Source organism: Camellia sinensis, chromosome 14 (assembly GCF_055761805.1).
Source record: "Camellia sinensis isolate YWXY chromosome 14, ASM5576180v1, whole genome shotgun sequence".
Classification (NCBI taxonomy): domain Eukaryota; kingdom Viridiplantae; phylum Streptophyta; class Magnoliopsida; order Ericales; family Theaceae; genus Camellia; species Camellia sinensis.
In genome coordinates this window covers 80,100,263-80,172,351 of record NC_138974.1, presented here as the reverse complement: position 1 = coordinate 80,172,351, position 72,089 = coordinate 80,100,263, and the positions used below count along the sequence as shown (strand labels likewise).

The 72,089-nt window shown below is 36.6% G+C and overlaps 1 protein-coding gene across 1 annotated transcript; it reads left to right on the top strand.

Moving 5' to 3' along the window:
* Window positions 1-51,944: 51,944 nt before the first annotated feature.
* On the top strand, window positions 51,945-61,079 carry CSLA02 (cellulose synthase-like A02). Its single transcript, XM_028207757.2, has 9 exons — window positions 51,945-52,743; window positions 52,866-52,964; window positions 53,573-53,825; window positions 57,902-58,012; window positions 58,985-59,121; window positions 59,365-59,478; window positions 59,587-59,786; window positions 59,897-60,091; window positions 60,318-61,079. The coding sequence occupies exons 1-9, from the start codon at window positions 52,414-52,416 to the stop codon at window positions 60,475-60,477; spliced, it is 1,599 nt and encodes a 532-aa protein (XP_028063558.1). The 5' UTR covers window positions 51,945-52,413; the 3' UTR covers window positions 60,478-61,079.
* The last annotated feature ends 11,010 nt before the right edge of the window (window positions 61,080-72,089 follow it).

Sequence of the window (72,089 nt, the reverse complement as noted above, 5' to 3'; positions counted from 1 at the left end):
TTCAATTTCCCATTCACTCGGTAATGGTTTTGATCAACCAAATATACCACGTGAATCACAACGCTGCATAGAATGCGTTACCACTTTGACCCGAGTAAATCGACACTCGGGGCCCACCTAAAAAATAGACCTAACTTAGGAAAAAATTAACCATTTCCAACAATCCCCCACATGAATGGAATTTGATGACAACGGAAATGCAACAATATGCAGACTTAACGAAAGAGTATAAGTCGAAAATATCTTGCATCAGGATAGGTAGTTTTCGGCTTTGAACCTTCCCTAGTGATAACCTATCGGACTTACTGGCTAACCAATGGACGCGATGCCTTGAATTGTTCAGCCGTTTGTGTAAGCCAAGACAATAGATTTCACACAAAATATCTTCTAACACATCGTGGTTCTCACTGTTGTGTTCATTTTGGCCTTGAACGCACCTGGTTTTCATAAGTGTTTCTAGAGAATTTAGCCTCTTCATTCTCATAGAACCGGCCCCAGTTCAACACTCATATAGGTGATTCTTATTGTGAGTATCTCTTTATACTCGTCTTGATTTTATGCCTTAATCAAGATATAAGTAATCATTAAAAGCAAAGCTTATCCTTATACCCCTGCAGACAACATATGTTGCAGATATCACTCTCACCATAGGAATGGATAGGAATTTTAATCCCTTGGTGATTTCTGGCGAGCCATACATAACTTAGTTGTCCCTTTGAACTTAGTTCTTGGGATCTCCAGTCATATAAGTAGGGTTACCATTATGACGACTCTTATGTAATAGGCTTTAATCCCATCCCCTTTGATGAACTATACACTAGCTCTTTTGTCAAACCTTTTGTTAACGGATCCGCAATATTCTCTTTAGATTTTATATAATCTATTGAGATTATTCCGTTTGACAACAATTGTCTTACGGTATTATGTCGACGACGAATATGTCGTGACTTACCATTATACATATGATTCTGTGCCCTGCCTATTGCAGATTGACTATCACAATGAATGCAAATAGCTGGCACAGGTTTTGGCCACATTGGAATGTCTTCTAAGAAGTGACGAAGCCATTCTGCTTCTTCACCTGCTTTGTCTAAAGCAATGAACTCGGATTCCATTGTGGATCGTGCGATGTAAGTTTGTTTCGTGGACTTCCAAGAAACAGCAGCGCCTCCTAGAGTAAAGACATATCCACTAGTGGATTTTGAATCTTTAGTATCCGATATCCAATTGGCATCACAATAGCCTTCGAGTACTGCTGGATATCGAGTAAAGTTCAAACCATGATCACGAGTAAATCTTAGATATCTAAGAACACGAATGATCGCTTTCCAATGGTCTTCTCCAGGGTTACTAGTGTACCTACTCAATTTACTTATAGCATAAGCTATATCAGGACGAGTACAATTCATTAGGTACATTAGGCTTCCAATGATTTGGGAGTATTTTAACTGAGACACTGCATCACCTTTATTTTTCGATAAATAAAGACTGATGTCTACAGGTGTTCTAGCTAAATTCAAATCATCCTTGATAAATTTATCAAGAATTTTTCTCAATATAATGAGATTGAGATAATGCATATCCGTCAGATGTTTTAGTAATTTTCATTCCTAATATAACATCTGCGACCCCCATATCTTTCATATCAAATCTTTTGTTAAGCATCTGCTTAGTTGATTTGATCATGTTTTGACTGCTTCCAATGATAAGCATGTCATCCACATAAAGACAAACTATGACATATCCTTGGTCAGTGTTTTTAACATAGACACATTTGTCACATTCGTTTATCTTAAACCCATTAGTAAGCAATGCATGATCAAATTTTTCATGCCATTGCTTAGGTGCTTGTTTTAATCCATAAAGGGATTTTACAAGTCGACAAACTTTCTTTTCTTGCCCTGATACTACAAACCCTTCGGGTTGTTCCATATAGATTTCTTCATTTAGATCACTGTTTAAGAAAGCTGTCTTAACATCCATTTGACGTATTTCTAACTTAAACAACGCTGCTATAGCAATAAGCATGCGAATGGATGTTATTCTTGTCACAGGGGAATATGTGTCAAAATAGTCCAGACCTTCCTTTTGTCTGTAACCTTTAACAACAAGTCTTGCTTTATACTTGTCAATTGAACCATCTGCTTTCATTTTTCTCTTGAATATCCATTTATATCCAAGAGGTTTAGAACCTGGTGGAAGATCCACCAATTCCCAAGTACGATTTTGCATAATGGATTCAATGTCATTATTAACAGCCTCTTTCCACAAAGGTGCTTCAGGACCTGTCATTGCTGCCTTAAAGCTTTGAGGTTCATTTTCTAACAAGTATGTCAGAAAATCTGGACCAAAGGATTTTGATGTTCTCGCTCTTTTACTTCGTCTTGGTTCATCATTAGTTAAATCCTGTTGGTCAAGACTATTATTAGTCTCTTGTGTTTGATTGTCATTAGTCTCTTGACTTTGTGTACAATCATAAGTTCTTTTCTGTGAACTTAATTCCTGTCCTTTCTTGTAAAGAAAGACATGTTCAAAAAACACAGCATTCCTTGACTCTATAATAGTGTTCACATTTATATCAGGTATATCTGATTTATAAGTCAGAAACCGATATGCACTACTATTCTGAGCATAACCAATAAACACACAATCTACTGTTTTTGGTCCAATCTTAGTCTTTTTAGGAACAGGTACTTCAACTTTTGCCAAACACCCCCACACTTTAAGTATTTGTAGGAAGGTGGTCGACCTTTCCATAATTCATAAGGAATGCTTTTGGTTTTCTTGTGGGGTATTCTATTAAGAACATAATTAGCAGATAATATTGCTTCCCCCCACAAGTTCTGTGGTAAGCCTGAACTTAGTAACATGGCATTCATCATTTCTTTTAGAGTTCTATTCTTTCTTTCAGCAATTCCATTTTGCTGTGGAGAATAAGGGGCTGTAGTTTGGTGAATAATGCCATGTTGTGCACAAAATTCATTTAAAGGTGCATCATATTCACCACCCATATCACTTCTAATATAAATCAATGAATTTTAAAACAAATTCAAGAAAAAACCAAAATAATTATGACTACTCAAGTCAGAATTAATGTTTTGACAAAATCATATCCTCATAAAAAATTTTGCCTAAGAATCAAACATAAAAAATTTTGCCTAAGAATCAAACAATTCAAAACCCATTTGATTGTATACATTCTTGCAACTTAATAACAAATAAATGTCACTGTCATAAAAATATTTGTGACAGAAGAAAATTAAATTATCTCAACTAATGCAAGAGATACATCCCCATATTAATAAAATGGTTCATGGTTTAACAAATTCTACTACGCAAGTAAAATAATTATTAATGACATCTCATGTCACATAATTCAATAATCAACATAAAAATTTCTTAAATTACTTCCCAATTAAACAGACCGATATAATTACATACATCTTCATGTTTAAATTTCTTTGGTGTTTAAACACCCATTCAAAATTGATTAGAAATATTCAAATTAACCTGCTTATGTCCAAAGTCGACATAACAATTTATCATTCCAAATCACTTGAAATTATTGTTAAGAAATAACTTGAGTTGATATCATACATGCATATCAAACGCATCAACTAAAAATAATGAATTAACAAAATAAATTAATCATGCACGATCCCATCACTTGCATCATGAAATAAAAGGATTTTCAACTCATAAATAAAATCCAACGCATTTATACTTTAAACTTCAAAATTACAAAGCATACCTTCATTTAACAAGTTTGATTTGTACATAAATAAATAAATTAAATATGCAATAAAATGTTCTTCTGAATATATATATATATATATTTTTCGACTCAAGTGCAGAAACAATTCAAGACTATGAATCCACATTGTAATAAAATAAAATTAGTTTGTAAAACTAATATTTTACTCTAGAAACAAATTCTACCATGTAAAATCACGATGAACTATGATAAAGTCAAAAGAATTAACACTTTTTCACAAAGGGTTCAAAAAATAAGTGGTCTACCAAAAGAAACCATAAGTCACTTATAAAATTAACAGATTGTGACCGAGTCACAAAGGTTACATGATAGATTAACAAAATTAATTTTCTAGTTACTAAAACTAGAAAATAAATTACAATACAAAATAATTTTATTTTCCTTGTTACTAAAACTAGTAAAATAAAATACCGAAATAATATCTGATTACAAAAATCAGAAAACCAAACCATAAATTAATTTTCTAGTTACTTAAACCAGAAAATAAATTATAACACAAAATCATTTTATTTTTCTTGTTACTAAAACTAGAAAATAAAATACCACAAAACTTATCTGATTACAAAAATCAGAACAAACACAAAATAATTTTCTAGTTACCAAAATTAGAAAATAAATTAAAACACAAAATAATTTTCTAGTTACTAAAACCAGAAAATAAATTATAACAACAAATAATTTTATTTTTCTTTGTTACTAAAACTAGAAAAATAAAATATCACAAGAATTTTCTGTAATACCAAATAATATTCTGAATTGTTAATGACACCAGTATCGTACTACTAGTAGTTGTCAAAGAAAAGAGACAGTATATTACTACTATCTGTCAAATAGCATAAATCACTATTTGTTTTTCCAACCAGAATATTAATTTGAAAACACAGAAAATTAAATACAATGAAGATACCCAAAAAAGGAATCTGTCTTAAGATTGTTGGACAATCTTCACCGTATTTAAAAAGATTTAATTCTGTTGTGTACAAAACAACAACAAGAATAAAAGAAATAGAGAAAAGGAGAGAATATGTTTGATTACAAAAATCAAACTCGAAATAAAAATAAATAAATAAAAACAGATTTTATTTTGTTACCAAAACAAAATTGAAATCTGATTTAAATAAACAAATAAAACAGAATAATAAATTAAACAACTTACTTGATTAATTTCTTTGAATAATTATTTGATCAAGTCCAGTGTTTGACACTGTGTCCTTAAGACAGATTCGTCCTCTCCACGGTGCTTTCAGAATGTGGACGTCTATCTCCCAGGATAAAATGATCTACTACAAACAATAGCAGCACTACAAATTGTTTGCCTTACGAACACACTAAGTGTTTATACTCTCTCTGACAAGAAAATAATGCAGCAAAATGAAGAGGAAGTTTGCAGAATTATGAAGGACGAAAAATTAGAGTTACAAAATCCAAATGAGGGTGGTCCTATTTATAGATGTGAAGGTGGCTCTTGGTTTTGAATTGAACAGGTATCATACCTGTTGGGTTTTGAATTCAAACAGATTTGAATTAATTCAAACAGATAGTAAAACGGGAAGGGCCCTGTTTGGATGTACACTAATTCCAAAACAGTTTATTTCTGTTTGAAAACGGGAAGGGCCCTGTAATTCTGGATTTTATTTTAATAAAAAATAAAATTAAATTCAAAAGTTTTTGGCCCAAAAAGATTAGAAGCCCAACCCAAACACACACCACGCACCCGCGCCCAAGCCCAGGCCCAGCCCGCCCGACCGGACGGACGGCGGCGGCGCGCGCGTGTGTGGTGATTTTTGGGTCCAATGGGTCTAGCCCATTTTGCCCATAACCTCTCCCTCTAAAACACTTGGGTACCCCTTGGGGCACACCCCAAGTATCAAACCCAAGCCTTATAAACCCTTTCAAAACTTCCCACCAAATCAATGTGGGACAAGCCAATACAACCTTAAGGAATTTCCACCAAAACTCCATTTCCATGGAGCACCCTTTGGCTTCAATTTCCCATTCACTCGGTAATGGTTTTGATCAACCAAATATACCACGTGAATCACAACGCTGCATAGAATGCGTTACCACTTTGACCCGAGTAAATCGACACTCGGGGCCCACCTAAAAAATAGACCTAACTTAGGAAAAAATTAACCATTTCCAACAAATTATATAAAAAAAAAACTCAACAATTATAAGCACATAACAAACTCAATATTCATAATAAACACTATCTGCCATCCTTAATTTTGTGATCTTAAAACCTTGAAAAATAGTAATATTACGAGCCAAATATCACTTAATCACATTTGTATTGATTTTAAAAAGTTGTATAACAGAGTTTTATTTCACAACATCTAAATAATCCATGATTTTTGGGGACTGACTATTTTAGCCAAAAAGTTAAAAAAGTCAACTAAAACTAGTCGCATCACCTCTCTACTTTTCTGCACATCTTTTCATAAAAAGTCAAAAAATTACTAAAATAATTTGTTTCCAAACGAGACAACGTCAATAATTTTATAAATAAAACATACTAACACATTGCCTCACACACCACAAAATTAGTAGCGTATTGGTATGTTTATTTGTCAATTTTTTGGTATCCGTAAGAGTTAAGTTTAGGCATTGTAAGATCGTAGTTAGGCCTCATTCGTTTTACCAAAAAACATATATATATTTTTTCATAATTTTTAACAGTTGATATGATAGAAAACATACATTAGCAGAAAATCTATCCATGATCAACGACGGATTTTCATTTTTCCAAGTGAAAATAATTTTCGAACCTAACAAGACATACCAATCTTACCAATGTTATCATCATTATCACCAATATTACCACTCACAATACCGCTATCCCGACTATTAAAATCATATTTTCTTGGTCGAAATCAAACATAAAGAAATTTAGTGAAATATTTTCAACCAAAACAAATGCAACATTAAATATGTTAACAATTCAAAAACAGCCCTCAATTGACAGTTGATGGCATTAAAGACTTTGACTCATTCTTTTGAGATGGAACAATCCTTCTAGACCATGTATTTCATTGGAACCTTCATCTATATTTCCGCGTATTTGAAAATTAATAATTAGAGTCCTTATCCAAAATCAAAATTGATTATACATTTTATTGAGGATTTTTTTTTTTTTTTAAAGTTGTTTATTTTTATTTGTTTCATGGTGAGACTCTTTTTTATATTGGTTGTTGGTATTAGACTTACAAGTGTTATGTATTGTTGGATTTTTTTTTTTTTAACCTAGTTAATTATTCAATTTGATATAATTATTTTAAAATTTGTAAATAATTTCTTATCAAATAAAAAGAAGGGGAAATACTATTGAACACCACCTCTCAAAATATGTGTACCATATGCACCTTATAACTAAAGAAGCAAATGACATAATTTCAAACTTTTCTAAGTTATAACTAAAAAAAAATGTCGTAACCAAACACAATATGAGGTATAATTAAAAAACTCATGAGTCATAACTAAAATAATGTCATAACTAAAGAAAAAAATTCATCATAATTAAAAAAGAAAATAACATAATTAGGAATGCATATAATAGACCCTTTGCAAGGATATGTAGGTTAAAATTTCCCAAAAAGAAGAAGAAGAAGATTGACTAGAACAACCCACCCTTCCGGTATTAATTAAGGATAAATTATACTATCTACCTTGAGTTTTAGAGAAAATACAATAGGCTTCACAAATTTGACATAATTATATTAGATTTTTTTAAAATTAAATTTACATAACAATTAATTCTATTAAATAATTTGTTATTCTCTTAAATCCATTTAAGAGACTTGCTAATTATATTTTTAATTTTATGAGGAACTAAAAGACTTACAAACGTCCTTTAAGTTTCCTAACTATACCAGACAGTTTCCCCAAATGAAGGTTGATCATAAAATGAACTAAAAAAATAAAATGAAACACACAAACCTTTGTTTTTTTGTTTGGTCTAAATCTTTGTCCGAAAAAATGAGAGAAACTGCATTGTTAAAATGTTTGTGTGAGAGAGAGTGAGATTAAAGAAGAGTAGAATTTAAGAATTTTGTTAATATGTACCTTAACGTTATGTTTGTTTGGGCGGATTGAATTAGGTTGGATTAGTATTTTCATGATTAATAGTTTTAAGATTACGAATTCTTTTGGATTGTATATCCTATCTTATGTTTGGATTGAGTTATGATTATAGGGAGGGACTAATAGTCCAAATTTTGGCTTAATCCTCCAATTTATATCTCAACCCCCTTCTGTGGGATTGAATAATCTATCATATGTAGGATATCATATCCGAATAGATTATTAGTCCGTACTTTAATTATTTAACCAAACATCTGATTAATAATTTTATTAGACTATTAGTCCTATCCCAAACTCATGTCCACCCAAACAAACATGGCCTAAGAGTATGTGTTAAGAAAGCATTAAATAAAATACAATTATTCCTATTTGTATAGAAAATAACAAAATCTTTTAAAGTTGTTAGGATTAAAGATATATATATATATATATATATATTTCCATGGAGACTAAAATACCCCTTTTGTATTTTCCTCAACTAGCAACAAATATGTGCTATGCATGGAGTGAAAATTTTGAATTTTTTAATTTATTGTATATATTTGAACTCTAGAAAGCAATTACTATTAAAATAAAGATAGTTCAATCATTTTAAACTAACTATTAAAATTTAATTGTTAAAAGAATGTCAAATTTTGTTAAAGACTATTATATTCTATATTGATTAGGTGAATTGTCTATTAAATATATTTGGTATAAGTGCATTAATCGAGCTGAGGTCAGATTGAGTTGAACTACATCGAAACATTACGTGTTAACTTAACCCAACACGGCATAACTGATTAATGTAGTCATCTTAAACCTGATCCTAAAATATTTCTAAATTTCAAGTCTGCTCAATTAAACCATTATACATAGACTTTATTATTATTTTGGGAGTCTTGGAGTGCTTTAACAAATGTTTAAGTGGAAGCTCTAAAAAACACACATATTTTTTTTTATTGTTCATTTTTTTATAAATGTTTTGAAAAAAATATAAATAGGCAAAAATGTTTTTAAAAAAATTATTTCAAAAAATACTGTTTAGTTCAAAAAAAAATTGATTAAAGAAATTAAAATGAACCATATTAATAATTTTGCAACATTTGCACTTAAAAGAATTAATGTTGCAATAATCAGTAATCTCATTACACATGTATTTGTTAAATTCATATATGTGATTTATTTATATATTTTATAAAGAAAATATAACTAAATTCATTAATAAGTATAATTTAATTTGGCTATAGTATATTTTATTTTCATTTTATATTTTTCATTAAAATATCAACAAAAAATTTCATAAATAATTTTAATTTATTAGAAATTTTATAATTAAATTATTTTTAGTTGTTCAAATCAAATGATTTTTCATAAACAATATTATAAGTATAAGATTAATCAGTGTGTTTGGTTTTAGTTTTCTGAATTCAGTTTTTTGAAAACTGAGTTTTTTTATTTTTTGTATTTTTTTCTGTTTAGTGAATATGTTTTAAATTTTAAGTAATTTTTTTTACTTTTTTAGATGCACTTTACTTAGATATATCTAAATAGTAAAATATCTGTGAAAAAATATTTTAAAAAATTAATAAATACACAAAAATACGAAAATGTACCAAATTTTCATATTTTTTTTTGTATTTTTTGGTATTTAGTGTATTTTTTAAAGATTTTTTCATAAATATTATATTTTTTAAATGTGTTTATGTTAGGTGTGTCTAAAAATAAAAAATAAAAAATTACTTAAAATATTAAAAAAATTCGTTGAAAATATTAAAATACGAAAAATAAAAAAGTAAAATTTTCTAAATTTTTTTTTTCTGAAAACTGAAACCAAACAAGCTGAAATTTTTAAAATTAAAATTTTAAATTTTAATTAAGTTAAAATTACTGTTCATCTTATAGGAAGGGTAAAATTAGGACAAGACACACCGTTTCCAAGTAATGAATCTTTTGGGAACCTTTTATCATAGGACTTAGTTAATTAAAATTTGATAAGACTTGTTAGTAATCTTAAAAGCAAAATAGGATCTATTTGTTACTTTCCCTTCTGTTTTTTTTTTTTTTTTTTTGGTTATGATATTATAACATTAATAAATCAAAATTTAATTGTAAGTGAGATTCGTCAATGCATTTCAAAAAATTGTTTCGACTTAAATGAGCTTTTAAATGAAGAAAATATTATTATTTTATGTGATTTATAAATTTATTTTTTATTTACAATGAAATATTAACATTTGTTTATTAATATTTTAATTCACATGTTTTTTAATTTTTCATGGTGATTTTATTTATTTGAGTTGACACTACATATTAATATTTAAATCTTATAAATATGTCAATTTCATTATTCTAAAAATGAGGGTATTTGTGCCAATGCAGAAAAGTATCTAGTTTTTTTAAATGATAATTCTATTTACACGCCGCTAATATTCTTAATACACACTATAAATTAGTATACATACAAAATAATTTGTGAAAAATATATTAGTTCACAGCTTAACTTTTTATTATTAATCCTATATTAACACACCACTAACTATTTGAATATAAACCATCACATACACGAAAAACTCTTCATCTTTACTACTATAGACAATAAAGACCTAACAATCTTCAGAACAGAGACCATTTTCGTCAGTCTTGATCTCCATCGCTAGCGGATGTTTCATTCAACCTCCATTTTCACTCGTGTTGATCTCCATAGTTAGTGTTGAACTCTCGTCATGTCTCATTTCGTCGTCTCGTCATTTCAGATCACAGACGGAGTGTTTCATTCGGCCTCCATTTTCACCGATATTGATTTTCATTGTCGATCTTGAACTCTTCTCTTTCGTTGTCATTTCAAATTCATCAAATTAGTCATATTCATAAGTACAGAGTTGAACAAATTTAATGTGTTTAAAAATTAATATCTTAGCAATGAGTAAAAATTTAATTTATTTTAACGAACTAACTTAAAATGTTCATTTTTTTATGTATGAATATTTAATATTTGGTCAATCTTAATAATTTAAACAAAATTGTTTTATTCAAATATAAATAAATGAACATTGTATAGAAGTTGAACTGTGATTATCCGAACACGACGAACAAACTTATTTTCCTAACATTCGAACGAGATAAATAAAAAATCAAAAAACTAAGTCATAAACTAACATTTTCAATGTTCAAATCAACGTTTTCAATATTTATATCAGAACAAACCATCTCAGTGTCATTCATAACGTGCAAATCTTTAAAACTAATTAATTTCAATATTCTTAAACCCTAAATCTTTAAAGGCAATAATGTTTTGAGTTTGAAAAATTAGTATAATGAAGAAGAGAATGAAGTAAGCTAATTGATAATAAATGATATCATAAGTGTATGTTGATGGTGAAGATGATGAACAAATACATATTTATATGTTAAAACCCTAAACCCTATAGGAATGATGGTGTGTGAAGAGTATTTTGTGTTTTTAAATATAAATTTTTTGAATGGTGTTGGCTTTTTGGCTTTCAAAGGTTATTTTTGTAATTATGAGCGTGCCAGTAAGGATCAATCAGTCCTTACAGAATTGTAATTGCCAACCAATTATTCAGACGATTATGTTATAGTTTTTTCAGTCTCAATGAAGAGGACTTTTACTGGTGGCTTACTGGTAGCTTGATTTAGGAGAATTTAAACATAAGAACAGTTAAATAAATTGAAGCATTTCATTAGTATGAAAAACTTACAATGATCTCAACCTCGTAGAAATTTACAGCGGCAATATACTCGAAAACTACTCCTACAAATGAAGTGCAGTGCAGGAATTTAAAGTACAGAAATGTAAAGAACAGGAAATATAAAAACTGAAATATGTAAAGTAAGACTGGTTTTCTTTAGATTCTAGCCTCCTTTCTCTGAGGTCCTTCCTGCTATTTATACTCCCCAAAGATAACCATCGAACTGCACTTCAAACTGTCGAACTGCTCCTCTATAATCGCTGATCATGCTGCCTTATGAATAGTTCCACTACGCTTTCACTTGCAATTAGGCTCCCCTCCTATATTTGAATTTGAATGTGAGTAACCGTTGAAGCCACGTCACTTTGCATCTCTTTGTTGATCCACTGTTACTCAGATCTTATAATAACCAATTTTAACCGCCACGTTTATGATCAAGATCAGAGACTTGACTGGTTTCCCCATATTGCCCTTACCTTGCCACACGTCGAATTGTCACTGGCGTGTACAAAATATGTAGCCAACATTACCCCCCGCACTAATATACCCAAGACTTGGTGATATTAGTGGATCAGGGTCGTTTCCCCACATCTTAGAACATGCATGGGTTTTGCATCTACCTAGAAATGCAACTGTCACTCACCATCTGTATTAAACTCTCGTTTAATCCTTTAAGCACTTCCACTGTCTTAGCATTCAAACAGACTGATACATTTCATGGCCGAATTAATTTTTTCCTCCAATGATCGAGCACACGAAGAGTCATATGTCGATGTTGTTCCTCCTTGAAAGAACGTCCATGCATTTATTAGCCACCTTTACCCACCTTTCTATATTCAAGTCATGGATGCCTTTGGAAATTACCAACCTTTAGACTACGAACATATTGCTCTTAATCCTTCGATTCAGAAAGTTGCAGGTATAGACATAAGAAGTTCTTCCTCTAACTTATCCTTACAATTCGAACAAACTGCTCTCAAACCTTTGATTCGAAAAGTTGCAAGTATGGACTTAAGAAACTCTTCTTCACAAGTCTCTGTATGGGATAAATCTGCAACTTCTTCCTCTTCTAAGGGTTCTGACTGGACAAGCTGGTCAACATCTGAGACCTGTGATTTGAAGGAGCGAATCAACCACCATTTTGTTGAGTTTACTGACCCTTTAGAGTTTCCTTCCTATGTTCGAAGTTCAGTGGTCTATCTCTATGTGCCCATTGACCATCGGCGTAGTCTGGAGGAGAATCTACTTGTAGCATGGTATACATCCTCCATGCCTACAAAGATAGTGCACGTCGCCCGCCGCCCAGAAGAAGCACAAGGGTACAACCCATCATTCTTAGCCCAGAAGGCGAAGATTTGTTCTTCTGACTGGCTTGATTATATTAATGCCTTTGTTCATTCTGCTCCCGTGTCATCTCCGAAAATAGAAGCGTCCACACCTTCTTCTTCGTCTCCCGAAATTGAAGTATTCATACCTTCTCCCCCACAAACTCTTTGCTGGACAGAGAGACTGAAGCTTGCCCTATCCATGAAAAGCGTCTTCCCACCTTATAAACCTCTACCTTCTCCTACTCCAGTTGAGCGGAAACAAACTCAACTTCTGCTTGCAGCTTTCTCTCACTTGCCTTTTAATGTTCTTGAAGACGAAGTCCCTCTCAAGAACCTTCGATGGACTTGTGATATTCTAACTAGGGGCCATGTCCTTAATCCCCTTGCTCAGGCAGAATTTCATATGTTTCTGGACCAACTTCCATTGCTCCTCCACTAGCATCAAAATTCAGTGGCTACTACACAATCTTTAGACCAACATTCGTCTCTTCGAATTCATGCTCAGTACGAAGTAGAGAACTTCATTGAAGAATTCGGTGATTTCAAGAATAAAGATTCTGCGTATTAGGATGACTTAGACATTGACGAATTGGAACAAGGATTAAGAGAGGTGGCTTTCGAAATAAAGGCTGAAGAGCTCTACTACGAAGTGAGAACACATCAACTTATGCAACCAATGCTAGAAGACTTAGAAGATAGAATAAGGAAAGAACAAAAGTTTATTGATCATTGTTGGACTAAATTTCATGATCTTGTTATTTATTCCATTCCTTATTTTTATGAGCTCAAGTTTATACCGAGATAGGGTCATCTGATGTAATCACTTTAGCTTTAATATAAACAAAATTCTTCTTCATTTGGAATTGTTTGACCCTGCTTTCACTTGTGTTTTAAAAGTCAATTTAGAGCTTCGAATTTTGAACAATTTCATCATTTGAATCTGGAGTTAATTGTTTTAAATGAAATACTAAAAGAGCCAATTATGAACTTTTCCAATTTGTGGAATAAAGTTGACAGTTTTGGCTGATTTTCAATTAGAAACAGTGCTTCGGATCTAGCAATCTTATACTTAAAGTCTTTTTTGGCCATAATCAACATCTAGTCATTGTCATTATTGCTTTTGATGTTTCAAACACCAAATCCCATCCTTAAAGAATCTCAAGTTTTGCCTCGAAGGACATTACCTTTGTTAAAAACCTAAAAACAGGTCTTTAAACCCTTTGAAGTGAAATAAACACTCGAGTATTCTTATATTTTGGGTATGGAAACCTGCTTCGAAGCCGGCTTCTCTGTTTCGAAGCCGTTGTTTTTTTGGCTTTTGGCGCTAAAACTTGGCTTCGAAGCCAAATATATTACTTCGAAGCTAGCCTCAACATCTGGGCTTTGTTTTTTCCTCCAAAAGTATCAATATTGAAGGAAGCTTTTTGTATTTGCACTTCTAATACTTAACAGCTCACGCAATATATTTTCAGACACGAGGGCTTTAAAAAACCCTTTTGTTTCGTGCTCTGAAACCACTTGCTCTTTTAACGCACAAACCCCTCTTTCTACAGATCTTCGGCTTCTCTCTACTTCCTTTCTCGGTTTCACTTTCAAGAAAAGCATACTGTCAATGGCTTCTCCATTAGTATCGGTCGTAGAGCGTACGAGACCATCTGTGGCCCTGAAGAGGATCATTGATGCAGAATGTGAGAAGTACAAAGCTGGGGAGAAAAGCGCTATTGATGGACGCATCTTTGTCCCTCGTCGCCATGTGCAGCAAGACTACGTTCTTGGGCCCATATTTAAAGAGATCATTACTGAGCTCCCACCCTTATATCCCCGTCTGGAAAACCAATGTCTCATTTACGAAGGTGGTTTTGACTGGAGGAACTGGAGGATAAATCGCCCCCACCGATGCTGGCCCACGGTGAGACCAGAGTGGCAAGAATGGTATGATCGGGTTATTCCTGCTAGGACCCTGGACCTTCAAGAACTCTGCTTTCTCGACGCTCTCAGATTATCCAGGGTAACTATCTCAGAGGACCCTTTCCTTATTCCTGCTGCCTTGTGTTTTTGGAATCCTATCTTTAACTTCTTTCAATTTAGATGCGGGATGATGGCCCCTATTGTTCTTGATATTTGCCATTTACTAGGATTATCCCCCATTGGTATCCCATTTGGACCGGATTATCCTGATTTAGCAATCCCTTTCTCTCTCTCCTCCCTTAACTCATCTTATAGTGATTTCGCTAGGGCTGAGAATAAAAGAGAGGACCCTGTGACTGATAGGGAATTCTTTTCTTTCTTATTGTATTGGCTTTGCAAATTCCTCTTCTGCACCTCCTCACAGAGAATCATGCCTGAATTTGCCCCTCTTGCCAAAGCCTTTGTTTTACAGAAAAAGGTGGCCTTAGCCCTATATGTTCTAGGTCACGTATATAGAGTCTGCTCCATTTTCTGTGAGAAACCCTTAGATGCTAATCAATGGGGGCCATTATGGATTCTTCGGTTTTAGCTTTTCGCCTATTTTACTGAGTTACAATCCAAATGCCTTAAATTTTTTGAGCCAAACCCTCATACTCATGGCATAAGGCTGGCCAATGCTTCATTTTATCCCTCTACCTTTGCTTTTTACTTCTCTTTCTTCCACCAACTTTCAACCTTCCTTCCTACTTACCGTTTTCGTCCTTTCGAACCCACCATTGCTCCAACTTGGTTGAGGAATTTCCTAAGTGACCAGTCCTGTACTTCACCTATTCACAAAGATATATGGGCTTCCATTCTGATTCCCAGAGAGTTATTTATCGGGACTTTGAACCCGAAGGCCTACAAATGTATTGCTGAACCTTACTGTCCTGCTCAATTTGCTAGACAATTTGGCCTCACACAAGGGGTCCCAATACCTCTCTGTAGCAACACAAATCTCAGCCTTACTAAAAGGGATCTGAAAGTCCGGAAGTCCAAGCTAGAAGAGGCAACTTTTAAATTTATAAACGACTTGGTCAATTTCGAGTATACCCCTTTCATTCCTCAAGGTACCGTATTGAAGAGATACCAAAACTGGTGGGTGACTAACATGGAGATCTACTTGGCCATTTCACCTCTAGACCTACTAACGATATTAGATGTGGCCAAGCCCAAAGGAGCTGGAATTGTCACTTCTTCCACTGTTTCAGTTGTAGCACATGCTACAGCACAATCTGCTCCTGCTGCTTCAATTTCTCCTAGAGTTACTCGGGCTGCCTCGAAGAAAGGTATATACCCTTGTCCCTTCTCCTTTTGTCTTTTTATAATGCATTTTGCCTCATCTTTAATTCTTCTTTTGTGAAGGTGACCAATCACAAAAGAAAATGAGGCTCTTTGAGCTTGAGAAGGAAACATCCGATATTCAAGAAGAAGAAAAAGAAGAAGCAGATCAAGAGGAAGAGTTACCCTTAAAAAGAAAGAAGAGAGTGATCATCTTTTCCTCTGACTTGGTCAGGGATGAGACAACTGTCAGAGAAATGGAAGATGAACTCATTTCTTCGGAATCCAGATCTCAGCTTGAAGAAGTTGAGAAGGAAATTGAGAAGGAGCAGACCTTGCCAATACAGAGAAAAAGAAAAAGAAAGGTGACTGTCTCTCCTTCTGATATGGTCGAAGACTCTGATTCCGAGACAATTGCCAAAGCAATGGAAAAGAGAAAAAAGATGTCTGCTTCTGCTCCTATCTTGGTTGAAGATACCATCCATGAAGCAGCCGTCAAGGCAGTAGAACAAGAACATTCTAAAGCCATGATTGTCGCTGAGAAGAGACGGCAGCAACAATTTCTGAGAGATGAAGCTGCCGCTGCTGACATACTACAAAGGGAAACTGCAAGAAGGCAACAAACTGCCAGATGTTACACCCTTCGTAGTTCTCCCATCATCGCCGACACTTCTGGAGCAGGTAATTCTTTATACTTCTGCGGTTTTTCCTTTCTCAGCCTTTGGTATTGAAGTTTAACATTGCTTTACATTTCTTCCTCTTGCAGCAGCAACTTCTGAATTCATCTTTCCAATGAGACTTCTCTCAATTTCACTTGAGGTTGATCAGATGTAGGATGTAAGGGCTATTCAGACCATACTTCCACTTCCAAGGTCTACACTTCTTGCACTTTCCCTGAGGCCAAGCATTCCTGCACTTCTTTCTCTTGGTTTGACTCCACGTCTTTCCCACTTGACCCTTGACTTTCCTCAATTTACTTCTCTATCGAGTCTTGCTCCTCTTTCTCCTTCCAAAGAGATTCCAACTGCTACCTTATCTTTGATGGCAGTTGATTCCCCTATTGAGGGTGCTGACAGCTCTCCAACTCGTGATTTATCACCTTTACCTAGCTCCAGCCCTCCTTCACTTGATTCATTGGTGGCTAGGACCATGGAGACTGTTAAAGATGCTCCACCCATTTCTCCTATCCCTATGCAGTCTTCTGTGTCTCCCATGGCAACTCTCTCTGCGCCCCTCATATCTAATGATGAGGTTGATGTCTTCGAAGTAAGATTAGCTAGTCTCTTTGACATCACCTCTACTTCTCCGACATTCGATGAGGAAGCTGAGCCATTAGTTTTGGCTGACTCTTTACTGGAAATTTTTGAGAGCTTTCCTTCCTCTAGCAGCAAGCCTTCTGTACCATTGATAGATTTAGACACCTGCCTGGACCTGTTAATTTCCTTTTCGAGGATTCCCTTCGAGGCTCTACAAAGGCCTATAATTAAAAATGGGTTTCTTCAGTGCTGCAAACTTGCTGAGCAGTCTGGTATGGATGTCTCAAATCACCTATCCCAGGCAGCAGCTACTATCGACTTCTACATCAGCATCTGTCATGCTGCCAAGGCTGCGGATGAGAAATTGGTTAGAGACCAAAGTTTTGTTTCTCAAGTGCATACTGAAGTATCGAAGCTTAAGGAACAACACTCCTCTGCCTCTCACTTTCGAACTCAACTACTGGAGAGGAAAGCTCAACTCGAAGAGGAGCTTTTTGCAGTGAATCAGGCCCTACTCCGAACTGACATCAAACTGTAAATCACCAATTAAGGACTAGCCGATCAAAAGAGAGACATGGCTGCAGCTATTCAACTATTTTCGTCATTTACCAATAGGAAATCTGTTGTACAAAAACAACTAAAACATTGTAATGATTTTTGGGCCAATTTGTGGCACGATGTACTTGACTCTTTATAAAAAAACGTTTTCTTGTTTATCATCTTATGTTCTTGTACTTAGTGTTTATTTTATTCCTTGTGTTTCCCAAATAGTTGGAAAATAAGGCTTTAAATATCTGCCATTAATCTTTTTGGGATGCACATAACCATTCAGATTTTTCAAATGGTATGCTCCAAATGGCAAAACTCTATGAATTTGATATGGTCCTTCCCAGTTAGGTGACCATTTGCCAAATCTATGGCTTTTAATTCCTATTGGAAGTATTGTCTTCCATACCAAATCACCTTCATCAAAGCCAACGTGTTTGACTTTCTTATTATAATTTTTGGTTGCTTTCTTCTTCTGAAAGAGAATGCTATTTAATGCCAGAATTCTAGCTTCATCTATGTTTTCTAACTCCAAGCACATACTCTGATAGTGCTGCTCAGGACCCAACTGGTCTTGGCATCTTACCCTCAAGGATTTAACATTGATCCCCACAGGTAATACTGCATCATGCCCATAAACTAAGGCATAAGGAGTGACTCCTATGCTTGACCTTGGGGAAGTTCTATAAGCCCATAATACATCCAACAATAAGTTATGCCAATCCCTAGGATTATCTTCCACAACCTTTTGTATTCCTTTTTTCAAAGACTTATTGGATGATTCAGCTTGACCATTGGCTTGTGCATAATATGGGGTGGAATTAACAAGGCTAATTCCAAACTCAGACACAAAAGACTTTACCATTTTCCAATAAAAAACAGTCCCATTATCAACCGTTATCGTTTGTGGGATGCCAAATCTATGGATCAAATCTTTAATGAACCCAATAACCTCCGTCTGATCTACAGCTTTGTATGGCTTAGCTTCGACCCATTTGGTGAAATAATCAGTAGCTACCAAAATGAAACAATGATGCTTCGAAGAGGGTGGGTGTATTTTCCCTATCATATCCATGGCCCATCCTCTGAACGGCCAAGGCTTTACTACTGCATGCAGATCAGTTATGGGCACATGTCTTATTGTACCATGCTTTTGACATGCCTGGCAGCCCTTTGCATATTCTATGCAGTCTTTAAGGATAGTTGGCCAATAATAGGAATGTCTTCAAAGCAGCCATCTCATCTTTACACCAGGCTGATGTGCACCACAGATGGCTTCATGAACCTCAGTCATAGTTGTTAATGCTTCTTTTGGTCCTAAACATTCCAACAATAGCCCATCTCCCCCCCTTTTGTAGAGATCATTGTTATATATGATGTATTGCATAGATTGCAATTTAACTCTTCTGCTGGCTTTTAAGGATGGGCCAGCCAAGTACTGTATTATTGGATGCCTCCAATCTTGTTCCTGTAGATCATTATGATTGATTTCCAGGACCGCATTCCTTTTATTTAAGGGTGGTATAGATTTTTGGTATGTTGTTTGGCTTACGTCCCGTTGGGTACCATCCTTTCTCTTGAAATTCGAAGCTTTCTGAGCCACATCATTAGCTCTATTATTCAAGAATCTCGGAACATGAGTTACATTTGCTATTTCAAATTGAGAGAGCAAATATAATGCGACAACATAATATGGCAGCATACTTATACTTTGACACTTGAAAATCCCTTTTACTTGGTTAACGACCAATTGGGAATCTCCAAATATGTCAACTGCATGTACTTGTAATCCAATAAGAATTTCCAATCCCACTATCAAAGCTCCATATTCAGCTTGATTATTAGAACAAGTAGTTTCATCCACTCTGAAACCATGTGTGGTTTCTATTCCTTGTGGTGACTTGATCACTATACCAATTCTAGTTAGGCCATTGGCTTTCGATCCATCGAACCACATTTGCCATGGCTCGACACTAGCCATACTAAGTTCCATTATCTCTTGACTCTCTGTTTGAGATGGATGGTCTGCCAAAAAATTGGCTAAAACTTGTCCTTTCACTGCCTTTTGGGGCATATATTCTAAGTGAAATTCTGACAAGGCTAATACCCATTTGCCAATTCTTCCCCTCAACATAGGTCTAGATAACATATATTTAACCAAATCTGTGGTTACAATTACCAAGACAGTTGTAGGCAAAATGTAATATTTTCATTACAGCAAAATACAACGCAAGGCAAAGCTTTTCTACAGCTGAATATTTACATTCACAAGAATTTAAAAACCTACTAAGGTAATAAACAGCTTGCTCCCTGCCTTCCTCATTGTCTTGGGCTAAGAAAGCTCCCAATGAATCTTCTGCTGCAGCTATGTACAACTTCAAAGGCTTAACGCCATTTAGTGGCATCAGTACTGGAGGGTTGGCCAAGTAGGCTTTGATTCCGTCGAAAGCACTTTGATGCTCCATTGTCCACACAAATTCCTCTTCATCTTTCAGCCTTAACAAGGAATAAAAAACTTTAGTTTTCCCTGCAGTGTTAGAAATGAATCTTCGAAGAAAATTAACTTGTCCAAGGAACTTTTGTAATTCTTTCTTACTTGATGGAGGTCTGGCTTCAATGATGGCTTTGGCTTTATTCTGGTCAATCTGTATTCCTTTCTTGTGTACTACATAGCCCAAGAAGTTTCCAGATGATACGCCAAAAGCACACTTAAGAGGATTAAGCTTCAATTTGAACTTTCTCATTCTTTCAAAGGCTGCCTCTAGGTGAAACAGATGTTCCTCCATGGATTGAGATTTAACCACAATGTCATTAATATAACACTCTAAATACCCACCAATAAGGTCATGAAAGATAGTGTTCATAGCCCTCTGATATGTGGCCCCGACATTCTTTAAGCCAAACGGCATTTTAACCTATTCGAAGGTCTCGATATTCCCAGGACATCTAAATGCTGTCTTGTGAACATCCTCCTCCGCAATGCAGATTTGGTTATAACCACAGTGCCCATCCATCATTGATAAAATCTGATGTCCTGCTGAGCTATCCACCAGCAAATCTACTATAGGCATAGGATATTCATCTTTTGGAGTTGCTAGATTTAGGTTTCTAAAATCGATGCATACCTTCATTTTGTCATTTTTCTTAACTACAGGCACAATATTAGATAGCCACTCAACATACCTGGCTGTCCTGATAAAGCCCACCTTGAGTAGTCTAAGAATTTCTTCCTTAACTTTCTGGATCACATCTGAACCCATTCTTCTTGGTTTTTGTTTGTATGGCTTGAAGTTAGGCTTCATGGGAAGCCTATGTTCCACTAATGACCTATCCAATCCTGGTAGTTCATTATATGACCATGCAAAACAATCTTTATACCTTCTCAAAATAACCAACAACTGGTCCCTATCAAGAGAATTCAACCAAGCACTTATATAAATGGGTTGTTGTACAGAATCTTTCCCTAAATTTATTTCTTCTAAGGGGTCTTGTATCTGAGTACTTACTGGAACTCCTTCTTTGATCCTTTCTGGCTTCGAAGTAGTCTCCTTGCTGTGTTCTGTTTTCAGGCTCTTTGATTCCTCATCTTTATTCTCCTCCTCATAGACAAAGTCTGTCCACAAGGCTTCTTCTTCCTGTATTTCTTGGACTTTCATTTCTATATCCAATGCACAGTATTTATTAAGGGTTAAAACTCTGGCTTGTTGCTGCTCCCGCTGGTAGCCAATCGTCATGACTTCTTTCTCTTGCTCCCGTACTTTCTGGACTATTGACTTTATATCCAATATTGAAAACTCAATTAAAACCAAAGACCTGGCTTCTCGTGCTTCACCTTGCTGCCTATAGCCAGGTATCATTGTCATCTTTAACAACCAACTCTTCATCAGCACTCTCCTGGACTAAGTGCTTCAGGTGTGCTACTTCCTCATTAGCCGGTACTTCGACTGAGCCATCGGATTTCATCAGTATACTAAGCGGTGCCACACCATCAATATACAACGTGGCTTCTGCGAAATCTGCACAGGCTATGAAAGGTTGAGGATCTGCATTAATTTCCTCCGTCTCCCCATTGCCTAGAGCTATTATCATTTTCTGATGCAAAGAGGAAGGCACACATTTATTAGTGTGGATCCAATCTCTACCAAGTAAAGCATTGTACTTCGCATTGCTGTCGATGCCGAAAAACGCCGTCATGCAGTCCTTAGTTCCCACACTCAGGTTGATGGGTAGAATTCCCTGGGCCATCTGTTTGTCTCCAGCAAAACCAGCAATGGTTGTACTGGTTGGGATCAACCTGGGGTTCTTTTTTCCTAATTTCTTCAAGGAGGATTTCGGTAGTAAGTTCATCGCTGCCCCATTATCCACTAAGACTCGGTTTAACTGTATCCCATCGAAGAAGGCCTTAATGTACAAAGGCTTAACATGCTGCGTCATAGAATTCGAGGGATATTCAAATGGATATGAGAGGTTAATACTTACCACTTCTTCACTCTCATACTCAGCTTCCATTGGGGTAACCATTCTGAAATTATCTTGTACCATACTTGCTTGTGAATCTTCACTAGAAATTGGAATTGGATCAATTTCTTGCCCCTCTTGATTCTCATCTCCAGCTTGGAATTCCTGCGGTAGTATGTGTACCATGTTTACTGATACTGGGAGAAACGAGCCAAACTGGATGGCTGGCTGTACCTGTTTCCCCTCTTGGCCACCTTGGTCAATTACCTCAGAAACATCCTGCATGCTACATTCTGGTATTTCATTGCTAACAGGTTCCTGTAGACGTCCCCGAACGCCCCGGGAGGAACGAGCTCCCGTTCTGTTCATATTGGGGTCACTACAGCTCAGGACTCTCAAATTTGTCACGGTTCTAAGTCTGAACCAAAGAGTCCAAATCCGGCAAATCGTTTTGAGAAAAACAGATTTTTGAAAGAAGTGCCAAACATGGACTGCTTTGCCAGATACAGAGTCGCCACCTAAATGTTTTTTTAATGGAAAATTTAGGAAACCCTGACTCGGTGCCAAAAGGCCACGTGTCCGTCATCACCAAAGTTGCCTCGGCTCGGGAACTTGGGTACGATTGGGGAAGGTCACTTCGTGAGCACCCCCGCTCGCCCGATCAGAGATCGGCCTCTACTAACCATGATATCTATTTTTGAAAACATTGTGAGTTCTTATTCCGGTTATTAGCCTAGGTTACTATGTGATGCGCACAGCATACAAGTATAGACTGGGTCGCCTAAATTGGAACAAAATATTTCATGTTTGTTTTTGAAAGACGGTTTGCTACTCGCAAGTGGGCTTAAAATGCAAATTTTGCCACCCTCGGGTGGGCTTAGAAAAGATGGTTTTGCCACTATCTAGTGGACTTAAAACTCACAGTCAATGATTTGTTCCAATTTAAACAACTCAACCTTCACCCACAGGCATTCGGGCAGTTATATCACATAAGCAATTAGCCTCATGGTAAGCATGCTATTCATGGCAGTCACTCACACACATGCAAGGATGCTAAAGCATAAAAACTCACCGAGTACTCCAAGCCAAAATGGAAATCACATTAGAAATCATGCATGACCCTAAGTATACAAAAATGCCTAATGCAACACATGCAAAAATTCAACTATAGCAGGCTCGGCTATTCTAAGATGGCATATGAAATGCTACAACTATCATGTATTCAATTTGGAATTGAAAATACAATGCAGTTAGTATGATGCGCCGAGCCTGGTGCATGCAAAACAGATGAATGATGCAAACATGTTGTCATACTGTATGCTAATTGAAATATGCCCTAATCTAACCATCATAAGCAGGTAAATAAAAGGGAAGAAAGACGTGGGGTTGGAAGACATACATCACACCCACGCACACTTATTACAGTTGTGCCCCCGCGCAGAGGGTCCGAATAAATATACAGTCCCGAATGAAAGGATAATACAGTCCAAATATTGCAGTCCAAATATTACAGTCCGAATAATGTACAAATTCCTAATTAATTAAAAAATTAACTAAGAAAACAAATAAAATTGGCATGCAAGCCAGGGACTGCCTTGCTTCTGATGAATGATGTATGTTTGGGCTGCCTTGCGCGGAAATCCACTGGGATGCCCCGATTAGCCTATGTTTACACCTTTTCTTGAAATGCGCGCCAAACTCCAAAAAGTTACTGATTCTTCATTTTGCTGCAACAGAGAGCAGGAAAGGGGCATGGCAATGTATTTTCACAGATATATGCATGCCTCGATCCTCGTGCCACCAATCACGCATATCGATGCATGATGGCAGAGGAGTCGAAATGTGCAACTTAATATAGAATGAATGCACGTGTAAACACAACAAGAACCTAACTCCATCATGGATAATCCGGAGTGTCGGTGACTGGGGATGGAGACACGTTCCGTCACTCGGAGTACGAAACGCACCTCGTTTCCCGTGCCCGGGCTAACTCCTATCTCGAACACGATGCAATATGCATGATATGCATGAATGCAACTAAGATACAGCCTAGCATGCACAATGCTATGAGAATGAGATGTCTCGAAATGCGTGCACACGGGCACGCAAACCGAGGAAATGCATATGCAATGCAAATGACATGGAAATGTGATATGGGCTTACACTAACATGAGAGAGCCTCAGCCACACTCACATAAGAGGCCGGTAGATAAAAATGAAGTGCCTCGAAATGCGTGCACACGGGCACGCAAATCGAGACAATGGCATACGCAATGCAATGGCATGGAAAATGGCATATAGAATGTAACATGGACTTATACTAACATGAGAGAGCCTCAGCCACACTCACGTAAGAAGCCGATAGATGAAAAATGAAGTGCCTCGAAATGCGTGCACACGGGCACACAAACCGAGGCAATGGCATACGCAATACAATAGCATGGAAAATGCAACATGGACTTATACTAACATGAGAGAGCCTCAGCCACACTCACATATGAAGCCGATAGATGAAAAATGAAGTGCCTCGAAATGCGTGCACACGGGCACGCAAACCGAGGCAATGGCATACACAATGCAATAGCATGGAAAATGCAACATGGACTTATACTAACATGAGAGAGCCTCAGCCACACTCACATAAGAAGCCGATAGATGAAAAATGAAGTGCCTCGAAATGCGTGCACACGGGCACGCAAACTGAGGCAATGGCATACGCAATGCAATGGCATGGAAAATGATATGCAAACATGCTAATGGATTTTCAGCAATGAAATGTTGGGGAAAACAGCCCCGAAATGAGGCGAAAACACACCCGATGCATGGAATTTCTCCCGAAATGCAAGATTAAGTACGTGAAATGGCTTACAGCTATACAAAGCATGCATAATTGGTACATGGAATGAAAAGACAGAAGCAAGGCAGCCTCAAAATAAGCATTTTACCAGTACAAATCATGGCCAAACAGCAAGCAAAGATAGGGCAACAATGGCATGCAAAAATGGCTCTAAACATGAGGTTATGAAGCAACTCACAGCTGCTAACTCCAAATAGGTTAGGACCCTTCAACAATATTGAAGAGGGGCCAAAAATAAGCCACTTTACAGAACTGTAAAAACCATAAAAACAAACATAGATATAGCTACACTCTTATGCAAGAAAACGGGCCAAAAGGTGGCCAAAGAGGCAAGTGGTATATGCACAGCCCAAACTGAAAAATTCCCTTCTACAACATTGAAGAGGGACCAAAAATAAGCATATTTACAGAACTGTAAAAACTCCAAAATAGTATACAAACATGCTAGAAATGCAATGCAAAATGAGGCTCGAAAGAGGCTATAACACAAAGTATACAAAATATTCCACAAACGGCCAAAGACCCTTAATGAAACATGTTAAGAAGGTCAAAATAAGACTATTTCTAGGCCTGTAAAAAGACCAAAAACAGAAGCATGATAGGCTTCCAAAGCATGCAAGAAAATGGCATTCAAGGAGGATATTGAAGCAAGTGCAATATGGAGGGCTCGAACTGGGTTGAGCCCTTAATGAAACAAGAAAATGAGCTCAAAAAAATGACCTTTTCAATTTTGGTCGGAGCTGAAATCAATAAGCATGTATGGCTTACAAAAGGTGCAAGAAATGGACCAAAAAGGGGGAAATGCTACTCACCCTTGAAGACCAATGCTTTTGTTGCTTCTTGGACCAACTTTGATGACTTTAAGCTGCTGGAATTCCTCCCCTTGCTGCTGGAATGGAGGGGTGGTGGTAGAGCTTGATGATGATGAAGAAAATGAGGTGTAGAACTTGGATATTTTTTAGAAAATGAGAGAGATAGAGGGAGAGTTGTATGTAAAGCTTCAAAGCAATTTTGTTCCAACCTCTCATACAAGTGTTGGCAGCTGGCTATAAGGAACAAAAAGAGGGTGTAAAGGTGGGGGAAAAATGAGGCAAGCTTTCCCCCACAAAATATCCCCCGGATTGGGATATTTTTTGGGGGAAACAGCTATACAGCTGTAAAGTGTACAGAGAGAGGAACATGGCCGGCCCATTTTTGGGCTTGCATGTGGCCGGCCGGCCACCTCCCCTAGCCGGCCGGCCAAGGGTCAAAAAGGCCAAGTGGCTTTAGTGGCCGGCCACCACATATTGGTGGCCTCCCAAGTCTCCTTTTCACAACCCTGTGGTTCGAATTTGGAAACTCTAAAACAGGAGAGAGAACAAACCATTTTGAGGAGGGGTTCAAAAGGTTCAAGTGGAATTAGTGGCCGGCCACCAACTTTTAGGATCCTCCCAAGTGTGTACATCACAGATATGTGGTTCAAAGTTCAAGAAAGAGGGCCCAAGGTGTTCAACATTAGCCTGGAAGTGTGAAAAACGGGCGTCGGAGGGCGTCGGAGGATATATAACTGGTTGCTGCAACAATTACTGGCCTCCCACCCTTCAGTGACCTTCCCGGTGATAAAACAGAGGTACCTGCCAAAAATGAACAAAAACCGATGCAAAACGAATGTTCGGGGACCAAAACACGTAGTTCGGGATCCCAAAAATGAGTCGTCAAGCACCGAAAGTGGCATTCGGCCACGAAGTGGGTTTCTCCGACCCCAGTGTCCCTTGAAAGGGAGTAAAAAGGAAGTATGCCAAAATTTAGAGCAAACGGAGATGGTTAAGCGGTCCCGAACCGAGGCACACAACCAACGGTCCCGAAAAACCGGAAATCGGGCTCCGAAATGGGCAAAATGGCCTACGGCCACCAAATGTAGCCCACGGCCACTGAGAGATGGTCTACGGGACCTCTCCCTCCCCTCAGGAAAACGAAACAGAGAAAACCGAGTCTGGTTCGCAAACCGAGGCAAGGCACAGAAGAGGGTTCGGAAATCCGGAGGAAGGGCTTACGGCTGCGACTCTGAGACTTCTGAATGAGCACGATATGCAACGTCACTGAGCGCTCAATCGGTGATGTCTGATTCTTAAGGTCGGTCAAAAATGGGGTGTCTACAGTTGCCCCTCTTTGACAGAACTCGGAAGTCACAAGTGACGGGAGTGAATGTCAAAGCCCAGAGACGACCCATTTTTGACAAGACCGAAGACTTAGACAAACATACAAAATAGCGAAGAAATGTGCCCGCAGGCAAAGGGGGCAAAGTGCAAGAGATATGCAGAAGATTTTGAAGATTGGACTTATACGCTACGCGAGGCCGGTTTTGAAAGTTGGACTTATACGCTACGCGAAGCCGGTTTTGAAAGTTGGACTTATACGCTACGCGAAGCCGGTTATCACTCATGATCATGCAAAGAGAGCTGTAATGAAGCATACCATGCAACAGTTTTAAGCAAGTGAATACAAATCTAACTACATTTCATGCAGAAGGATGTAAGAAAATCGTGCAATTCTCATTGCGTCTCACGCGGAGAAGGCTAAAATCGACTACCGAGAATACCCGGAGTCTTACACACAACATCTCTCTGTGTATCACACATAAGAGAGGAAGAAGGTAAACCTCTCAGCGTATCACACGCAAAAGAGGAAAGGCAAATTTCTCAGCGTATCACACGCAAGAGAAAACCTCTCAGCATATCACATGCAAGAGAGAAAAGGGAAATTTCTCAGCGTATCACACGCAAGAGAAAACCTCTCAGCATATCACATGCAAGAGAGAAAAGATAAATTTCTCAGCGTATCACACGCAAGAGAAAACCTCTCAGCATATCACATGCAAGAGAGAAAAGAGGAATTTTCTCAACGTATCACACGCAAGAGAAAATCTCTCAGCATATCACATGCAGGAGAGAAAAGAGGAATTTCTCAGCGTATCACACGCAAGAGAAAACCTCTCAGCATATCACATGCAGGAGAGAAAAGAGGGATTTCTCAGCATATCACACGCAAGAGAAAATCTCTCAGCATATCACATGCAAGAGAGAAAAGAGGAATTTCTCAGCGTATCACACGCAAGAGAAAATCTCTCAGCATATCACATGCAAGAGAGAAAAGAGGAATTTCTTAACGTATCACACGCAAGAGAAAATCTCTCAGCATATCACATGCAAGAGAGAAAAGGGGTGGATGAACGCTGGAACTCATCCGAATGTTCGAAACCAAAGATGCCCTAACGCATTGCATGCGAGAGGAGAAAAGACGACAATTGCAAATGAAAAGGTGCATGACGATGCAGGTGAAGTGTACATAACAATGCAAGTAATGAGCATAACAATGCTAGATAGATGTGCATAACAATGCAACGAATGAGCATAACAATGCTAGGTAGATGTGCATAACAATGCAACGAATGAGCATAACAATGCTAGATAGATGTGCATAACAATGCAATGAATGAGCATAACAATGCTAGATAGATGTGCATAACAATGCAATGAATGAGCATAACAATGCTAGATATATGTGCATAACAATGCAATTGGAACGTGCATCACAATGCAAGCATGAGAAGTGCATAACAATGCGGGTGGAAGGATGTATAACAATGCAAGTGGAGTGTGCGTGATAACGCATATTTGAAACAAAATGCCGAACAAGAGAATACAAGCCTTAAGTAGACCAATTTCCAAACGCAGCCTCCGATTTACCTCTCGGAGGGGTCATGATACATTCCAAAAAGGATACACCTCGTGCATACCAACCGACGATGAGCTACACATCGAAGTCATGAGTTGAAAATTCTGCAGAAACCTTTTGAGCTGAAAATAGTGGGTTCTTCTTGCACTTTCTTGACTGTACTCCTAAACCGCGGTTACTACCTTTCCTTCCTGGTCATGTTCACAACTTTTCCTATTCTCTAACGGGGTGACAGACTAAGTTGATTCAGTATCCAGAATCGAGGCGCATTTACATGCTATCTCAATCTATGGGGCTGCCATACAGATTTCAAGCCGAGGATAGACCCCTGGGTATTTAAACCAGACTTTAGTCTCGGAAATTCCAAACCTTTGCGTTCTAGGCAATAGCCGTCCGAACTCTAGTTTCCACCGTTGCAGTTGGTCTCCTAGGAACTCATTGCAAACACAGCCAAGATGCATCTGGCAGGGGCTGGTTTTCTGAGGGAGCACTTTGATTGCCATTTTGGCTTGAAGCAGACTTGACCTTGAGCTTGAGGTAGAGGCACACCCATACTTCAGAGCTTTGGCAAGACTTGAAGAGGTACACACAGAATGTAGTCTCGGAACTTACTGAAGTTGAAACAAACTCAGATACCCGACATTTCCTCTTTTGCTTTTGCTTTGTAGTCTGGAACCCATATAGTTTCAAATAGGTCCTAGTTTTGCTGTTCTGACATGACCTGGGTTGAACCCTGCGGTTTTATGAAAGAACGAATCTTGTTTTGCACCGATGTGGAGAATGGCATGGCATTCGGAGCACAAAATGATTTTATTTTTTGAAATTTAGAGATGAGCTTTCGACCAAGTATTGAGCCTACGACTGAACACAGCAAAAACGACTCAACAAGGAAATAAGAGGCACACAGCCTAGACACATCGAGTAACACTCGAAACGACTCAAAACAAGAATCGAGATAAACAAAAAGACACGACACTCAGACATGCACAGGGAGCCTGTTTCACCGGGTAGTGTTTCCCACCCCTCTTTCATTTGTGATGCTCACATCACTCTGGCACTCAATCTCTTATTTTCTGAAAAAGCCCTTTTCTCACTTTTCCTCTCATCGTACATCTCTCTATTCTTCAATCTCTCGTTTTTCATCCCTTCCCTGGGTGGTTGATGGACGAACAGCAAATTGTGGGCTCGCGCCCCTAGCATTTTGCTAGATTCTCTTTCTTTCGCTCACAGTTAGTGAATTCTTCCCACGGAAAGGTTGCGCTACAACTGGGTGTGTAGCAAATCTGCAGCTAACATCAGTTGACGATGCTTTGTTGGGGAGTTTGGACGTGATAAGATCTGTCCAGATGATGGAGTGGAATATCTTGCCCCATTCTAGTTCGTGCTTCGCACTTTGCTTGATACCTCGTTGCTTGGAGGATGAGAGAGCTTTCAGCCCTTTGTTGTTAACTTCAGTTGTGCCCTATTCTGGCAGGTAGAGTGCCTTTCTTGGCAAGTATGTTGACAATGGGAAAGACAGGAAGCCTGACTCAACTGTGCCCCTAGTTCATCATTTTGACCATTTTTTGTTTTAGTTTTCTCCTAAAAATTTTGACCAAAATGAGAGTTAGATAAACATGCTTGTTCAATTTTCTGATTTAAAATCATGCAAGTTAGGCTGTGAGCACTGAAAATTTTCCTCTTTCGGGTCCAAGAAATGGTCCAGTTTTGAAAATGGGATACTTTTCGAAAAGATTAGTCAACCTTAGTAAAAATTCTCAAAAACTATTTTTGCAAACGACCACTGCTCAACGAGCACGAAACTTACTCTCGAGATGCACAACCTCGGATTCGAAGAAAAATTGCCCCTTGCTTGAGGGGAACTGCATGGCAACGGAAAGTTGCCCCTTGTTTGAACGGCACCGCGGCGCATTGAATGGCAACGGAAAGTTGCCCCTTGTTTGAATAGCACCGCAGCGCATTGAATGGCAACGGAAAGTTGCCCCTTGTTTGAATGACACCGCGGTGCATTGAATGGCAACGAAAAGTTGCCCCTTGTTTGAATGACACCGCGGTGCATTGAATGGCAACGGAAAGTTGCCCCTTGTCTGAATGGCACCTTAGTGTATTGTAATCAGCCCTCAGAGCGATGATTGCAACCGAACTCCCGGATACAGAAAAGACAAAGATGACCAGAACCATCGCATGGACATAATCGAATTGTTTTACGGCTGGACTTCAGAATGAAGTTGCCTACGTATCCCAAAGATGGGAATCAAGCCTCACGTAGTTCAGGGTTAAGGTACACTCGGGTATTAACCTCTCCTTTTTATGCTCTAACTTTTGCCAAGGCGCTTGTTGCGGGTTTTCGACCTTGCGAGCTTTGTTTTTCTTTTCATTTCAATTCTTTTCATTTCTTTTCCCCCCCTTTTTTTTTATTTTCTTTTTTGTTCTTTTCTTTGCATATTTCTTTTTTGTTCTCTTTTTTTGTTTTCTTTTGCATTTTTGTATTGCTTCTTTTTTTTGTATTTTTCTCTTGCTCTAACTTTTGTCTGGGTCACCCTTCCGGGTTTTCGGCCCAGCGAGCCTCTCAAGGGTAAAAGTGTAGTAAGTCCATGCCAAATGGTTTTGAGATCCTGAAATTATCTGAATCCAGGAGAATGGCTGTTGTTCTAGCTTCGCAAGCTTCTTTTGATGATATCTGATCTTCTTGATCTGACTTTCTTGCCTCTTGTTCGAGGGCTGCTTTGAATCCGGCTACGCAGGCCTCACATCGTAGTTGATCGTTGAACCTTCTGAATTCAAGTTCAAGGTTTGGAAGCAAAGGGGTTGAGTCTCGAGGCTGAGAGCGATCCTAGGCTGCACAATCTCAAGAGTGATTCCACACAAGTCTTCGCAGGACCGCGCAAAACATTTTGTTTTTGAAAGTTTTTAAGAAAGCGACCAGTCGCTCGCGCTGAAGACAGTGTAGAACCAATCTGGATCAAGCCAGGATCCTTCTCAGTACTCACGCTATCAAGCATGATTCCATTCGTTAAAGGCTTAGCACGCCTCTCTTTCTCTTAATTGATCAAAATTTTGCAAAACCCGAGGAATCCCTTCCTCTTCGTTTTCACCGCGGTGTTCAAAAAGTTTTGAAAAACTTAGGTCAATGCAATGATTTTGGGGTGCAGAAGAGTAGGCGAAAAATACTGCCGTTTCATTCAAACTTTCTGGCACAATTGGCACATGGCCGAGGCGAACACAAGAGCGTGAAAATTACCGCTGTTCCATTTAGAATCTGTTGGCACAACTGGCTCCCTGACAGAAACAGACTCAAAACAAAACGAAAAAACAAACACAAAACAAAATGGTGATGCCCGAGGCAACACCCCCTGGAATCACCTGACTCCTATACAACAGGACTGACTCGATACAACAAGACAGACCCAAAACAAAAGAGACTGACTCAAAACAAAACGACAAGACTGACTCAATACCCAAGTCAGAATGTAGCATTCGCCAACTGCTCAAAACGGTGCGTGCCATACGCCATATCTGGAGTAAACTAAGTGCCGCCCGCAAGTGGTTTATCCCTCGATCACATCACATTATCCCCTACAAGTTCACTGATCAAGTGCCGATAGACTTTGCAGGACCTGGTGCGGGGATGACCCCATTATCGATCAGATCTTGTATTTCGTGGCGGAGGCGAAAGCACATGTCAGTGTCATGGCCAGCTCGCTGATGGAAGGCACAGTAGTCGGTTGGGTTGTGTGAGAGAGGGAGGTTCTTTGGTAATGGCTGCGGTTCTAGGGGCTTCAGATGCCCTTTCTTGATCAAAACCCCTAGAGCCTTTGACAAAGGCGTATAAAGTGGGGTGAAAACTTTCTCGGCTTGGGGTGGATGTTTGGCTGCTTGCGAGCTACTTCTGGACGCACCGGCGAATGGGGTAGCTGTTTTTGATACGGTGGTAGCCACCATGCCCACATCAGAAGATCTTGCAGTTGCATCACCACTGGTGGTCGCATTCGAACTGCGGGAAAACGCCCTCCTGGGCTGCTCCTTCTCCTGGTCAAAAAGGCCCTGCTTCATAGCGTCCTCGATCTGTACTCCCATCTCATGCAAATCTGAAAAGGTAGGGAAGGGGATCACAATCATTTTCTGCATTAGCTTGGGCTAGAGATTGCGCACAATCATCCGTATTTGATCCTTATCCGTTGGCCTAATGGTCATCATTGAGGCTTTGGCTCTCCAGCGGGTCACGAATTCTGAGAAGCTCTCCTTCGGCTCCTGCCTCATCGTCTCAAGATCACGGGTCGTAATCTCGATTTGGGTATTGTATGAATATTGTGCGACGAAGGCCTCGGCCATCTCCTCCCAGCTTTGTTTCACTGAATCCTCCAATTTGGCATACCAGGTGACTGCAATAGCCGACAGGGTCCTGCCAAAAAGGGAGAGCTTCTGTAATCTTGTCAAGCCCATCGGGCGCAAAACATCTGAAAACAAGCTCAAGTGGACCATGGGATCTCCTGACCCGTCAAAACGGTCAATGTGAGGCATCTTGAACCTGTCCGACAGAGTTACAACTGCGTCGGTGTACCCGTCCTCAATGCCCGGGATGGACTTTCCCCCCTGGGATTTCTTGAACAGCTTTTCGAGCTTGCTCAACTTCAACGCTGTGGGGTCAACCTCGAACTCGGAGGGAGAGTCCGGTAAATTGGTAGGTGTTTTGGATAGTTGAGGTAAAATTGGGGGCGGAGCCGGCCCGCCTGGAATGTCCGTATCATCCTGGACGTTTGCCATCTCCCCAGGTGCTGGAGCTCCTACTGGGGGAGGAACTTGTTGTGAAGCGGATGCACCGCTTCGCTGTTGTAGCTTGGTGATGAGCTCGGCCTGCTGAGCCATGATCGCAGCTTGCTGTTTGGCAAATTCCTCCTGACGGGTAGCATCCTGCTGCATGAGTTTCATACTTTCTTGCATCTGGCGCATCATGGCCTCCATCCCTGACGTGTTCTGCTGATCCATCTGACTGGTTGGTATCTATCCCTGCAGTAGAAACTGAGACCTCAGCCTGACTGTTCACTGGTGGGGTGGATAAGGGCCGCTGACCTGGTAACTGCTGAACCGGTAATTTGTGCCCGACTAGCCCTTTTTACCCTGCCTCTGGTAAAGGAACACTGATTGCCCTTGAACTGAATCTCTGACCTGACAAAGTCTATCAGCACAAGTTCGATGAACCTCGGGGGATATCGGAGCCTTCTGAAGCTATGGTTCCCAGACTACCCTAGCAAAAGAGAAAACAGACAGCATCTCAGCCTGATTCCGTCTGAACAGATACGAGCATAGTTGAATGAGTGTGCCTTCTACTGAATTCTGCCCCAAAATTCGGTCTCAAAATCTAAGTCTGATACCCACAGGTAAAGCTGACTCTCAAATACTAATAATAATGCCCGCAGGCATGATGCCCAAATTCGCAAACTGGTGCCCGCAGGCCTGATGCCCAAACTGATACACTGATATATGCATTCCTGTAGAGACGCACTCTAAAAGCACATAACAGATAAGTGAGAGCCAAAACACCCCTATGTTGGGGTAGGGTTTCCCTGTCCTATTTTGTCAGGAGCTAGGGTTTCACTACGCACACAGCGGTTTCAAACAACCTATAAACGGGTAAGCAACCTGTCCTAGTTTGGAATGGTCACTATGGATCCGAATATACACTAGGTCGAATGGTCAAAAAGGGTACCTCGGTAAAACCGGGGTTTGTATTCCCATACCGGCAGAGCCCACAACCGGTCAGCCTTATGGTCATGCCTTGACAAGACAAGCCTCCGGTAAACCGTTCAGGAATAGCAGATGGTAAACACGGTATCCCAGGCGCACCAGTGCAAATGCAATGCAAAGAAACACACAAGTGTAGTCAAAAACAGATATCAAGAGTTCGAGTCAAGTTCTCTAAATCCCCAGCAGAGTCACCAGAAACTGTAGACGTCCCCGAACGCCCCGGGAGGAACGAGCTCCCGTTCTGTTCATATTGGGGTCACTACAGCTCAGGACTCTCAAATTTGTCACGGTTCTAAGTCTGAACCAAAGAGTCCAAATCCGACAAATCGTTTTGAGAAAAACAGATTTTTGAAAGAAGTGCCAAACATGGACTGCTTTGCCAGATACAGAGTCGCCACCTAAATGTTTTTTTCATGGAAAATTTAGGAAACCCTGACTCGGTGCCAAAAGGCCACGTGTCCGTCATCACCAAAGTTGCCTCGGCTCGGGAACTTGGGTACGATTGGGGAAGGTCACTTCGTGAGCACCCCCGCTCGCCCGATCAGAGATCGGCCTCTACTAACCATGATATCTATTTTTGAAAACATTGTGAGTTCTTATTCCGGTTATTAGCCTAGGTTACTATGTGATGCGCACAACATACAAGTATAGACTGGGTCGCCTGAATTGGAACAAAATATTTCATGTTTGTTTTTGAAAGATGGTTTGCTACTCGCAAGTAGGCTTAAAATGCAAATTTTGCCACCCTCGGGTGGGCTTAGAAAAGATGGTTTTGCCACTATCTAGTGGACTTAAAACTCACAGTCAATGATTTGTTCCAATTTAAACAACTCAACCTTCACCCACAGGCATTCGGGCAGTTATATCACATAAGCAATTAGCCTCATGGTAAGCATGCTATTCATGGCAGTCACTCACACGCATGCAAGGATGCTAAAGCATAAAAACTCACCGAGTACTCCAAGCCAAAATGGAAATCACATTAGAAATCATGCATGACCCTAAGTATACAGAAATGCCTAATGCAACACAAGCAAAAATGCAACTATAGCAGGCTCGGCTATTCTAAGATGGCATATGAAATGCTACAACTATCATGTATTCAATTTGGAATTGAAAATACAATGCAGTTAGTATGATGCGCCAAGCCTGGTGCATGCAAAACAGATGAATGATGCAAACATGTTGTCATACTGTATGCTAATTGAAATATGCCCTAATCTAACCATCATAAGCAGGTAAATAAAAGGGAAGAAAGACGTGGGGTTGGAAGACATACATCACACTCACGCACACTTATTACAGTTGTGCCCCCGCGCAGAGGGTCCGAATAAATATACAGTCCCGAATGAAAGGATAATACAGTCCAAATATTGCAGTCCAAATATTACAGTCCGAATAATGTACAAATTTCTAATTAATTAACAAATTAACTAAGAAAACAAATAAAACTGGCATGCAAGCCAGGGACTGCCTTGCTTCTGATGAATGATGTATGTTTGGGCTGCCTTGCGCGGAAATCCACTGGGATGCCCCGATTAGCCTATGTTTACACCTTTTCTTGAAATGCGCGCCAAACTCCAAAAAGTTGCTGATTCTTCATTTTGCTGCAACAGAGAGCAGGAAAGGGGCATGGCAATGTATTTTCACAGATATATGCATGCCTCGATCCTCGTGCCACCAATCACGCATATCGATGCATGATGGCAGAGGAGTCGAAATGTGCAACTTAATATAGAATGAATGCACGTGTAAACACAACAAGAACCTAACTCCATCATGGATAATCCGGAGTGTCGGTGGCTGGGGATGGAGACACGTTCCGTCACTCGGAGTACGAAACGCACCTCGTTTCCCGTGCCCAGGCTAACTCCTATCCCGAACACGATGCAATATGCATGATATGCATGAATGCAACTAAGATACAGCCTAGCATGCACAATGCTATGAGAATGAGATGTCTCGAAATGCGTGCACACGGGCACGCAAACCGAGGAAATGCATATGCAATGCAAATGACATGGAAATGTGATATGGGCTTACACTAACATGAGAGAGCCTCAGCCACACTCACATAAGAGGCCGGTAGATGAAAATGAAGTGCCTCGAAATGCGTGCACACGGGCACGCAAATCGAGGCAATGGCATACGCAATGCAATGGCATGGAAAATGGCATATAGAATGCAACATGGACTTATACTAACATAAGAGAGCCTCAGCCACACTCACGTAAGAAGCAGATAGATGAAAAATGAAGTGCCTCGAAATGCATGCACACGGACACACAAACCGAGGCAATGGCATACGCAATACAATAGCATGGAAAATGCAACATGGACTTATACTAACATGAGAGAGCCTCAGCCACACTCACATAAGAAGCCGATAGATGAAAAATGAAGTGCCTCGAAATGCGTGCATACGGGCACGCAAACTGAGGCAATGGCATACGCAATGCAATAGCATGGAAAATGCAACATGGACTTATACTAACATGAGAGAGCCTCAGCCACATTCACATAAGAAGCCGATAGATGAAAAATGAAGTGCCTCGAAATGCGTGCACACGGGCACGCAAACCGAGGCAATGACATACGCAATGCAATTTTCATGGAAAATGATATGCAAACATGCTAATGGATTTTTAGCAATGAAATGTGGGGGAAAACAGCCCCGAAATGAGGCGAAAACACACCCGATGCATGGAATTTCTCCCGAAATGCAAGATTAAGTACGTGAAATGGCTTACAGCTATACAAAGCATGCATAATTGGTACATGGAATGAAAAGACAGAAGCAAGGCAGCCTCAAAATAAGCATTTTACCAGTACAAATCATGGCCAAACAGCAAGCAAAGATAGGGCAACAATGGCATGCAAAAATGGCTCTAAACATGAGGTTATGAAGCAACTCACAGCTGCTAACTCCAAATAGGTTAGGACCCTTCAACAATATTGAAGAGGGGCCAAAAATAAGCCACTTTACAAAACTGTAAAAACCATAAAAACAAACATAGATATAGCTACGCTCTTATGCAAGAAAACGGGCCAAAAGGTGGCCAAAGAGGCAAGTGGTATATGCACAGCCCAAACTGAAAAATTCCCTTCTACAACATTGAAGAGGGACCAAAAATAAGCATATTTACAGAACTATAAAAACTCCAAAACAGTATACAAACATGCTAGAAATGCAATGCAAAATGAGGCTCGAAAGAGGCTATAACACAAAGTATACAAAATATTCCACAAACAGCCAAAGACCCTTAATGAAACATGTTACGAAGGTCAAAATAAGACTATTTCTAGGCCTGTAAAAAGACCAAAAACAGAAGCATGATAGGCTTCCAAAGCATGCAAGAAAATGGCATTCAAGGAGGATATTGAAGCAAGTGCAATATGGAGGGCTCAAACTGGGTTGAGCCCTTAATGAAACAAGAAAATGAGCTCAAAAAAATGACCTTTTCAATTTTGGTCGGAGCTGAAATCAATAAGCATGTATGGCTTACAAAAGGTGCAAGAAATGGACCAAAAAGGGGGAAATGCTACTCACCCTTGAAGACCAATGCTTTTGTTGCTTCTTGGACCAACTTTGATGACTTTAAGCTGCTGGAATTCCTCCCCTTGCTGCTGGAATGGAGGGGTGGTGGTAGAGCTTGATGATGATGAAGAAAATGAGGTGTAGAACTTGGATATTTTTGAGAAAATGAGAGAGATAGAGGGAGAGTTGTATGTAAAGCTTCAAAGCAATTTTGTTCCAACCTCTCATACAAGTGTTGGCAGCTGGCTATAAGGAACAAAAAGAGGGTGTAAAGGTGGGGGAAAAAGGAGGCAAGCTTTTCCCCACAAAATATCCCCCGGATTGGGATATTTTTGGGGGGAAACAGCTATACAGCTGTAAAGTGTGCAGAGAGAGGAACATGGCCAGCCCATTTTTGGGCTTGCATGTGGCCGGCCGGCCACCTCCCCTAGCCGGCCGGCCAAGGGTCAAAAAGGCCAAGTGGCTTTAGTGGCCGGCCACCACATATTGGTGGCCTCCCAGGTCTCCTCTTCACAACCCTGTGGTTCGAATTTGGAAACTCTAAAACAGGAGAGAGAACAAACCATTTTGAGGAGGGGTTCAAAAGGTTCAAGTGGAATTAGTGGCCGGCCACCAACTTTTAGGATCCTCCCAAGTGTGTACATCACAGATATGTGGTTCAAAGTTCAAGAAAGAGGGCCCAAGGTGTTCAACATTAGCCCGGAAGTGTGAAAAACGGGCGTCGGAGGGCGTCGGAGGATATATAACTGGTTGCTGCAACAATTACTGGCCTCCCACCCTTCAGTGACTTTCCCGGTGATAAAACAGAGGTACCTGCCAAAAATGAACAAAAATCGATGCAAAACGAATGTTCGGGGACCAAAACACGTAGTTCGGGATCCCGAAAATGAGTCGTCAAGCACCGAAAGTGGCATTCGGCCACGAAGTGGGTTTCTCCGACCCCAATGTCCCTTGAAAGGGAGTAAAAAGGAAGTATGCCAAAATTTAGAGCAAACGGAGATGGTTAAGCGGTCCCGAACCGAGGCACACGGCCAACGGTCCCGAAAAACCAGAAATCGGGCTCCGAAATGGGCAAAATGGCCTACGGCCACCAAATGTAGCCCACGGCCACTGAGAGATGGTCTACGGGACCTCTCCCTCCCCTTAGGAAAAAGAAACAGAGAAAACTGAGTCTGGTTCGCAAACCGAGACAGGGCATAGAAGAGGGTTCGAAAATCCGGAGGCAGGGCTTACGGCCGCGACTCTGAGACTTCTGAATGAGCACGATATGCAACGTCACCGAGCGCTCAATCAGTGATGTCTGAGTCTTAAGGTCGGTCAAAAATGGGGTGTCTACAGTTCCTTCGAATGATTTTCCTCGGCTGGTTTTCCAACCAAAAATGTTTGCTTGGCCATGAAAGCTTCGAATATTTCTTCTTCCATCATTTCTTTCTTTTGGCTCATGCCAATTTCTTCTTCTGTCTGGCTACCACTCTCCATCAGAGCTTTCTCCAACCCTGCTAGGCTATCCTTCTCTCTGACTTTTAGTTCAGAATGAACCTTGGCTAACTGTTCTCTGCTGCAACCCACCTCGTTTTGTAGAACTGGCTTTAGAGTATGGTTTGACTTTCGATTCTTCTTTTCTCCAGTTCAGATCAATGAAGAATTCTCTCTACTTTCTTTCAGGTCTTGCTGGTATTGGGTGTACCTACGCTGAATTTTTCTCCTTTGTGATCTGGAAATAATGGGGACCATATCTGGTTCCTTTGTTCTTGGGTGTTTCAGCAATACCCAGTTGTTGGGGGCCACCAAAGGAGGCTTAACCATCCTACCTTGATTTCTAACATTCCTTTGGGTAGGCATTTCCCTAGGTTTGTTTTGCATCGCAAACCAATCTGGGACCCCAGGTACCCACGAACTTACTGATCCAGACGTTGAACTGCCCTTTTCTTCCTTCGAGGTCACCTTCGAGGCTGGCTGTGAAGGTAATTGTTTAGCCCTGTCTCCAAGCTTTGAGCCTGATTCAGGCTTTCGATGATGGTGATCATTTTCTGTCCTCCGTGAAGCTAGTCCAGGGGGCCAATTTCTGGCTTTGATCCTAAAACCTGAACTCTTCTCCAATCCTCTTTCAGAATGACTACTCTCCATTCTGTAATAGTTAGGTGACTTGGTTTCATATAAGGGCCTCTTGCCTTTAGCATGCATTCTATCAACTGGATCAACCACTAATGGCTGCCGCCTAACATTAGCCAGATACGGCCTTTTATTATAAGCATTGGTTGGTTTGGGACGCCTCTACACATCCCTGTAATATTGCTTCCCATCAACTGAAAGGCCTTTCAACCACTTATAACTCAGTCTGCACCTGTGACACATCCTCTGCATTACGGCTGCCTCTAAGGAGTCATCATCCAGTGCTTCTTCATCAGAATCTTCCCTTTGATGTGAGAAATCTCGTCCAATAGCTGGTAGATTTCTAGTTTTTTTTTTTATTGCTGTCTGGTTGGCCACATACATCTGTACATTGACTTCTTCCAATTCTTTCAAAGACAGGTTCTGAAAGTCTGACATAATGACATTGGCTGCCACCTCTCTAATTTCTGGAAATAGATTGCTGTCGATCCCCATGGCTTTTTCAGCTTTGGCTGGGAATTTCAAACTCCCTTTCCGAATTTGTTCTTGGATCCTGTCTCAAAAAATAACACAGTTTTTAGTCGAGCAAGACCAAGAATTATGCCATTTACAATACACTTTTCCTTTAAGTTCATCAAGAGATGGAATTTTAACCCCTTTTGGTAACTTAAGGAAGTTGGCTGCAAGCAAATGATCAAAAATGTCATCTGCCTTAGTTAAATCGAAAGAATACTTCCTGTGGAGATATTTCTTTTTAAACTGCTGGTCAATTGTCGTATCCTTATGAATTAATGTTTCACAGATCATAGGCTCTTTTCCCACAATCTCTGCTGCATCGATCTCATAATTAGGATCTTTGTAGTATGTCCTATATGATGCATTATTTCGATCTTATTCCTCTTCTAGTAATGCTTCATATCTAGATACTTTGTAAGTCAGTACCACTAAATCCCTAAACTCTGTTGAATCAAACTTTTTTCGAAACCTGAACTCTAAGCCATTTTGGGCCAATCTTACGAATTCTAGTTCTGGCAAGATTACTCTACATTTATTTCGAGCCCTCTTAAATCTGGAAATAAACTGAGTAGCCTTCTCTTCAGGCCTTTTACTCAATCTTGCCAAGTTTGCCATGGAAACTTCTGGCTCTGATTGGAAGAATTGGGCATGAAATGTCTTTTCCATTTGTTGCCAAGTCTGGATGGAGCCAGGTGGAAGGTTAATGTACTATACAAATGCTCCCCCAGTTAGAGAATTTGGGAATAGTCTCAACTTCATATAGTCATGATTGGTAAATTCACCACATTGAGCAGCAAACCTAGCAACATGCTCTACTGTTGATTGGTTTCTGTTCCCATGAAAAAGGACAAAATCTGGTATCCTGAAACCTCTTGGATACTCATGTACCCTGTCGACCCATTCTGGGTATGGTTTTCTGTACACAGGAGTTTGGACCCCCCGAGCCATTGGTCCACACAGCTCCCTAACTATATCGGTAATTTAGTCCCTAGGGACCATATTTTGTGCCTGCTGAACCACTACTGGGGGAACAAACACAGGATTTGGTGGACAAACTTGTGCTTGTGGTCCTCTTGGTCTATAGGGTGGTACATTTGGGACTGGCTGTCCCTGCGAAGGGACTCACGAAAGGTGCTGGAACAGGTATTGTATCCCTTCCATTTGTAGGAAAACCTTCCAACCCCCCGTATATAAATTCGAATAATGGATTATTGTACCCCCTAGTGCCAAGTATGGCTTCGAATATGGGGTTTGGAACCATTCTTATGCCATTTTCTTGTACTGGGCCAGATCCACCAATTTGCATGGCTTCACTGTTGAACATTGAGGCATTCTAGCCTGCTACAGGCCTCGAAATGGGTTCGTACCAAGACTGAGATGGTAATCTTTCATGAATCTGATTACTGGTTTGACCATTAGAATGTCCATTAACTTGCATAGGCTGTTTATCTCTAGCCAATCTTTGCTGAGGGACATTTACTTCCTCCACGTGTCTTACATTTGTTGGTTGGTGGTTATTCATTCGATCCAAAAAGGATGCTGCCCACCTTTCCATTGTGTTTATTAATTGCTGTCCCATGGCATCTATTAAGCCACTCCACGGATTTACTGGCTGAGTAGATGGGACATTGGATGGTCCAATTCCTTGGTCTCGTCCAATATTACGAACAAATGGTATTTGCTCTGAAGTACTGGTCTATTCGCCCATGGGTTCCGATAAGATAAGAGCCTCCACAGGATGTGTTATCACATTATCCTCTGGATTAAGTATCTTCACCTCTCCTTCTACGCCTTCTTCCAAACGTTCATTTTCTCCTTGTCTCCTATGTCTAGCCATTTTAAATGGTCCCACTAGGCGTGCCAAAAATATATGTTGGCTTTTTGGCTTTCGAAGGTTATTTTTGTAATTATGAGCGTGCCAGCAAGGATCAATCGGTCCTTACAGAATTGTAATTGCCAACCAATTATTCAGACGATTGTGTTATAGTTTTTTCAGCTTCAATGAAGAGGACTTTTACTGGTGGCTTACTGGTAGCTTGATTTAGGAGAATTTAAGCATAAGAACAGTTAAATAAATTGAAGCATTTCATTAGTATGAAAAACTTACAATGATCTCAGCCTCGTAGAGATTTACAGCGGCAATATACTCGAAAACTACTCCTACAAATGAAGTGTAGTGCAGGAATTTAAAGTACAGAAATGTAAAAAACATGAAATATAAAAACTGGAATATGTAAAGTAAGACTGGTTTTCTTTAGATTCGAGCCTCCTTTCTCTGAGGTCCTTCCTGCTATTTATACTCCCCAAAGATAACTATCGAACTGCACTTCAAACTGTCGAATTGCTCCTCTATAATCACTGATCATGCTGCCTTATGAATAATTCCACTACGCTTTCACTTGCAGTTAGGCTCCCCTCCTATATTTGAATTTGAATGTGAGTAACTGTTGAAGCCACGTCACTTTGCATCTCTTTGTTGATCCACTGTTACTCAGATCTTATAACGACCAATTTTAACTGCCACGTGTATGATCAGGATCGGAGACTTGACTGGTTTTCCCATATTGCCCTTACCTTGCCACACGTCGAATTGTCACTGGCGTGTACAAAATATGTAGCCAACAAATGCGTAGAATACATCTCATATCATCCTTAATGGTCATTTCATTAGAGGATATTATTGGAATATAATTGTTTGGGATGATCTAAATAAGTGCACTTTTTATCTTTTTACGAAAAGATGTATAGAAAAGTAGAGAGGTGGTGTGATGAAAAAAAGATAAAAAGATAAAAATATGAATTATTTAGGGGATGCCAAACTAATGGTGTGTGCCAAAAGTATTAATGGTGTGTAAATAGAATCATCCCTTTTAAAATCACCATATTTATTTCTACTTAGTATGTTAGAGAGTAATGCTAGATATTCCAAAATTTTACTAAATTTTCTATCAAATATCTCACATGGGTGTGGGTCCCACACTTATATGAGACATTTAGTAGAAAATTTGATAAATTTTTTAAAGATCTCTAGCATTTTTGTATTTGACATTCCCCGTACAAATGAAGATAGTTACCTTAATTACGTTGTTAACACGTCTTAGGACACATGTTAACAAGATTCAAAATTTAAAATTTAACCAAAAAATAAGAAACCAAAATTGAAAAAGAATATGTGTGTTTGGTTTAAGTTTTTTGGATTAAATTTTTTAAAAACTGAGTTTTTTATTTTTCATGTTTTTTTTTATTTTTAGTGAATATTTTTGAAATTTTAAGCATTTTTTTTTTATTTTTTTAGATGCACCTTATTTAGATGTATTTAAAAAGTAAAAAGTTTGTGAAAAAATATTTTTAAAAATTAATAAATACATAAAAATATGAAAAATATACTGAATTTTAGTATTTTTTTTTATATTTTTGGTATTTAGTGAATTTTTAAAAGAATTTTTTCACAAAAATTATACTTTTTATGTGTATTTATGTTAGGTGTGTCTAAAAATAAAAATAAAAATAAAAAAATTGCTTAAAATATTAAAAAAATTCAATAAAAATAAAAAAAATATGAAAAACAAAAAAGTAAAATTAATGTCAGGGAAAAGTGTTTTTGGAAAACCAAAAACAAGCAAAGTGGCATAATGTTAGGGATCCTAAATATTTTATCAAATATTCTACCAAAGATCTCATGGTGTGGGACTCACATAGGATTCACATGGTGTGAGTCTCACATGAATCCTATGTGAGTCTCACATTTATGTGAGATATTTGATAGCACATTTGATAAAAAAAAATTGGGGTCCCAGAAATTTTCAATTGAAAAGTATATAGAATCTTTTAGGAAAATATTTATAGCTACTGTACGAGTAAGAAATAATCTTCACGTATAATCTTGTTGATCAAGTCTGCACTCCTTCAAACGTCGTCGCTTTACTCCTTGAAAACACAAATGTGAGCTAGCTGGCGGGTGTGTGCCGAATACTTCTCCGATACCTAAGTCAGCAAAATAGACAAATAGACAAAAACTCTGTGTATTCGGGAATCAAAGTTGTGTTACCTCTCCATAGGTGATGTTGTGAGCTTTTATAGGTTCCGCGCAGCACAATCTAAGTAGGACTCTTACTCCTCTATGTAGAGTCCTCCTAGGAATCACCTTCTTGAAAGATAATGCTTATCCTTCAACACCTCCCTCACTGTTTTAACCAAGTGAGATGGTTCTACCACGGTTGGATGTCAATACGGCCAAGATAACATGACCATGCTAAAGCCGCAGACTAGACCGAGCTCCCACTAGCTCGGTTCTTCCTTTCACTGCGTGTACCTCGATTTGACATTCCAACTGTGTTGTCTGAGACCGAACTGATCACATCGAGCTTGGACCGAGCTAACCAACTAATAGCAAGGTTCTGAGGAAAGCTCAACATACTTCGGCCCAACATAGTATGACCAAGCTAATTGTCACCACGCCGACCATGGTGACCGAGCTAACCACCAAGCTCCTTTGGACCAGGCTATCTACAAGGCTCCTTTTACTCAGCCCTTCTTACTATGGCCTACAGAATGGCCCATTACTCAGCTTGGCCTAATTTCCACAGAAATTACCCTCTCAGCTACTTAATGACATGGAAAAATGAAATTTTTTTTATTACTAGATTCAATCTGATTATAGAGGAGTTCAATTTCCAGAAATATTTTGACCACTTAATGAATAGTAGTATTTCTGGCTGCTGTGTTCAGGATAACTCTAAAATGAAGGGTAATGTTGGAGATTTTAAAAATTTTACTAAAATTTTTATTAATGCTGTATTTGGTTGAGAGATTTGGAAAGAGAAATGGAAAAATTAAGTGAAATATGAATAAAATATACTTACATTTCACCTAATTTCACACACATTTTCTCTTTTATTTTTCAAATCGCTCTCCAAATCTCCCAACCAAACACAGCGTAAATGTCTCACATGAATGTGGGACCCACATCATGGGGGTCTCATGTGAGTCTCACACTCATATGAGAGATTTGGTAAAATTTTTAAGATCTCTACCATTTTTGTTAAAATGAAACCTCAAGAAGTTGGAATTTTTTTCCCAAATATTAAGGGAAAATGAATGATATCATTGTCACCTAATGAATGAATCCAATGACTTTTCATTGATGCCCTCAATTACTTACCATATTATCTTTCGACTAGTCATTGCAGAAAACTATTCATAAACTTATCATCACACATCTGTGGTGTAGAGAACTATTTATGAACTCATTATTATCACGATACACTCACATCATCAACCTAGTTTGAATTTTTTCTCATACAAATGATAGTTATCAACTACGCATTGAATTTTTTTTTATTATTTATTATTGTTAATTTATGAAATGGTCCTTTAACTGAAGTCAATAATATTGATGGCACTATTTTTGTATTTATAACACTATGTAACTTATGTATTTGATTTTAGCCTCATATTTAAGTTGAAATATTCTTTAATTAACAATGTCACTGGGTCCACTGGAGAAAATCTATGAAGAATAATAGTATAAAATACAATAAAATATGGAATTACTAGAAGCAAAACCTTGAAAAGTAATCATTGTGAAATTTTCAAGATTATAATTTGTGGAATTTTCGGAGTTTAAGAAAATGAAAATGCAAACTTGAAGTATGAAACCCATTTAAATTTTTATTGAAATAATCAACAATAGTGCTTTATCACTATCAATAATAGAGACAAGAAAATGAATTGACTATAAGGCCTAGTTTAGGAAGACTAAATAAGTGCACTTTTTGACTTTTTATGAAATATAGATTGGGTTTGGGTTGGGTTTGAAGTGATGTGTTAGAGAGGTGATGTGACTTAAATAAAATGATGTGACTTAAATAGAATAGTGACTTTTTGACTTTTTATCTTTTTTCAATCATGTCAAACTTAGCCTAAATCTTGTATATCCTCTTCACACTTTTATGTTTTTTTTTTTGGATGAGTTGAGGCGTTTGTTGCTTAGAGTAGGGATTTGGCCACCTTAAATAGATATCTAATGATTTATATACTAAAATACTCCTACCGTACATGGGAGGTGAGACCTATACTAGAATTCATCTAACGAGAATAATTGTTATTTATAAGAGATTTTAAAGATAGCACTTATCACTGTTTTCATCATTCACTTTTAAATAAATTGTAATTAATGTATACTTTTTTTTTTTCTTTGAAAGATTGTAATTAACGTGTACTTTAATCTCATAAAAATTCAATCACTAATCAGTCAAATGAAATTGCCAGTATGTCGTACTCTGATAATTTCTCTTCTATCAACTTATTTTTTAATTTTAATTGTATTAATTTTATCAAAAATTGCCACAATTTAGCTTAATTGATAACATTTGTAAAGAATTAAACAAAAATTGAGCATAGAATGATGCCTTTAAAAGAAAACAAATTATTTTAAATGCCGTCAATGGCTCAATTACCTTGAAGAGAGTAAATGAATTATTTTACTCATTAATTTTCATTTATTGCCAATTAGACTAAATTGATTAAATGTGAAAATTTTAAAATTAAAATTCATGCAAACTACAGAAACTATGGATATAATATGCATGAATTTGATGACTAAAATGTTGATGAGTAATGCAGGGATACTAAAATTTTTATCAAGTATTTTATCAAATGTCTTATATGGGGTAGGTCCCACATAAATGTGAGGTCTATATCTGTGAGACATTTGGTAAAATATTTGGTAGAATTTTGGGACCTCTAACATTTTCCAATGTTGATATACATTTAAAATATGACGAATTTACAACAAATAGATGTGCAAAAAACAAAGGGACACTTATCAATCAGTACTATTAATTAGACTTTTTTACTTATAGGTCCTGACTGATAAATTTATCACTATAAATTTATTCATAAAATATGAGAAATTGATAAATTTATCACTTGATAAATTTATTAGTAGGTCATAATAAGTAATAAGTTTCAAAAGTAGGAACTATCAATAATTTACCCTCGAAGCAACCACACAAATAACTGACCCGACTTGACCCGGATGTGCACCACACAGTCGGCTTCGAATGGTAGTTCTTTTCACCTCCACCTAACTGTTTTGTTATTTGTAATATCCTTTTGCACATTTTTAGATTGTTAAGAGAATTCTGTTAGAATATTGTTATCATATATTAATCCAAAAATTCATATGCAATAATTAATCAGCTACCAATACGTCCCAAAAGTAAATGAAAGAAGAAAACAAAGATAACCCTTATTTAAAGATCTGCAATCGATCGCCGAGATTAAAAAAGATGATATAGTAAAAAAAAAAAAATGCATTACGATATGGAAAATACAAAAACAATAACAAATTGATACTAAAATCCAACAAGAAAAATCAATAGAATGGCTGCCCCAAAAGGTGCAAAATCTTGAGATCACATGCTTTTAAGTAATAATAAGTGTGCGGGGGTGATTTCCGCACTATGAAGAAGGGTTGAACTTCGTGGATGAACAGCAGGCTTTGGGAATTGAAGATCTGCACAGAATAACAAACGGTGAGGCTACCCGACCGGGGTTTGGTCGGAAACCCCTCCGATGGTAAAGTCAGGGACTCTGGGAGAGGAAAAAGAGAGAAGAGAATACAAAGAGTGTATATGTATTAAGTGTGTGGATTTCGGATCCCCTCAGAGCGAATAGTGTTCACCTTTTATAGGAGAAGGTTGTTTGTCGTTCAAGTCCTTCTCTCTCCGCCATCTGTCCAATGTGTCTCATTCGTGGTCGTCTCCTATTGGAGGAGGACGACCACTCCGCCTGACACTCAGGTGCAGGTCTGTTTTGTTTGTCTCATTAGCGGACATCTCTCATTGGAGGAGGACGACCACTCCGCCTGCCATTCAGATGCAGGTCTGTCATATATGCACCTTGTCCCTCTGCGCCTCCATGTCTCCACGTTCTGTTCATACAGAGGGGGAGGAGCAGGGTTGTTTGTCTTTTGTGGGCCCAAGAAAGGTCTTTAGTGAATTGGCCTCCTCTAAGTTGGTCTGCTCTAGAACGGTTGTCCAACCAGGAGGTCCAGCATGTTGCTCAACCCACTTCGGAGTGGTTCTGTCCATCCAGAAGGTCCACCATGTTGCTCGGCCCACTTTTGAGTGATGCTCGTACATTGGGCCGAACTCCTGTGATTGTCTTGCTTCGGCGCAAGTGTTGGCCATAGGTCTGAGGTCCGACCTAGCTCCATCTTGGAGTGAGTATTGCATTGGGCCTAGCACCAAGACTTGATTAATTTTCACCCACTTCAATAAGAAAAAAAAGTCTACACTATATATATGCAATCTTTTTAAATATCTAATACTCCATGCTCATAATTTCTTTTTAGTAATTTTTTTCCTTCTTTAGAAGTTAATAAATAAGTTTTTCAATTTGATCAAAATGAATAATTAAATTTACCACATTGGCCCCTACATATAGTGATGGAAAACATACCTTATTAATTATAATCTCGAGTTCGTGTCAAAATACTTTTAATACTAACCCAACTTGTTTATTTTTAAGTAATATTATGTCATGACATTTGGAATTAAGAAGGTTGCTTTGTGCATGATTTAATACTAACTGAACTCGTATTTTTTTGTTTTTTTGTAATGGAGTCTTTTTTGAACCTCATTCTGACGATCAGAACCGTTCACCCTTTTAAAAGATATTGAATAGAACATATCTGTAAAAATTCAAGTTAATCGGATATCGGTATCCTTTTCATCAAGATATATTTGTATCTAAAAAATTAAATTTAGTATAAATCTGAATATAAATATGACTTGATAAAAGGAATACCGATATTTGATTAACTTAAATTTTTACAGATATATTCTACTCGATACCTTTTAAAAAAATAAACAACTTAGAATTGTCATAACAAGACCGGAAAAAGGCACCATTGGCCGCGCACAGCAGCCTCCCCAAGCTCAATGTCATCTTCCGTTCGTGTTTATATCATGCCATGCCCCCAAAATTCAATATTTCTATGATCTATTTATTTGTCACAATTATCGTATCGTGTGATAAATTGAGGCACCATTTAGCAACTGACTATTTTAATCAAGAAAATTATTAAAAAAATTTAACAATAAAAGAATTAAATAGGTTTGAAAATAATTTTTTATTGTTTAGAGAAAAACGTACAAAAAGTGTTGGAATGATGTTCTTGTTAATCCCATAATTTTTTTTGATCAATTTAGTAATTTTAGATGTGTAATGATTCATTTGTTATTATAATCTCTTTAATTGTTACTATTTTTTGAAGTGTTATGTTTGAAAAAAGTACATTAAGGAGTTTTTTAGTGTGTTACATTTTTTAGTATATTATTGAAGTGCTACGTTTGAAAAAAGTATATAAAAGAGTTTTTTTAGAGTGTTATATTGAAGTGTTACACTACGAAATTTTTTAATGTGTTATATTAGAGTGTTACGTTGACGTTTGAAGTGTTACGTTAGAGTGACGAAAACATGGTTCAAAAATCGGATCTAACTTTCTTAAGATGGCGTTCCCCAATGAGGAAAGGTGGAAACGTCCGTCAAATCATACTAAAATTCAAAATAGGACCTTAGAGAATGTTGTTAAAACAAATAAGACCTATCAATATATTAAAAAATTCATAGGACTAATTGGAGTAACTGATTATCATATGAGACTTTCTAATAATTTATTCAAAAAAAATACCAAAAAAAATCACTTTTCAAACAAGTCCTGATTATATCTAAAAAATCAAAGATTCTTTCTCATTCACTCTACTTTTTAAACAAAAATAATTTTCAAATATATTAGTTTTTTAGAAAATGATATATAAATCCACTTTCTAAACCAATTTTCTAAACGAAATGATGTAGAAATAATATGATTAGTTAATAATTAGAGAAAATATGAGAAATTGTTACCTTTAATATCCTAATTGATTATTATATCACTAACTTTAAAAATTGACTCTATTTTTTTTTATCTTAAATAACAATACCCTAATTTTTTTGAAAAATATTATGGATCCTAAATAAATTATCAAATTTTCTACCAAATCTCTTATATGGGTATGAGACCTACACAAATCACATGTGCGTGTGGATCCTACACCCATATGAGAGATTTGATAAAAAAAATTTGATAATTTATTTGAAATCCCTAACATAACTGATGTTTTTTTCACCTTATATTGAAGTAAAAAAGAGTTATGTCAAGGACCCTAAATATTTTATCAAATATTTTATCAAACCTCTCACCATATAAGACCCACACACATATAAATTTGTGTGACCCCATATAAAAATTTTAATAAAATATTTGATAAAATATTTGAAATAGATAACAATTCTCAGTAAAAAAATCACTTTCCAATTCGTGAGTTCGTGTTGGAAATTGGTCAATCCTCATCAGTCATGACATAGCATGGTTTTGATTGAATTGTGGTCCCATTTTCTCCTAGTAATGACCTCAGGGAATTGTACCCTTGGCTGACCAACATCGGAATATTCGCCGGTATCTGACACATTCGCCGTGATCTGACGCACGTTTCCGGCAATCCACCGACACACGCAATTTCTACAGTTTCCTCTCTTGCACAAAAAGGCCAATATTCTATGCTTGTAGTTAGAAACTTGCAACAGTTAAAGCTTCAAAGCTTTATATAAAAACAAAAACAGATCACAAACCACTCGTATTAAACCACAACAAAAGGCAAAATAAATAAATAACAATGTTACCTTATTCTAATTTATTATTCTTAGATTAATTCTAATGATATAGTATTAAGATTAGACTATATAAGATAAAATATTTATTCAATTTAAATTTAATATTTATGAGACACATCATGAATTTTAAGAATAATAAATTAAAGTCTCGTTTGGAAAAGTACTATTTTAGTAATTTTTAATTTTTTACATAATTAAGATCTCGTTTAGAAATAGACTATTTTAATAATTTTTTAATTTTTTATGAAAAAATGTATAAAAAAATAAAGAGAGTAATGTAATAATTTATAATTAATTTTTAATGAAAATAGATAATTGTCAAATGAGATATAAGTATCCTAAATATATCTAAATATTTTTTAAAAACAATAAAAGAAAAAGCAAATGAGAGAGAGAGAGAGAGAGAGAGAGAGAGTCGGTGTTAAAATCCAAACCAAGGCCAAATACTGACTATAAAACACCCCACTTCTCTGTCTCCGTTACTTGCTCTACTCTCTCTCCACACCTCGCACACTCTCTCTCTCTCTCTCTCTCTCTCCCTCTCCCTCTCTGTCACAATGCCACAACATCGCTCTGTCTCTCTTCTACTTTGATAGAAAGAAACAGTAGTCTAGTTTGGGCAGAAACTGTGAGAGAGAAGACCTCGAAACAGAGCATAGTCTACTGTGAGAGACACAGAGAGAAACAGAGCAAGAGCAAGAGATCGAGAGATCTGTACTGGGTTCAATAGCCCATACAGACATATACATAGTTTTATATAGAGAGAGAGGGAGAGTAGATCTAATTGGTTTGTTTTTTTTTTTGAAAAGTGCCCTGTTTTGAGTGCTCTGTTTTTGATTTAGAAAAATGGCGGATATAACAGCAAAGGCTCTGATACCAGAGACATTTCAGGGGGCGAGAGATGACATAGCGGGGCAAATTGGGTTGATTTGGGAACTAATCAAAGCACCATTGATTGTCCCTGTGCTCCAGCTCGCTGTGTATATATGCTTGACTATGTCACTCATGCTTTTCGTAGAGAGGCTTTACATGGGTATTGTTATCATACTCGTCAAGCTCTTCTGGAAAAAACCCGACAAGCGATACAATTGGGAGCCATTTCGTGAAGACTTGGAAATCGGCAATTCTGCTTTCCCTGTTGTCCTTATTCAAATCCCAATGTACAATGAAAGAGAGGTCTCTCTCTCTCGCTCTCTGTGTTCTTGTTATGAAGTGTTTGATTTGGCATTGTTGATTTTCTTAAATCTTGGTTCCTGGGTATATGAGTAAAAGCTAATATTTGGGGTGTGTTTGGACAGGTTTACAAGATCTCTATTGGGGCAGCCTGTAACTTATCATGGCCGTCGGATCGGATTGTGATTCAAGTACTTGATGACTCTACAGACCCTGCAGTCAAGGTACTCCAAAAATTTAACTTACCCATCCAAACAGGCCTTTACTAAAAGTTCATTTTTCTTGAAATTCACTTCAGTTGCAGCATTTCCTCTTGTTTACCAAAACCCAAATCTCAAATTTCTCAGTTCTTGATCTAAGTTTCACCATTGCATCACTCTGCTACCTAATTCAATCATTTTCAGATCTGATGTTTCTGTTAATTTTGTCATTAAACCAATTTCACACCATAATCGCTCCAAAATGCAGGTGGGTATGACTTTAAAATGTCAGTGTCAATGATGTTCTTTAGAGATAATAGAAGTTTGTTAATATTCATGGCTAGAATAACACTTTTAATAGCTTCACTTTTACTTTTTCTGTTTTATTCTCATAAATTGTGTGAATTTGCCCAATTTGTTTCATCTCAATCTCCAAAACCAAAAATGAATATATCATTGCATGCCATATAATCCAAGATCAAAGAACATCAGGGTCATACTCAACTACTCCATTACCCATAATTGAAAACCCATTATTGACATACCAAACCCGCAATCACTGATTACTCACATTCTTGAATTTCTCATCTGGGTATTGAAATTTAACAAAAAGAACACATTTAATGTTGTAGGATATGGTGGAGAAAGAGTGCCAAAGATGGGCTAGCAAGGGAGTGAACATAATATACCAAATCAGAGAAACCAGGGGAGGCTACAAAGCTGGTGCTCTCAAGGAAGGATTGAAGAGAGATTATGTCAAACACTGTGAATATGTCGCCATTTTCGACGCTGATTTTCGACCGGAACCAGACTTTCTCCGGCGAGCAATCCCCTTCCTCGCCCTCAACCCTGAGATTGCCCTTGTTCAAGCTCGTTGGAGGTTTGGTAAGTTCAATTGAATCCCCGGTCCATTCTATTAAGAACACAGAAATTGATTACATAAATAAAATAAAGAATAATTATATATGCACTAATTAGTGTATCAATTGATGATATAATATAATTTAAGAAATTTTTGAAATTTGTAATGTGATTAATGAGTAAGATTAATAATGATGTCATAATTAGTGTTGGTAGACTAGTTAGTATTCTAATTAGTGCATGTAACACTACCGTAAAATAAAATGCAAACGAATATTAATAAATAAGATTTTTTGTGTGCCCTCATTTGGAATAAGTTTTTTTGATTTTTTTTTTAATTTTTGTGAAAGAAAAAATTAGATGAGTATAATTTAGATGTAATATTTTATTTTATTAATTTTTTAGTCTATTTCATATTTTTGCGACTAAAATGGTTAAAGGAGCGTACACCAAACATAGCTTTATGTATCCTTGATTAACAATGATTAAGCTCACGCCTTAATTACCCCACACTCAACATTAATGACACCCATAATTTTCATTATGCTTACCCTAAAAAACTGTCGGTGGTCTATTCTAGGGTCAATGTCATTTTAGTGGTTATGCAACTACTACACATGTAAATGGGTACGCATACGTAGATGTACAACTATAGAATAGATTTGGAGTACTATTTTAGGGTAGTTTGTATTTTGTACCTTTCAAGTTTACCGATTTCTTACTTTAGCCTTTAATCTTAAGTTTTTTCAAATTTAGCTTGAACTAATTAAGGGTCATGTTAAAAAGATGGTTAAAAAATTGATTTTTTGATTTTTTTTTTTATAAAAAAAATGTGTAAAAAATATGAGAGATGTGTGATTCAAAATAGATTAAAAGTTGACTTTCGATTATTATCTCACTTCTCAAAAGAGCCCTAAAAGGTTATCACACCAAACAAAAGGGTCAAAGCAAAATAAATATAATATTTACGGAGAATTCTATTATACATACCCCTCATCATATGCATCATGGTTACATTATTTTCTTCTTTAACTATGATTAATTTTTTCTTTAATTATGATATTATTTAAAAAAATTTAATTATACCTCATTTGTGTTTGACTTTTTTTTTTTAGCTATGACTTAGAAATTATAAAATTATATCATTTTCTTATTTTCTTTTATAGTTATAAGATATATATCATAGTTTTTCCCAATAAGGGTGAAATTGAAAAGGTGTATTACTTGATGCTTAGAATGTGAAAAACAAAACTAAGGGCTTACTTGTAGCTGAAAAGTCACTACAAAATTGTCATAATATTTTTTTATATATTTTTTTATAAAAAATTAATTGAAATAACGGGTCTAAGTGGCTTTTAATTGGGCCATATTGATACAAATTAACGTTTAGAAACCAAAATGAAAATTAAATCATATACTTTGGAAAATTAGAAGTAAAAGAAAAAGAAGAGGAAGAAGAAGAAAATTAGAAGTAAATTACTTGTTTGACGTGGTTGGTTGTTGTCGGCGGGGTTTGTTGCAGACTGCACGGGAGAGGGAGTCCTGCCAAAACCCATTAATCACGGAGTGGGACCGGTTTAATGGTAGCCGTCGGATTACGACAATCGGATTGTTTTGTAGCCGTAGGATCACGTGTTGTACCCCCACATACATCAAAATACACCTACGCCAGCTACTCCCGCCATATACAACAAACAAACCCCCCAAAAACAATAATAATAATTAATTCTATTATTGGATTGCTAAAAAGATGCCACTAATTGTGCCTTAATATTACCAATTTCAGTGGCTATTTAAAAAAAGGATGTGACTTTTATTAATTACTGTAAATAAGATATAGTATATATATATATATATGTATGTATATGTCAGTGTATGTGTAAGTATATGGAAATAGATTCACAGAATGTATCTTTCAAAATGATGTAGGATTAGTTTGGAATGTGGGTTTGTTTTTTAATTTTTTAATTTTGTTGGTTATGTTTGAGGTTAAGTCGTGGAAAGAAAAAGTTTGGAATTTTTTTAGTTAAAATAATCATAAAAAAACAAAATAAACTAAAAAGTAAGTAAGATAAAATGTTACATTAAAATCATAATCATTTTATTTTTTATCTCACAAATATTAAAAAAGTCAAAAAGTTCATTCCAAACGAGGCTATTTAGCCCCAGACTAAAGGCCTATTTTGGAGTGTTTGAGGAAGATGGTTAAAAGTTGTTTTTTTGGCTTTTTTTTGACTTTTCTCCTCACAAAAAAGCCAAAAAAAAATAAAAAAAATAGCTTTTAATCATCTTCTCAAAACATTTCAAAAAGTTAAAAAGTCAATCCACATCCCAAATGAATACTAAAAAATCTCATTTGGAATGAATTTTTTTGATTTTTTTTATTTTTGTGAGAGAAAAAATAAAATGATTATACTTTGGATATGACATTATATTTTGTTAATTTCTTGATCTATTTTATTATTTATTTATTTATTGCCCCTAGCCATTGTCCAGAACTACCCATGATTGACGGGGATGGAAGTGCTAGATATCCGGGGTAGGTTTGTCATTTCGTTTAGTCAAGAACAAACAGACAAAACAAATTATTATTATTACAAGAAAAAGGTCAAAAAAAACTACTATAAAGAATATAAAGAAGTTTGAGGGTAAAATTGTCATTTGACTGTGTCCACGTACGTCCACGTGCTGGTATAAAACGGTTAGTAGGGTAGGGAGTACCACATGTTACTTAGTGGACCCCCAGTCGCATTCGCCACCGACACTAGAAAGAGAGAGAGACGGCATTAATTGCATGCACAAGGACAGTTTGGTAAATTCAAGTATGTTCTGATGACGTGGCGAGCTGTTGAGGTTTGAGCCACGTGATAACAAAGAGTAGGCACGGCTTGTTATGTGATCGGGGGATTTTGAGAAACCAATAGTGGGTTTACAACTCAGCAGTTGCAGGAGAAGTAGTATAGGTACGGGCCACAGCAGATTCTGAGCCTTTTGCAAAAATTATTGAGAGATTGCCTTGGTGTAGCAATGGCAGGGTGATGTAAGTGGCCAATTTGAGGGAGGTGCTCTGTAGTACTTTGCTTTTTATCTTTTCTTTTCTTTTTTTAATCTTAGAATTTTAGAAATAATTTTAGAAATAATAAATATATATATTTTTTACAAATTCTTATTAATTTCTCTATAAATAATTTCTAAATTTAAGACTTAAAAAAAAAAACATTTGTACAACCATTTTAGTGTGAATTTAGTAATAAGAGATCACTCTTTATTATTTTTGCATGTATTTTCATAAAAAATTAAAAATCAAAAAAATATAAACTATACCAATGTTAATACCAAAAGAGGAGAGGAGAGGGGGTGGGGTGAAGATGGTTGACATAAAGACATGTGATGGGGGCTAACATTGGGAGGTACAATGCTCTCTCAGCCTTTATTGTGGCAACACATGCAATGTCCCCTATCCTCATATATTATACAGATCTCTTGTCAGTTTTTTATTTTAAGATACAATGAGAAAGTGTAACCCTAATTTTTTTTACCTTTCATATTGAACAATTTTATTTATTAGGAAAATAAATAAAATAATTTTTCAATTAGATTGGTGTATCATCATCTAACATTGTCAGTATAGTAGATGATGAAAAATATGATTAATCTTAAAATATGTGATGAGATAATAGACCCCACAAAATGAGAAAGGGTTGTCAAGGATCCTATGTTAGGAAATGATGATATTGGATAACATTATTGTGTATTTTGTTATATTTTGATAAAGTCTCATTGTGATGAGATATACTATTTCGCACTAATGGGTCGTACAAATAATTAATCTAATTTTCTTCTTTTATCCTGAAGACAAATATGCTCGTAGTATATATTATGCTAAATTTTTACCCAAGTGCTAAAAAAAACGAATTGACACTGATATGTCCATTTAGCTTTAGTATTCTTTGTGTGAAAATGATGTCCTAATTTATAAATATTAAAAAAAAGTATCTTGAAATTTGGATTTGCTTGCATTATGTAAAGGCAATTCTAAAGTAGTTTTTTCATTTTTTGATTTTTATTTATTTATTTTTGGGTGGTTTTTGTTTTTACAGTAAATGCAGATGAGTGCTTGATGACAAGAATGCAAGAGATGTCATTGGACTATCATTTCACGGTCGAGCAAGAAGTTGGATCAGCCACTCATGCCTTCTTTGGTTTCAATGGTAAAATGCACTACACTTTTTTCTGTATTTGAATTTTGAATTTATACACAAATTTGTGGTGAAAAAAGAAAAAGAAAGGAAAACTTGTACGGATTATAAGCTCTCTTTTTCTTTTTCTTCACTTCTTCATTCTTTTTTTTTTTTCCTTTTTTGCCACAATTCCAATATCCAACACAACTTAAATTGTGTTTGGATTTTGAATTTGATCAGGAATTTGTTAAAAGGAATGAAAGACAAGGAAAAAGTGACAAAAAATTTAGCTTGTATTTCTATCACTTTCCTCTTCCTTTTCCTTTCTCTTTATAAATCCCTACTCAAATGCTAGATCCACACATGACCTTAATTATTAGTTAAGCCACTTTTCCAAGAGTCAAGCAATGCACATATATACAAACTTTCCAAAGCTATTTTGGTCTTGACTCTTTTTTGGCAAATGCCTAAACGGTAAAAGTTGCCAAACTACAAAGTCATATACCAATACATATAAAACTTATCTATACACAAATGTGGTATGTTAAAGTGATTGGAACTGATGGATAAGTATTGTTGAAATTAGATTGAACATCTTGGCAAGTTTTTTCCTGAAATTTCAAAATGAGAAAAGAAAATTACAAAACGTAAAGCAAAATTTGCTAAACAAGATTGACACATACCCTGAGAATGTTGGGAAAGATGTTGTCATATGTTGCCAACATCTGTCAGCTGAGAATTTGACACTCAAATTTAAGAACCTCGATCAATTAAAAATATACTTTACCAAACAAATTTGGAATATGACTTGTAAAACTGTGTGATAATTAGCATAAATCTACAAGAAAATTTCACATTTGAGTTTTGTTTTTATCCATTTGCATTGTAAAAGTTACTAATATTCAAAAGAATACAAGGCCTGCTAGCTTTTTGAGTAATTAAAGGTTACTATTAATATAATTTGTTTTCATTTTACAATGAATTAATGAGATAGTACTGCAGGGACTGCCGGTGTATGGAGAATTGCTGCAATCAATGAAGCAGGTGGGTGGAAGGACCGAACAACAGTTGAGGACATGGATCTTGCTGTCCGAGCCAGTCTCAAGGGATGGAAATTTGTTTACCTTGGTGACCTGCAGGTATTTATTTAATTTCTATTTATTTGCATATTTTAATAATAAATAATTGAAGATTATCCCCAATTCATTTCATGGCTCACTTTTTTTTTGTTTGTAAAGAAATGTTACAATATAAGTAATTTAAAAGTGACAACAAATTCAAAATTAGCAGAGAGTACTATGTCTGATGATTGTTATGTCCCCTTTTTTCTATTTATAAGAGTCACAGTACATTAATGTGTACTGTTATTTGTTATACAATAGGTGAAAAGTGAACTTCCTAGCACTTTCAAAGCCTTCCGTTTCCAGCAGCACAGATGGTCCTGCGGTCCTGCAAATTTGTTCCGGAAAATGGTGATGGAAATTGTTAGAAACAAGGTCAGTCTGTTTTCAAAAACAATCCGCTCTAAAAAACAAGATAGGTGTTGGCTTTGTAACAATTGGACTAATTTTTTAACCAATCTTTCATTCTACGCATTGCTGCAGAAAGTAACACTCTTTAAGAAGGTGTATGTGATCTATAGCTTCTTCTTTGTCCGAAAGGTCATAGCTCATATGGTCACCTTCATGTTCTACTGTGTCGTACTTCCATTGACCATTTTGGTACCTGAAGTCGAAGTTCCTAAATGGGGAGCCATTTACATCCCTTGTATCATCACCATTTTGAATTCAGTTGGAACTCCAAGGTCTATTCTACTTTTCAAACTAATTATTACTATTATTAGCATTGTTATTTGGACAAGACACAATTTCTAGCAGAAGCAATAGCTAAAATAACACAATTCTGAAATTGTAGGTCTGTTCATCTGTTGTTTTACTGGATTCTGTTTGAGAATGTGATGTCTCTGCACCGGACAAAGGCAACCTTAATTGGTCTGCTAGAAGCGGGGAGAGTTAATGAATGGGTTGTCACTGAAAAACTTGGAGATATGATGAAAAACAAAGCAAACACGAAAGGACCAAGAAAACCCATATTCAAGATCGGAGACAGGTGAAAAATACTTGAAAATTTCTCAATTTATATGAAAATGTGTGCAAGCTTGCCCACATTTGTTATATTATAGAAACATTTAGAAATTCACTTCTTTAGTAGGATTGTGATGTCACCTATTAGCATCTAAAGTGTGCATTTTCTACTCTATAACATGAATGGTTTGTATGTATTTATTTTTACACATTAATTAATTTTTCACTGATTTGTGGTTAAAAATTTACAGAATTCATATGTTGGAGTTGGGATTCGCAGCGTTCCTCTTCTTCAGTGGATGCTATGACTTTCTGTATGGGAAGAACAACTACTTCATATACCTATTCCTCCAAACCATAACCTTTACTATCATGGGATTCGGCTACATTGGCACCATTGTCCCAACTTAGTGGTGGCGGCACACTCAGATTCCTTGCTAGCATTCATCATCTCAGCATGAATCTTTCTCTCCTCTACATCTACACCAGCATATATACTAGTGCCTTCTGTTATCGACACTTGATTGCATTTATTCCAATTTCAGCTCATAAAAAAAAACATAGTCGAGTTATTAATCGTGTTGAGCAGAAAATTCTAGCTGTTTGTGTCTCCGGAAACACCAAAAACAAAAAAAGAGAGAACAGAATGGTGTGTGAACACATATATGAACATGAAAAGATTGAAGCAGAAGAAACTGCATATAAGATTAGAGAAGTCAGTGTGTTGTTTTTATTGAAATAGATTGCTTTGTAATTGTGAGACTTTGTATTTCTTTCTATCTTGTTGAGTATCTAATTTGTTAGTTTTTTTTTTTTTTTTTTTTTTTTGGGTCTTCTTAAAATTTTTATTTTAGAGCTTGGAGAGGGAATAAGCTAATGGCAAAGGGCCAACCTTGTAAGCTAAGTTTTTGTCAGTTTGCAGAGTCTTTATTTGTTTATTTGGTCATAGACGATTGTATTAGAGAAAAGGGGAAAAAATTAATTGAATGGAGGGTATTTGATAGTTTCAATTATTTTCCTGTTTGTGCTTTCTCTAAGATGGTTTTGTTTTCATTTTATGAGAAACACACACACACACACACACACACACACACACACACACACAAAAGAAGGTAAATTACACTGACACCCTTGAGGTTTTTGTTTAATATAGATGTCCCTCTTACATTTGAAAAATTACATTTCTCTCCCCGAGAATTGTAATCTCATTATAAATTGTTCCTTAGATTGCTGATGTCATGCCTTAAATTTTTCTAAATAATCATTTTGTCCTTTTTCTTGCCATTTTTTCTTCTTATTATCATAACTACATTCTATAACTTTTTATCATTAAATTATATCTGAATATATATTCTTATTGAGCGATGATATACAAACATAAATTTTATATAGAAATTTCAAACACAATTATATAACTTAATAGTAACATTTCACTTTAAAACAAAACACCCATAAACACAATTTATATTTACAATAATATCACTATCACAACAATTTTATGTGATTTTTTTCTATAAATTTTTATATATTAATATAATTTTTTTCATTTTTATTTCCATCATATATCTAGATTAGATCAATTTTATCTAGATATATTTAAAAAGTACAAAATTTGTACAAAAAACTTTTAAAAAAAAATCCATTGAATACAACAAAATAAGATAATGTATTGAATTTTTGTATTTTTGTTTTTGTTTTTTTTTTTCTGTATTTGGTGAATTTAAAAAAAATCACAAAATATTGTGCTTCTAAAGTATATCTAGATTAGGTGTATCTAAAAAATAAAAAATTGCTTAAATATTAAAAAATTTAGTAAAAATAAAAAAGACATGAAAATTTAAAAAAAAATTCATTTCCCTTGAAATGGAATGAACAAAATATCTGCATTATTTATTATTTTATATGTATAAAGGCTAAAGGGTAAATATGTCATTTTAATCTGATAGGGGTGTAAGTGTAATTTTTTAAATGTAAGTGGGGATCTATATTGTTAGGTTTTATTCTTGGCAACCCCGTTTGACAAAACTCCTTTTAGTTGTATTTGTTTTCGCACCTTTTATTTCAGTGAGGGTATGAGTTTAATAGATGCGAATCCGACCCGAATCGTGCCTTTGTCAATTTCCATGGATCAAAACCGAGGTTGTAAGAGGATCAAGTTTTTCAGATTTTCCAATTTTGGTCGTCCTGCTCGAGCGGGAAAAGTGACGCTCGAGCGGGGATTGCAAGCTCACAGCATTTCTGTTTCGCCTGAAAAAGTACTGGATGGTACGATTCGACGCTCGAGCGTGGAAACTTCCGCTCGAGCGTGAAGCCTATATAAATCACACAATTTTGAAGCCTTCGCTCGAGCGGGAATTACCACGCTCGAGCGGACCGCGCGAACACAGATTCTTGAATTTCTATAAGGAATTGGTTTTCTTCCAAAACTAGGATTACTTTAGATTTCTATAAGTAGTTGGTTTTTCTTCCAAAACTTGGACAAGTCCTCTAGATCTTCTTTTTGGATTCTAAGGTTTATATCTGGGGATATTTTGCTAGTTTTCTTTGATGTTTTCATTGAGTATTCAACTCATGGTTTAAACAGTATACATCAAAGGCTTGTTTGTTCATTCTACACAAAAAAGAGAGTTGTTCTTCGGTAGATTCTGAAGAATTCGAGCCTGAAGCTTTGGTGGATTCCAGAGTGGCTCATCGTCAAGACAATTCCGAGGTGAAAACAGGGTTAGAAGAGGCACATAGATGTTGGTTCAATTCGGGCGTGGATTCGCTAGGTAATTGAGAGTATACTTGTGTAATTCCTTTATATCTTCTTAGTGGATTGTTTTGTGGCTGTTGCCCGTGGTTTTTTATCACAATTGGAGGTGTCCAATTGTGGTTTTTCCACGTAAAATCGTTGTGTCGATTTGTCTTGATTGTTTGATTGGGATTGTTATATATTACTTAAAATTGATACATAATCACAAATCAACAGCTAGGGGATTTCTAGATTTTTCAATTGGTATCAGAGTAGGTCGCTCTATTTTTTTTGTTTTACAAATCTATTAGAGCGAGATCTTGTTTGATTTGTGATAATGGACTCAATTCGTGAGAGAAATTCTATAGTTTGACCACCCATACTTAACGGATCCAATTATTCTTTTTGGAAAGCTCGGATGAGATCGTTTTTGAAATCAATAGACGAAAAAGTTTGGCAATTTGTCAGGAATGGGTGGACCGAACCAACAATTACCGTTGATGGAGTAACATTCCTTAAACCAATTGAAAATGGGACACAATTGATTACTAAAATAGTAGCTGGAATAGTAAAACTATCAATTCTCTCTTTTGCGCTATCACACCTGAAGAGTTTAGTCATATTTATAATTGTGAAGTGGCAAAAGAGGCTTGGGATATCTTACAAACTATTCATGAGGGCACTCCTTCTGTTAAACGCTCAAAACTTCAAAGGCACACGTCTAGTTTCGAAAACCTTTCAATGAAAGATAGTGAGACCTTTGATGAATTTTATGCGAAGTTGAGTGATATTGTAAATTCCAGCTTCAATTTAGGTGAAAAAATACCAGAATCCAAAGTTGTGGAAAAAATTTTGAGTTTATCTTTGCCTTTAGATTTATGAGTATGAGTAGACTCCAAAAGTTTAGGATTCTTTTTCAAAAATCTTCAAAAAGAAATTTTGGTTGGTACCGATCAGGCAAGGATCTCAAAAATTTTCCCATAGTCAAGAAGGAGAAAGGAAAGATACAAGGGAACTCTGAAAGAATCCAATGCTATGAATGCCAAGGATTTGGCCACTTTGCTTCAGAATGCCCCACTCGTTTGAAGAAGAAGAAAGCCCTGGCCATCACTTGGGATGATGAATCAGAATCTAATGAAGATGAAAGTGACAACGAAGATCAAGGCGAAGAGGGACATAAACAATTCCTTACTTTCATGGCGGCTTTCGAAACTGAAGGACGAACAGAATCTCCGAAGAGCCCAGTTGAGAATGCCACTGATGATGAATTCTCGGGAAGTGATGATGAAAAGCTTGAGCAAGCTTATGAAAAGTTGTATAAGGAATCTCTTAAGTTATCCAAATTGAATGACAAACTCACTATGAAACTCAAAGCATGTGAAAGTGAGAATGTCAAACTAAAAGAGGAGATTTCCGAGGCTAGGATTGATGCCATCAAGATAGCTAATAATCGACAAGCTCTTTGTGCAAAACTCTTGACTTGTGAGACAGAGAGGAATGAGCTACAGGACATCTATGCAACATATGAAGAAAAAATTGAAACTCTTAAGATGTCTCAAGTTGCTTTGGAAGAACTAATGATCAAGAAAGAGGAAGAACTCAAGTGTGCTATGGCTACCATTGGTCTTTGGAACAGAGGATCAAAGACTTTGGACAATATTATTGGGTCTCAACAAATTTGTTCAGACAAGAGTGGCATTGGCTTTGGTGGTAAGAAAGAGCAAAAACATAGTGCTTCAATATCTCATGATACAAGAACTCAAGGAAGGGAGAACAAAAAATTCAACATAAGGATGAACTTCTCAAACTTCCTAGACTTGGTAAAGTAAAAGAAAAGAAGGTACACCCTGTTTTTATTTGTCATCATTGTGGTATGCATGGTCATATTCGCCCTTATTGTTATAAGTTGCATTGAAGAGTGTATTTGCCTAGACCTAAAAGTAGGAAGTTGGAAACCACGTCAAGACGGGTTCCCATTGAAATGGAAGGGAATCACAACGTCAAGACACCACCCAAGAACCACAATGCTCACAACTTTGTTCGTACTAAAGCAGTTTGGGTGAGAAAACTTGACTTGTGTTAATTTGTTTTGTCATTTTAGTTTTTGGGTTTCTGTGTGTTTGTTTTTGTCATTGCATGTGTGCTCGTTCATTTTTTTTCTTGCTTTAGTTAAAAAAAAAAATTGAAAAAAAAAAAAATCTCAAAAAGTTTTTCTTAGTATGATTTTGCAAGCTTGAAATTTTTTAGTGGTCCTTGATGCATATTGGAATTGATGAGAATATCCATTACATGTTAATATATGTGTGCTTTCTGTGGTCATTACTCATTTTGGAGTGCGTGTTTTTTGATTAGTATGCCTCATTCTGTACACACTCTTGGATTAGAAAATTTTGGAGTCTTCCGCCTTAGTGATTTTTTTTCTCTATGAACTTCTGTCATTGATCTTTTGCGTTTCTAGAGGAATTGACCTATACTAGCATATTATGGGTGATGTTGAGTCTCTTAACCACCTACCATCTTTTTGCATCTCCATGGCTTTCCCCTCTATTCTTTGTAGTCCAGCTATGAGGAAAAGGCTACCTCAGAGTCACCAACCAGGCCATCCTTATTATATCCATGCTTCTCTAGTTCGGAAAGAGTAGAAGAAAAAATATGTAAAAGAAAGAAAAAATGTGCAAAAGAAAGAAAGAAAAAAAAAAAAGATTCATTGATTGAGGGAGTAGCCTCCGCCTTTACTCACCAAATACCCCTTGATTCCTAGTGGTTTGACTTTCCTGTGTTGTGCTTAGATTCTTTTGCCAGAGGTCTAACTTTCAGATCACTACTAGGATTGAGTCTAGTGTTTGTCGAACTCCAAGAGTCACACAAACACTTTTGTCATGGGATCTATGCTTTTCACATAATGCATCACTTTTTTTCGTGAGGACTCTTTTATAGACTGTGCACATTGTGTTTTCAAGTAATTGTGTTTCTTGAATAATCTTGTGTGTTCTAAGGTACAAATCTGAGATTTCTTGCTTGCTCCACCATATTTTTTTTTTGTCATTTTCTTCTTGTTCACTGTTTTTAGTGTTTGTGGTTGCTTTTAGTGAGGGGAGTTTGGTTCATCTTGATTTGGGTTGGTAAGGGAGTTTTTTTTTCATTGCAAGAGTTGTTTAGCATGAACACTTTGATATGTTTGGTAAGGGAGATTGGCTATATGTTTTACATGTTGCTATGCAATGTTTGCTTTTTATTTCCTTCTTGCATACTCCTGATATTTACATCGTCATATCATTGCTTGTGTGGTTTATGATCTTGCTTTTGTTGTTTGAGAGTTGTTTTTCATGAGTCTTAGTTTTCATCTATTCATGTTTTCTATCTCATGTTTCAAGATAATCGTGTCATATGTCTATTGCTTTTTCATATACTCTTGTGGGATTAATAGTTGTTTTGGAGATTGTGGCACTAATAACTGTTTTGTAGATCATGACCTTGAGAAAGAAGTTGGCTTTTGTTGGTTGTAATGGGTTGGGGTGTTTAGGATTTTATTTGTTAGGTGTGTTTTGTCACGGCATTGTCAAAGGGGGAGATTGTTAGGCTTTATTCTTGGCAACCCCGTTTGACAAAACTCCTTTCAGTTGTATTTGTTTTCGCACCTTTTATTTCAGTGAGGGTATGAGTTTATTAGATGCGAATCCAACCTGAATCGTGCCTTTGTCAATTTCCTTGGATCAAAACCGAGGTTGTAAGAGGATCAAGTTTTCCAAATTTTCCAATTTTGGTCGTCCCGTTCGAGCGGGGAATGTAACGCTCGAGCGGGGATTGCAAGCTCACAGCATCTCTGTTTTGCCTGAAAAAGTACTGGATGGTGTGATTCGACGCTCGAGCGTGGAAACTTCCACTCAAGCGTGAAGCCTAGATAAATCACACAATTTTGAAGCCTCCGCTCGAGCGGGAATTACCACGCTCGAGCGGACCGCGTAAACACAGATTCTTGGATTTCTATAAGGAATTGGTTTTCTTCCAAAATTAGGATTACTTTGGATTTCTATAAGTAGTTGGTTTTTCTCCCAAAACTTGGACAAGTCCTCCAGATCTTCTTTTTGGATTCTAAGGTTTGTATCTGGGGATATTTTGCTAGTTTTCTTTGATGTTTTCATTGAGTATTCAACTCATGGTTTAAACAGCATACATCAAAAAAGAGAGTTGTTCTTCGGTGGATTCTGAAGAATTCGAGCCTGAAGCTTTGGTAGATTCCGGAGTGGCTCATCGTCAAGACAATTCCGATGTGAAGACGGGGTTGGAAGAGGCATATAAAGGTTGGTTCAATTCAGGCGTGGATTCGCTAGGTAATTGAGAGTATACCTGTGTAATTCCTTTATATCTTCTTAGTGGATTGTTTTGTGACTGTTGCCCATGGTTTTTTATCACAATTAGAGGTGTCCAATTGTGGTTTTTCCACGTAAAATCGTTGTATCGATTTGTCTTGATTGTTTGATTGAGATTGTTATATATTGCTTAAAATTGATACATAATCACAAATCAACATTTAGGGGATTTCTAGATTTTTCATATATTAAACAGAAACCTCAAGGGTGTCAATGTAATTACCTAAAAAAAACTTGTAAAATGAACTATTTTTCATACAAAAAAAAAAAAATAAAAACTACTAATCTTTTAAAAAACATTAAAAAATTGTTTTTAATTTTAATTTTTTTTTATTTTCTTCTTTACACCATAAAAATTATTGGGCAAATTACCTAGAAGTCCTATTTAAAAGAGGATAAGTCTATTTAGTCCATAACCTTTTGAATACTCTCAAAAGTCCACTACTTATTTTTTTTCTTCATTCATCCAATGAATTCGTTCCCCTCTCTCTCTCTCTCTTCCTGATTTTCGATGACCGACAACTATTTCTTACTTTTTCTCTTTCTCTTTCTTTTTCTAATACATAGTCACTGATGACCGACGACCGACATTGCTTGGAGTTCACCAGCAACCACTGATCATTGGCTCCTAACTTCAACCTCACCGACAACGAAAGAGACGAGCTTCCAGCGAAAGAGACAAGTAGATCTAATCAGATCTGATGTAGATCTACATTAAATCTAAGTAAATCTATATGAGATCTGACTGGATCTAAACCAAAATAGTTGTCGGAGTACAATATTCTCTCTATATTTGTTTCTTTTCTTCGATTTCTCAATTTTTTTTTTACATTTTCTCTGCTACACACTTCTCGTTTCCTGTTTTAATAAAGAAAATTTTCAAATTCTGAACAAGTTGTTTTTAAGTTTTAGTTACAGGTGATGAAAACTGTAGACTTTTACCGTTTCAGTTTTTTTGGTGGTGCTCAAATAAATCATACTTTAAAATTGTAAAATTTTACAGTTTCATAACATTCTTTAGAATTGTAAAATTTTACAGTTTCATAACATGTTTTCTAGTTTGATTAATAAGGATAAATGTTTAATAGAATCATACTTTGAAACTGTAACATTTTACAATTTTAAAGCCTACTTTTCAGTTTGATCAATATTGAAGATTATTTGTTTAAACCTTACAAAAATTGAAAAATAACATATACTTTTTTCCGTTGTTGTTGTTGTTGTTTTTTTTTTTTTTTTACTTTCAGTTTATCAATATTTAGCACATTTTATTATGTTTTTTCATTATAATTTCTCCATTTATTCTCTTTTTTTAATTTTTAATTTTTTATTATTTCTGGCAATATTCTGAACATTCCGGTGAGTTTTCAATAATGTTTCAACAAACATTTTGGACATTCTGACGAGTTCCAGTGATGTTCAGAATACTCGGGCGATACTCCGGCGACTTTCTAGTGATGTTGAATATTTCAGCAGTGGTGGAATGTAGCAGCATTTTTAAAAAAATTTTAATCTAAAAAAAAAATTTCGGTAACAATTAAAAATATATAAGACTAATTAATGTAAATATTTTGTTTTAAAATTAAATAAATTTTAAATTTTATATATGAGACGGACTGATAAGTAACCAAATTTATTCAAACTTGGGAATGCCACTATGCGTGCAGAAACAAGCATATGATTTAAACTTGTCATGCCCAAGGATTTGATTCTTTCATCAATTTTTTTTGTCAATATCATTTTTGTTTAGCAAGCTGTGCAATCCTAGATCTATAATCATTCACCCACCTAAGAAGAGAAAAAATTAACAATTTGCAATATATGTGGTGGACACCATCTGTCAATGGCTTGTACATTACACCAAGGAAAAGTATATACTAGCTAGGCATGCCTTAAATGATTAGTCACATGCATTAGATCTAATTGTTGTAACCATCCCATTAAGTTTGTTTGGAGGCAAAAAGAGCCCTTCAGTGAGACTCATTGGCATAATTTTTTGTTTTTAAAATGTTATGTGTTACGCAAAAGACAATTTAAGAGAGGAGTGAATTAGATTTTTATAAATAAAAATAATAATATCTTAATAAAAAATTATGACTAGTACAATAAATAAATATAGTTAATGAAATAAAAATAATTAAAATAAGTATTCTAACAACTATGTCAGTTAATGATTTTAGCACAGTGAAAACGTGAAATACATTTATGACAATTTAAATAAAATAAAGAGATAAGGGTGAGAGAGGCAAACAAATTTATAACGGTTCAGTTTCAACTCGGCCTACTCCTCAAGCTTTACTTAAGATTTTTCACTATACTTTAACTTCACAGGGTGCTAGCAACCTTTTCACAAATGGAGCAATCCTCCACAGATTTTACATAGACTTTCTAAGTCCAGAATACTGAGTGTACTACACTCTTACAAGGTTGAAAAGAAGGTGTTTTTACTTTCACAGAAAGTTACAAGAATTATCTCTCAAAGATAGATATAAAAATGAAACTCTGGTTTTTCTGTAAACCTCACACAAGAAAGATGGGCTTAAAGCTATACGTCTCAGCGTATAATTTCTGAAAGAGGATGTAAACAAAAATTGAAGAACACTTTTCAGAGAATTTTTCAAAGAATAGATGTGAGTGATTATAGATCAAAGAATATTTTCTAATTTTTTTTGTAACTTGTTTACATTAGAGGCTTTGGTATATATAATGCAACTTATAGCCGTTGTACTCATTTGAATATCTTCCACTCCATCATTACAAATTTGAATATCTTCCACTTGAACCTTTTGGCCTACTGCTGCGCTGGGCTGTTTGAACATTTCTTTTGGGCTGTTTGAATCTCTGGTTTGGACATTATTTTTGGGTTGAAATGAACTCCTGATTTAAGCAAATATTAAATACATTCAAACAATATTTAGGATAAAAAATTAGGTGAGAAATAATGGGACAAAATAAATTTTGATTCTATTTTTCTCTTTCAAATAAATTAAAACATAATTAAGTAAATCATCAAAATAAATTTTGGATTCTATTTTTCTTTTTCAAATAAATTAAAATATAATTAAAGAAATCATCAAAATAAATTTTAGATTCTATTTTTCTCTTTCAAATAAATTAAAACATAATTAAATAAATCATCAAAATAAATTAGTCTAACAATCTCTCTCTTTTTGATGATGGCACACAATGATATTTTGATTTGATTTGGGAGTAAGAAAAGCTTCCCCTCAAGTCATGCTCCCTGAATTCATTTTTAAATACATAGGTTAGCACATGTGTAATAAATAAGTTTTAATTAGAGACATGATATGAGACTAAGATATCAAACTATAAAAACGTAATCATCAAATTAGTTTTCAAATAATACTATAATTTGAAAATAATACCACAATACATAACATCATAACAAAATAATACCATAATACATAACATCATATAATTTTCTCCTCCTGTGACATTATCAAAAGGAAATCATAGGTAGAAAACTGGAGGAGGAGGAGGAGGAGGAAAATGATAGTGATAAATGACATCTATACAATTCAAAACATATATATACATATATATATGATTCGCGCGCCTCTCTCTTTTCTGTCGAAAATCACGTCAGACACACGTCCTCGGCTTTGTGTCGTCAGTCAACGGCCTCGACTCTCTCTCTCTCTTGTCTTCTTCTCCTCCGTCTTTTTCTTAATCACTCTCTTCTCCTTTTGCTTTCTCATTTGCTTCCATCCATTTCTTCTTCTATGTGAGAGAGATAGAACAATGAGACTGAGCAGAGTAAAAAGGCTGCCAAACACGACCCTCTTGTCGATTACATCTCTCTCTTCTACTTCATGGTCTCGTCTCGTCCCCTTACCCTCTTTTCCAAACCTGAATAATCCCGTAAGCGTTGTTGGGCCGAGTGCCCCGGCTCTTACTCTTCCCAACCTTCCTATGATGTCGATTGAGCAAATAATGGTAGCTTAATCAGACATTGAAGCCAATCATTTCACACTGACGTTCTGTATGGAGACGGTGACTGCAGTCACAAAGTTGGCTCACCGACTGCAGAACAGGATGAGTGAGCTCCACCAGGTCAATGCCCAACTCTCGCTGCTGCAACGCATGTACAAGGATGCGCGAGCAGAGATTTGCGCACTGAAGGCCGAAAATAAAGAGCTTAAACGGAAGACCATCTCCATGGCCCGATTTGGAGCAACGTCGTTCTTGGCCTTTGATAGTCAGCGGGGAGTCGTCACTCTCGACGAAAGCACGGGGGCTGGGCCTTCAAAGGCTTTCCAAGTTGAGAAAAAGAGGAAGAAAACGATGGAAGAGGTGAGTAAGTAAGATCAGCGTATGGCCGTAACAAAAATGAAGGTTTTTTTTTTTTGTAAATATGTTTATTTTGATTGGCGTATGGCCGTAAAAAAAATGAAGGGTGTTTTTTTTTTAATGTAAATATTTGTATTTTGATTTGTTTTTGTTTTTATGATTAAGTACTGAAGAATGAAATTAAAAAGCAAAAAAAAGAAAAAGAAAATTAAGCCCAAACAAAAAATAATAATGAGAAAAAAAATAAAAATAAAAGAAATTAAACCTAATAGCAAAATAAAAAAATAAAAATAAAATAATACCAGCAGAAATTAAACTTAATGGGACGTTGGTGTTGTTGGAATGGTAATGCAAAAAAAATACCATGAGGGTTTAAAAAAAATCAATGTATGCAAAGTTAATTTTACCTCAAGATGTAGAACCCAAAAAAAATTACACAGTTGAGAATAGCAAACTGTCAAGGAGAATAAATGTATGAAGGACTTGAAAGTATTCAACTGATATAAATGTTTCCATATCAATGTAGCAATACACATATATCCTTTTAACAAAAATTCAAGTTTCACAGTCATAACAAAACTTTTTAAGTAAAAATTGAAATTCCAAGC

Excerpts from the sequence above, each read along its gene's own strand:
- CSLA02 (XM_028207757.2), top strand. The coding sequence starts at position 52,414 with ATGGCGGATATAACAGCAAAGGCTCTGATACCAGAGACATTTCAGGGG. Across the intron at positions 52,965-53,572 it reads CTACAGACCCTGCAGTCAAG|GATATGGTGGAGAAAGAGTG; the intron begins GTACTCCAAAAA and ends TTAATGTTGTAG. Across the intron at positions 58,013-58,984 it reads TGCCTTCTTTGGTTTCAATG|GGACTGCCGGTGTATGGAGA; the intron begins GTAAAATGCACT and ends ATAGTACTGCAG.